Consider the following 72,089-nt stretch of genomic DNA (forward strand, 5'->3'; position numbering starts at 1 on the left):
TTAATGTCAAAAAGACCCGCTAATGACATGATTTTTGTCCTGACATGAAACCCAACATCAGAGACCAGTTATGCAAATTGAACTGTTGAGCCTCTCCAACAGTTAGTGATTTGTTTTTTGTAAAGGTTTTTAAAAGTTCAATTTTATCTTGGCGGCATTTTTCTGCAAAGCATGCCATCCACACTCCTGCTCACGTCAGAAGGCAAACATTTTCAGGATGAAAAGCTGTTTTGACACTCAAATGCAAATTAGATAGATTTCTTTCAAAAATTATTTTTGGAATGCAATATATGAGTAAGAAAGTTTCCACAGTTTGCACACCCATCCTGCCATTGCCTCATTGTTAACTTACTCAAGGACCAATTCCCAAACGGGGTTGACAGTGTCCTCTTCTGCTGGTCCTTCATAATTTTTTTCTTACTTTCCTTTCTACCTATGTTTCTCTCTATCTTAATCCACTTGCGTTCCTTTTCCTTATGCCTCTTTCTCTGTCTAATTTTTCTCTCTAATTATCCAATTTCTTTTTCTGTCATGTATGGTGTTCATTGTACCCCACAAGACATTAACATTTGCAGCAAATTCTTTTAAGTTTAAGTTTACTTATAGTGTCACAAGTAGGCTTACATTAACACTGCAATGAAGTTACTGTGAAAATCACCTCGTCGCCACACTCCAGCGCCTGCTCGGTTAAACTGAGGGAGAATTTAGTGCGGCCAATGCACCTAACCATCATGTCTTTCTGACTGCGGGAAGAAGCCGGAGCACCCAGAGGAAATCCACGCAGTTGCCGCAAGAACGTGCAGACTCCACACAGATAGTGACCCAAGCTGGGAATCGAACCCGGGTCCCTGGCACTTTGAGGTAGCAGTGCTAACCACTGTGCCACCCATAATTGCAACACCCATATAGCACCATCTGAAGGATGAGCAAAAAAAAAAATCCAGTCCATTGATGCGCATCAATTGAACACGAGGCACGAAGCTTCGGTAACAGAAGGCTTTTATTGTCTAACAATGGAACTAATAGAACGTAAACACACTATCCCAGACTGACGAGGTCCCGCCCGAGCAGGGGGTCTTATACCTCTCCCAGGAGGCGGAGCCCGACTGGGATGTGCCACAACAGTAACAACCACAGGTGTATCAATCCCACCCTAGCCCAACAACAACATTAGAACAATCCCACAGTGGGAACCAACGATGGTTCCATACAATATAAAAACAAAATACTGCGGATGCTGGAATCGGAAACAAAAACAGAAAATGCTGGAAAATCTCAGCAGTTCTGACAGCATCCGTGGGGAGAGAATAGAGCTAACATTTTGAGTCTAGATGACCCTATGCCAGAGTTCTCAGTGAGATGCTGGGTCACTGCATACCCAGGCCAAATGGCCTCCTCCTATTCTATTCTATGAGACTGGCCTGATACTCCCTTCCCCTCCCTGGACTGGGGCAAGTTAAAGAGCTTCTTCGCTGAGTGCTGCTCCCGTTCTGCTCCCAAGTAGCTTGAGTCAGTCTGGTAATATTCTTCCAATCTTGGCGCTGAGACCATTAGCCCCCCTCACCCTGAGTGCAGGTGTGGATCCATCTAGAGATGACTCAATCCCGTGTCACCTTCTTCTCAATCACATGGACATCCGGCACTCACAGTTAGGGATGCTGCCCTGAATTTGTCCTCAACCTACTATTCTTGTGGATCATAATGTTCAACAAATTGCCTGCCAGACATTAAAATGTCTCTTTAACACAGACATTGCAAACTCAAAAATGCTCAGACACCATGAAGGTCATGGTCCAGGTCATGCCTCGTTTCTAATAAAGAGCATACTTCAGCTTCAGTATTTCCTCACTCCTATCATTTTGCTCCCCTCAGCATGGTTTAAAGCAATGATGCGCTTTTCCTGAGCATGCTGAAAGCTTTTACTTTCCACTAGAAATGACCATTTTGAATGAGCATCACTGACCTGGGCCCCTGTTCAGGAGAGCAGACTCACAGCGCTGCATCCCTACATTGTGACAAGAGCCCATTGTGCATGCAATACAGACAAGCACAGGGTGAGAAATGCTTGCTCCTGTAGCTTTCAGCAATTAATTGACTGACAGGAGCAGAGCTTTGCTGTCTTGAGGTGGCAAGATGCTTTCCCTTATTGGTGAGCTTCAGTAGATGTACACTTGGAAATGCAGTTGTCAAGCAGGAGTGCACACATGCTCTTACGTAAGGGCTCCTAGTGGGAAAACCCTGATGTATGACAGAGCACGTGGAGTTCTGGGATAAATGACCCTTATCCATGTGTTTACACATCTTTCCTTCTACGCTGCACCTTGACCTTTCAATCATGCAGTGGAGTTAGTAGAACACCTCTGCCTGCATCGCACCTGAAGAAGGGGCTAAGAGCTCCGAAAGCTTGTGTGGCTTTTGCTACCAAATAAACCTGTTGGACTTTAACCTGGTGTTGTTAAACTTCTTACTGTGTTTACCCCAGTCCAACGCCGGCATCTCCACATCATGCATCTTACATAGCCAGAATTGAACTGAACGTGACATGACTCTGCAAAGCATGTGAGCAAAGTGTCTTCCACCAGCACACTTAAAATTAATCTCGAGGCATCAGTGATGGGACTGTGGTGAAATGGAAGCAGACTACGTAACCAAGATGCCCAGGATAGTGAAATCTGAGATCGGTAGGGGGAGGGACGATGGTGCGCCGGCAGTGCAGCTCATCATAAACAGGAGGCTTACACAAGAGGAGATGTGGATTGGGTGCAATTCTATTTACGGTTGTGAATGTTACATACATGTTCTGAACACTTGTGCCACCTGAAGTCATTTGTGCGGTCCCAAATCATTTTAACCTTCCTAACCCTACCACTATGTCTTGGTGCTTCCCTGACATCCACAGTGGAGGTGAAGGCAGCCTACTGACTGCTTCGCCCTGTTGCCTGTAATGCCCACTGGAAGGCAGAGACCTAGAGGGCTCCAGCTTTCTCTGAATGGCTTGCTCGGGGGAAGGTGCAGCCTCCTTGGCCTGTGGAGCAGGAGGCGATGGTTTCACAAGAGGAGGGGATTGGGATTGGCTGGACACACCTGGAGTCACCATGCTGGATGGCCCCGGAGTGTCTAGCTGCTGCTCCTGCTCTCTTTGGGTGTCCAAGTGACCCTGTCTGACTCCTTGAGGATATGATGCAGCTGGAGTGAGATCGAGGTGCCGTGCACCCTCTCACTTTGACATTGATGGATGCCACCAATGCCTACAGTAATAAAGTGCAGCTCCTGCAACAGTTCAGGATTAATGTCCTGCGCTAAGGTCTTCATGGTGGTAGCTATCCTGCCAGTGCTGACCCCGGTGCATTGGCACGCCAATGCTATCACATCAGATTGGAGGTAGACAGACTCCTCCATGGCTATGGCAATCTGAGGAGTACAGCTGACAATCCTTTGCGATGTTCCTGAGATTGTCACTGCAGTTCCACCAACTGATTCAGGATCGAGTTCAGAGGCTCATCATCTGACTCAGACTCAGCAGATTCCTGGCCTCCAGCAGTTCACTGAGTACTGGCAACCTCAATGTCCTTGCCTCCACCTGCTGTGTACCAGATTGTGTGGTGTGCTCACCAGATTGTGACTCGGAGGTTGCTATGGAACTAGATCTCACTGATGTGTGTCTCTTTGTGCTGGTGGAGGGGGTGGATGAATGCTGTGATAGGTCTTCAAAAGGTGCTGTCCTCCAGTTCCTCACCTAAGGTGTTGTCAAGACTTGAGCTAAGGATGTGGCTGGTTGAGGCTCTCGGGCGCTTGGCAGAGTTGCCTATGAAAGTAGAGAAAATTAGCACACGGCTGCTGAATAATTAAACAGGACAGTGCATTCACAAAGGCGTTTACTGAACGATGAACTGGTGCAGGATCCATGGGCGTTTGCCGCTGGCCTCTGCTGTCGACGTCCTCTCTGGCCAGCTCAATGGTTCTGTTCTTGAACTCAGTGAGTTTGGACATTCCACCCCCAGTCTTGGACCTCTGCCTTTAATTGTGTGTGAGCTTGTTCTGCATAAAGACAGATGGAGACAGTATGTGTGGACGCATGTCAGGGCTGATGGATAAGGATCCCTGGCATATGTGGGTGATGTGGACATAATCCCCAGAGAAGCTGAGGGCTGATGGAGACGTGAAAGTGTGAGTGAGAGTGAGTGGTGATGTTCTTTGATCCAGCAGTGAGTGAGAACCCTGTGATTATGTGATGTGCTTATGAGTGAGTGAGTGAGTGAGTTGAGAGTGATGAGGTGGTTGACTAATCCTGGCAGCACCGAGGAGATTATTCATTCATTCTTGTTCTGCACTGAGTGGCTGACTTCTTCCGGGCAGCGTTGGTACTGACCTCCATTGTCACTGCCTCCCAAGCTGGGCTGGTGAAATTGAAGGATCTCCTGTGGCCATCACAGGGCAGAGGACATTGTATCAGGCCAACACCGTGTCCAGCAAGTATCTGAGAGAGTTATAACTGAACTTGGGGGAGGGGGGGGGGGGGGGGGGGGCGGAGGAGGAGGAGCGGGGGCGTTGCGGTGGGGTGGGGGGGAAGGGGAGAATGCTGCCTTCTTCCCTTTCGGGGCCATTACTGCTATCTGTGTCAGACCTGGGCTGCAGAGATTGAGAAAGCTGAGCAGGGGTGCCATTTAAATACGGTGCCCAGGGTGAGGTGACGGCAGGGCGGGTGAATCAGAGGCTGTCCACCGCCAGTGACCCAGCATTTTCCCATGCATTTATAATTAATTAAGAAACACTTTTATACGCTCTCTTGAAACACCATAATGCAAGGCTACAGAACAAGTGCTGGAAAATGGGATTAGAATAGATGGGTGCTTGATGGCTGGTGCAAACACGATGGGCTGAAGGACCTCTTTTTGGTCTGTAAAATTCAATGATTCTAACAAGGTAGGAAGCAGACAATACATGTGAAAACCTACCTTTGCAGCCAGCACGCAGAATGCTCCTGCACTTAGTGTAATGAGAAGAAATTCTCACCCAACATCACAAAAAATAGATCACCTCGTCATTATCAAAGTGCTGTTTGTGGGAGTTTGCTGTGGGTAAAATTGATTGCCACGTTTCCTGCATTTCAATGAGGGCTACTCTTTAAAAGTAACCATTAACTGTAAAATGTTTTGAAATGTCTACCGGTCATTGAAAGTACTACATAAATACCAAGTCTTTTTTCTCTTTTAATTCAGTTTTATGCTTTGAGCCATACTGCTCTCTGAAGCTGTTCATGCTGAGGGCTTTGTTTTTGCTTTGGTAACTTGCCTGAAAGACATTTCATATGCAAGTTTATATAATGAAGACAATCGATCGTGAAATACTTCACAGACTTCAGTTGCCTGATATTCATCCACACATACCTTCAGCAGGGATTGTAACCAAGAGCTGGAATCTCGGGTCCTTCTCACTTCTTTAAACAGGGGCTTGGAGGTCACTGTATTACCCTTACTGAAACCCTGTATACTTCAAAAAGCCCAGATATTTTGACAGTCAAATGGTTTATTTAACCCTATCACAACCATCAATGGAGCCTGCTTAAAAATCATTTACTTTCCAGAGACTTCATTTGGAATCAGAGGAGGAATTTTATCTAAAAAAGGCAGTGTGTTGTTTCCATTGAGAAAACTGGCGTTTGAATCGAAACACACCGGTTTTCTCTCCACATCTTAGGACACTCTGATTTTGCAAAGGATGTGTTTCACACCATCATGCAGGGGGCTGCCCTCAACATGCTGGCAAATCTTTTCTGCACTGAGATCGGGGCACCATCAGAACAGCAATGAAGCCCCCACTCAGCCCACCATGGAGGTCTCAGGGGCTCCCCCCATCCCCTCTCTTTTCCCTCCCCCCTCCTCCCCCACCTCGATTAGAGCCAGTACTTGATCCATCCTCCCCCACCCCCCCCCCCCCCGGTAGTTAGTGCCGGCACCCACCCCCACCCCCACCCCACAAGGCCATCACTGGCATCCCCAGCTCCCACATCCACTCTGGCCCAGCTGCACATATGAATGACTTCCAGCATCTCCCCCACTACAAGACTCTCACTGGAGTCCACCCTTGTCACTGCCCCGGCACAGGTTGGCACTGCCAAGGTGGCACTTTCAAGTGCCAACCTGTGCCAAGGAGCTGTGCCAGTGGCATTACCAGTCTACTGCCTGCCATGTCCTCTCCCTCAGGGCCTATACTTATCTTTACATCTCTGGGGAAGCCCCCATGACAGTTTCACATCCAGATAAACCTGCTGTAAACCACACTGACATGATGTCAATATAGAACTGGGGGGGGTCAATGTCTGGTGAGGGAGCAGGTTAGTATTAAAATTTATTGAAATGCACGTAAAGCAGGTTCACGCCAATTATGATCGTGACGCCGGCAATAGACGGGGAAGATCCCAAATCGTAATCTTGCCGGTAACATCTGTGGCTTCTGGATCTTGAGCCCCCACCAGTTTTCACATGGATGGTGAGCGGGTGCTCGAGATCTCTCCCATAGAATATTTTCTTTGTAAATCCTTCATGATATCGAACAAGACCATTAAATGTCCCCATAACCGCCTCTGCGCTAAGGGAACAACTCAAATTTCTCTCCTGTTTTTTGACACCACATCCATGGTGCACTTTAAGTAAATCTGCTCTACACCCTGTCTAGGACCTTGGTATCCTTTCATCTCCACATCATCCTTTGTAAAACCCAGAATTGGCATAATACTCCAGCTGGGGATTAAGACATTGTTTTAAAAAGGCTTAGCAAAACTATTTGGTTTGGTACTCTGTGGTGCGTTTTATAAAGTCATAGTCCTTTTTACAGCCTTCCCAATTTGTCCTACTCCATGCAAAGAATTATGGATATGCCACCATTTTCCGCACCAGAGGCAGATTCACAGTTCGTGGGACGCATGCCCACCTTCATTTCTTTCCCTCACATCACCCCTTTCCTGAGCCCACCCACCCTCACCCCACAGAATGCAGAGGTGGAAGACACAAAAATACACAAATTGACCACTCTGACAGAACAGGCATTTGCACAGTCAATCCCCCATTTTATCAGCTTCAGTTCAAACAGCAAAAATTGGATTCATCTTTGAACAATGAAGCTGTGATCCTGGATTTCAAACAGCACTCGCCCTCCTCTTCTCCTGCTCTCTCCACCCCCCTCCCCCACAAATTCCAAAGTCTCCCTCCACATGGACCCCCAACTCCATGACAAACTCTGCCTCCCTCCATAATGCAACCCAATTCCCACAAACCATCTCTCCCTACAACCCTGGTTAACTCCGTCACACTTAAAGATCTAGCATGATTTCTGCTTTTATATTCTATGCTTCTATCCCATGTAATCCATGTTCTTTATTAACCACCTTATTAACTGGCCTCACCATTGTTTATATGGATCCCAAGGCCTTTCTGCTTGTATTCACTTTTCAGAATCATGCTATTTATAGTAGACTATTTTTCTATATTAGTCCTCTCGAAGTGTATAATTTCACACTTCTCCATATTGAACTTCACCTCTCATGTGCCTCGTAATTTCAGCATCCTGGCTCTGTCATCCAAAAGCTGATAACTATCATCATTATCTCCTACTTTGCCAACTCTTGTATTATCTGTAAACTTTATGTGCACCCAAATCTAGGTCATTTAGAAATATTGACATGAATAGTGGACCCAAAACTGACCCTTGGAAAGTAATACTATAAACCATCTGTTAGATGGAAAAATATCTTTCTACCACAGCCCTTTGCTTCCTATAACTGAACCAATTTTTATCCGTATCACAATTTCTCCTTAATTCCATAGGCTTCTGAATAAGTCTCCTGCAGAGCACTTTGTCAGAAGGCTTTGGGGAGTCCAGAAACGCACCTGTTGCACTAGCTTGATCAACCTTCTTAATTACCTCATCAAGGTATCCGATCCAAGTAGTCAGATGAGATTTGCCTTTGACAGATCATTATTCAGTCCATGTGTTTCCAGATGAAAGCTGATTTTGTTCCTGATAATGGTTTTCAATAACTTCCCAACATTAATGTTGGGTTGACTGGTTATTTACTGAATAATCCCTTTCCTGTATAGTTGCATAGTATTAGCAATCTTCTGGCACTACTCCTGTATCCAATGAGGATTACAAAATTGTGACCAATGTTTGTGTGATTTCTATCGTTGCTTATTTCAGAAAACTAGGATGCATTCCATTTGGACCAATTGAATTAGCAACTTTCAGATAAAGGCTGCAGATGCTGGAATCTGAAACAAAAACAGAAAAAGCTGGAAAGTCTCAGCAGATCTGACAGCATCTGTGGAGGGAAGTGTTCTGACGAAGGGCCATCCTAACTCAAAGCATTAGCTCTGTTCTCTTTCCACAGATGCTGTCAGACCTGCTGAGATTTTCCAGTTTTTTTCTTTTTCTGTTGAAGCAACTTTCAGTGTTGGCTATTTTTGGGCTATCTTATTTATTTATTACAAACCTGTCCATAACTTCCCCTCCTCTTGATTTTCCTTCACACCGTGCGCATCTGTGAAGACAAATGCTTATAGCTATGTCCTCTGCCTCAACATGAAGATTTCCCTTAAGGTCCTGATTGGACTCAAACTTTTCACTTTGCTAACACTCACACTTTTATATCCAGAACAATGAAGTCTCCAGGAATTTCCATGTTGCACAGAAATGACAGGCAATGGGCCAGAGCAGTCCTATCATTTTACTTAAAATGTCAGCAGTGTTTCTTCTGTTTTGGGAATGTATTTCAAATTACCATCCCTTTAACTCTTATTATTAACTAGATTTTTATTTAATGCGATTCAGAACCCTTTAGTATTGGTATCCTTGACTTAGCTTAACTATAATTTTATGCCTTTAAATCTAATTGATAAATTATTTAACATATTTAATTTACTGTGGCCCTTTGATTTAAATTACTGAGTACCTCCTTTCCTCTGTCTCTAAATGCCTCCTCTCAAAGTTCCCATTTTTCAAGTACTCGTTGCCTCGAGCTGATTCACACAGCTCTTGTTCTCATCCAGCTCTGTGCTTTTCCAAAGAATCCCTTCCAACATCCCTCTCAGACTCTTGGGCCACAGTCAAGGGAAAATCTTGTTTGATTGATGACCCGCCTCCTGCCATTAGGCTCCAGCTTCCTTCAATAGTTTACTCCTGCTATTGTCGGTGCTTCAATGAACTTTCCCCCTTGTGCTCCTCCTAAGCCGAACTACATTGTTCTTGCAAAGTTTTCTTCTTCCCTGTATTAAAATCGAAGCTCATTGCATAGTCTCATAGGATAATACATTTCTTTCCTGATCCTCAAAGCATGGAGCCACTTATGTCCCTCATTGTTTCCTTCCCTGGCTTGGTGTTACCAAGATGTGGAGATGGACTGGGGTAAACACAGTAAGAAGTCTCACAACACCAGGTTAAAGTCCAACAGGTTTATTTGGCAGCACAAGCTTTCGGAGTCTCACTCCTTCTTCAAGTGAGTGAGTTGTGTTCAGAAACAGAGCATTTTCAATTTACAAGACAATGGTTGGAATGCGAGTCTTTACAGGTAATCAAGTCTTAAAGGTACAGACAATGTGAGTGGAGAGAGGGCCAAGCACAAGTTAAAGAGATGTGTATCGCCTCCAGCCAGGACAGTTAGTGAGATTATGCAAATCCAGGCAAGTTGTGGGGGTTACAGATAGTGTGACATGAACCCAAGATCCCGGTTGAGGCCGTCCTCATGTGTGCGGAACTTGGCTATCAGTTTCTGCTCAACGATTTTGCATTGTGTCGTGAAGGCCGCCTTGGAGGATGCTTACCCGAAGATCAGAGGCTGAATGCCCGTGACTGCTGAAGTGTTCCCCGACTGGAAGGGAACACTCTTGCCTGGTGATTGTCGAGCGGTGTTCATTCATCCGTTGTCGTAGCATCTGCATGGTCTCCCCAATGTACCATGCTTCGGGACATCCTTTCCTGCAGCGTATCAAGTAGGCAACGTTGGCTGAGTCACAAGAGTATGTACCGTGTACCTGGTGGATGGCATCCGTGAGATGATGGCATCCATGTCGATGATCCGGCAGGTCTTGCAAAGGTTGCTGTGGCAGGGTTGTCTGGTATCTGCAGCAAACTACCAGCCTTCAGGGCCACTGTTCTCCTGAAGGCTGGTAGTTTGCTGCAGACAATGATCTGTTTGATGTTGTGCGATTGTTTGAAGGCAAGAAGTGGGGGTGTGGGGATGGCCTTGGCGAGATGTTCGTCTTCATCGATGGCACGTTAAAGGCTCCAGAGAAGATGTCGTAGCTTCTCCGTTCCGGGGAAGTACTGGATGATGAAGGGTAATCTGTCTGCCGTGTCCCATGTTTGTCTTCTGAGGAGGTCGGTGCGGTTTTTCGCTGTGCCAAGTCAGAACTGTCGATTGATGAGTCAAGCGCCATATCCTGTTCTTATGAGGGCGTCTTTCAGCGTCTGTTGCGATCCAATTGATGTAACCAATTCAGTGATTCTTGATTTATCTTATTTTTTTTCTCTATTCATCCTTGCTGGTGTCCTACAGTACAAGTAATTACTCTTCACTCAATTTAAAATAGCTTTAAAAAACCATGGTATTTGGGAGGCATGTTGGCACTGCTGCCTCACAATGCCAGGGACCCAGGTTCAATTCGAGTCTTGGTTGACTGTGGGGTGTTGCACATTCTCCCACGTCTGCGTGGGTTTCCTCGAGTGCTCCCATTTCCTTCCACACTCCAAAGATGTGCGGGTTAGGTAATTGGCCATGCTAAATTGCACCTTAGTGTTAGGGAGGTTAGCAGGATAAATACATGGGGTCACAGAGACAGGGTTTGGGTAGGATTGTTGTCGGTGCAGGCTCAATGGGCTGAAAGACATTCTATTAAATAAGTTCACGCTTATGGTATTACAGTTAGTGTTTCCCATGTTTCATTACCTCAACTTCCTCCCACCATCATACTGCGGAAAGCCTTTCACTGTTCAAGGCAATATAGTGACTTAGTCAATAATTTCACACACCCACCATTTAACTTTACTGAATCCTAATGACAATGCTGCACTGATGGCTCTGCAGTGTGCTCTTTTTCTTTGGATGCTGATGCATTGTGCTGCTTCCTGCAGTTTGAGGTAAACACTGTTTTATCCAAAAACTGCTGGAGGCCATCATACGTTTACTGACCATCGAGGTAAGATTCAGAATTCTCCAAGGGTGAAGAGACTGACCCTGAAGCAGGTACTAACACATGACAACTTGAAAATGGTAATTTAAACAAAATAAAGTGAGGTTAACAGTGGGCTGAACAATTCAATTGTAGGAACTATTTTTATCTTTGGGAGGCAGTGAATAGTCAATTTACATCTTGTTACTGACACAGACTCTGTTTCTCATTTTTTAAAGAGTTATTCCTTTGCCAGAGGCATGCGATGCCCTGAGGGGTTTTGTTTCGTGAGAAGAGGGCTGTGGGCAACAACATAAAGCCTGTAGGAAGCAATGCTGAAGCATCATGATAGAATTCTGTCCTTCTTTGCCACCAAATCTACTGCCAAAGATCCCTCAGTTTGCGCCAATGCATTTTTGTTCACACTCTGCAAAACAAAAGGAGCTGAAGTTTGCTTCGTGGGAGGAGGACTTGTCCTCGAGAGCTGCCAGCCAATCAGCATGGGGGGGGAACGGGGAGCCAGGGATGGGTTGAATGTGCAGGTGAGGATTTTGGAGGCAATGAAGAAAGGAACAAATGGTGTTGGGGGAAGGGTGTTATATCTTGGGCTGCTGTACATCTGATGCACACTGGATAGTTCCCCCCCCCCCCGCCCCCCCTTCCTCAAAAGGATGAGCCACTTCCCACTTTTACAACAAAGTTGTTTAAAAAAAAACTGTTGCCCACCTGCCAGTGCTACTCATTTTAATGGTAGTGGAAGCGAATTGTGGATTTTACGAGAGCAAAAATTGAGTGGGTAGGCTAGTGGGTGCCTTAACCCCTTCCTTGCGTATTATGGGGACTTGGCTGTTGGTGAGTGGGTAGGCAGTGGGCTTACCTCCCTTAATATTTTATATGCTCCTGTGACACATGAACTGTTATGAGAATCAGATTTGAATAGAATTAAGTAATGCCATCAGCAAAGTAAAGGATTATAAAATTCTCAAACTAATTTTATTGAACTATGTTTCAAAATCACAAGGATATGAGTGGCACGATGATAGCCAATGAACAGGTGAATAACACTGTGTGCAGGGCCTATCAATGAAAACAAAAGTTACTGATTTCTGTTAATTCAATTGTGTCCTAATTTCATGAAAACCCACAGAAGTTGAATCCCTCAAATCTGGTTCATTTAAAATTTTTAATATACAGGACAACTGGTCTCTATCATCCAGCTTCCTGTCATACTTTAAGTTACAAAATCATGGGTTTACACATCTATTTGTCTAGATGATATCCACAAAGCTGAATCTCCCACATAGCCCCAACCTTGCCCTTCAATCTTTAGCCCCTCCAGCTTTCTACTTTAACTCAACCAGGAGACTAAAATGTTACATGCTCCCAGGATGATGCTCCGTGGCAGCAGTGCGTACTATGCACTGCAGCAATTCACCAAAGATCCTTAGACAGCACCTTTCCAACCTACAATCACTTCCATCTAGAAGGACAAGGGCAGCACATACATGGATGCCACCACCTGCAAGTTCCCTTCCAAGTCACTCACCATCCTGACTTGCAAACATATCACTGTTACTTCGCAGTCACTGGGTCAAAATCCTGGAATTCCCTCCCTAATGGCATTGTGGGTCAACCCACAGCATGTGGACTGCAGCAATTCAAGAAGATGGCTCACCACCACCTTCTCAAGGGCAACTAGGGATGGCAATAAATGCTGGCCAGCCAGCGACGCTCATGTCCCACAAATGAAGTTAAAAAACAATGCTCAGATGGACCCTTCTAGTCTCTGCCCACACTTGGAGCGCTGCTTAGACACGCGGGGGAAAAGATGTCATTTTTGACATGTAGGCCAATGTCTGCGAAGTACAAAAGAAAGGTGTCCCTTTCTTCTGCTTCTCTGTACAGGTGTTCAAACACTGGAAATTAGGGATTGGTTACTCCCCACATGGTCAAAGGGTGATATCATTCCCCATGGACAAAGTTTCTGTGAACTGTTTCAAAATACCCTTTTTGACTATTACAAGACCCCCCCCAACATGTTTCAAAAGCATCACCCTGGTGCACCATCACACTGTTTCAAGGCTTCTCGCTATGAGATCAGAAGTTTAGAGATTTCCTTAATGAGATTCTCCCCGTCAGTGTTTGATTATCATAGATAGTCGCACCATTGGTATGCTTCCTGACCTCTTACAATTATAGGTGTTTGATATTTTTATTCTCCAAATCCTGCCTTAGGAATGCACCACATACAGCGCACAAGAAACTTCACACAGAATTCTGTTTAAGTGATTGTTCTCACTTAAAAGATCAAGCTAACAAATTCAATAGTGACCAATTTGACTTAATCCATCATGTTTTATGTACATTATTCATGGAAACCCCGCCTTCTCAATTTTGCCCCTCACCTGATGTGTGATGACCCTCAGGTTAAATCACCACCAGTCAGCTCTCCCACTCAAAGGGAAGATCAGCCCATTGTCATCTGGGATTGTGGCGATTTCACCTTTTTACATCATCATAACAATAATCATATTATACAACAAAAAATTGATCAGTTACACCATTGTTTCAGTTAGTATTTACACTCCCACCCCCTGAAAACATGCCCCAAGTGGGGTAGGGGGTGATGAGGGGCATAAAATCTAGCAGGCAGTGTTTTCAGTCAGAGAGATTACCATCTTGGTAGAAAGGGAATCAATCAGGAGAGCCGCCCATCACAATGACATCCCACTCAATTGCCAGAGATGATATTTGTGAAGCCTGGTAACATCATCAGTAGAAGAAAACAAAATTGTAACTGCTTCTCTGGTGCACTGTAGCTTTGTAAAGGATGTTATGCACTTATTTTTGGCAGTTTATGCTATCATGATGTATCATTACTAATGCAACAAAAATAAATTCGAAACAAGAATGCTCTTGTAAACAGAAGTGACATTCTTACTGAAATTTATTGTGCGTCATAAGTTATGTTTTTATTTCACCAAAATGGAAAAAAATCAACATTAAAATAAACAAGGCCAATAGGAACATAGTTACTTAAATTAAAATGTGTGTAACTATTCATTCTCAGAGCATCTTCACAACAATTTGATTGAGAAGGTGAGCAATTCTGATTTTACATTTTGATCGTAGAGTTTTGGAAAAGTTGTTCTACGGGGCTAATTAATGCTTCTGTGGCCAAACTCACTGCTGGATGACATGGAGCTATTAGAGTAACTTACGTTGCAGTCTCATGAGCATTGAGATTCCAGGAGCTGTGGACACTAGGTTGAATATGTTGAGTTGCCAAGTGTGGCTGGATGGTAATTGTGAGTGTTAGCCTCGGGACACTAAGTTCAATTTAAGGAAGATAGCAGAAAGGAAATCAGAAAATCCATGAAAAATGCAGCAGGTCTGGGAGCATCTGTGAAGAGAGAAAAACAAAGTTCTGAATTCAATATGACTCTTCTTCAGAAAATCATAGAATCCCTAATGGTGCAGGAGAAAGCCATTCGGCCAATCAAATCTGCACCGACCCCAATCCCACCAGGCCCCATTTTCGTAACCCCACATATTTACCCTGCTAATCCCCTGACACTAGGGTCAATTTAGCATGGCCAATCAACCTAACACGCACATCTTTGGACTGTGGGAGGAACCGGAACATCTGAAGGAAACTCACGCAGACATAGGGAGAATGTGCAAACTCCACACAGACAGTGACACGAGGCCGGAATTGAACCTGGGTCCCTGGTGCTGTGAGGCAGTGCCACCAATATATTGGACTTGAAATACTAACTTGGTTTCTCTCCGCACAGAGGCTGCCAAACCTGCTGAGTTTTTCTAGCACTTTGTTTTCCTTTCAGGTTTCCAGCATCTCCAGTAATTTGCTTTTCTATTGATATAGCAAAATTGATATCTCGTGACCTCTGCCGAAAGTACATATTTGTTATTGAATGAAAACACAGTTGGCCAAATAGTAATGGAATCCATGATTAAATAGTTTATCACTGTCTACACCCACATAAAATGTACCACTTGGACAAATAACTGGAAAGATTCTGCAGACTAATAAACCCAATAATAATTTGAAGAGGCACTCGAGATATTATAAATGAGAAGTTAGAGCACAGCTCTGAGGGGGGACTGGCTGCCAGCATGACTTCAGAAGTGCTTGGAATTCCCTCAGGATTGGACTAAATTTGTTGACGAGAATAATCCAATCTCATATACATGAATTTAAAAACATGTTCACACAAACACATTTCTAACTTGATACCATATTGGCCTTCCAGTTTCAGAAGATCTTGGAGTGTTGCTCGTAACGCCTTATTAGGGGGCTTATTCTGTAATGAAAGGGAAGTTGTTATTTAGTGCCAGTGAAGCATATTGTCCTGTCAATGGCAATCAACCACTGACAAAAAGCTGCCAAGAAATTGGCTCAGGATGAAGACAATAAGGGATAGAGCACAATTCAATGAATGAAATTTGATAGTCATACTTTGAATATCTGCTATTTCTTCCTTTTAGGAGAAAATTTGCACTATTTGGCGAAAGTAGTTTTTACTTAGAGAATGATAGAAGTTGTGCAGTCAATTTATTTATCGTAATTGTCATACAGTACGAAGCACATAAGAACAGTATTAAAAACAAGATCAACATTTGACAATACAGATATAGAAATCACACTATGTTGCTGACAAGGCTTCCAAAAGTTCTAGAATGATGGGAATGCTTAATGTGAATGCCTCTAAAAGCATTCACATCAAAATCAGGCAAAGCATTCCATGTATCAGCAATCTTACATGGAAAAAGAAATTGCAAATATCAAGACGTGAATCAAATTTCTGTAGGTTATGCTGATTACCACCCAAAAAATATTGCAAGTCAAGGACTTTTCAAACAGAGGTAATAAGGCCATGAATCAATTTATTAACTTCAACAAAATCAACAATCAGTCTTCTCTTCTCTAAAAATTGTAATTCTTAAACACTCCTCATAAGGTATTCCCCTCATGTCTTCCATTTTCTGATCTTTGCACTCTCTCTATAAGCTGTATATCTCCCTGAAAGTTTGCATTTCAAACTGTGGGCGTATATTCCAGACGTGGGCATACCAGCTGCTTATAGAGTTTAAGATAAATGCTGACATCCCAACTCAGGAAGGATGCATTTAGTGCTTGTAAAACATTTCCTGTCCACTGTACTACCTGAGCCACATGATGCATAAACTTCAGGTTACAATCACACCCAAATCCTTTTCAATGGTTGAATGCGCTAAAGATTGGCCAGACTATGCATTAGGATTATTGTGGCTGAAATGGAGAACTGAACACTTTGCCACATTAAAGGTAAGTAGCCTCTCCTTGGATCACTGCACCCATAGTAGAGAGTTCACTCTGGAGAAGTGCATTCGAGAGCTCTGGATTATTTATTTAAATTTCCAAATAATTGTTAATGTCAGCCACATATTTCAAAACTGTACTATGCTGAATCTGGCCAATGTCACAAATATAAGCCACAAATAAAAGGGGCCCTTAGACATTTCCTTGAGGGACTCCAGATATCATGTCCGGATTTGGTAATTGACCACTTCCACACTGCCCAACAAAAATGATTTTATTCATCGGTAAAGTTTACCTTTAATCCCCAGTTAAAGATAACTTGCTCAATAATCACATATGTGGCCTCTGTCAACTATTACAGTCACATCTTCTTACATTTCAAGTAAATGTGAGGCACACAAACCCCAGGAATGAAGCCAAACTGGTTGCCTCCAGTAAGGCCACACTGCTCCCAAAGAGTCTGGATGGTCTCCACAACACAAGTTTCCATTATTTTCCAATGTGGCAAGTCAAACTGACAAGCCGATAATTCTGTATCCTTTCTGCTCCTTTTAAAAAAAAATAAGTACAACAAGAGCAGCTTTCCATTCTTTAGGTTTTTTTCCATCTTCCAAACAGTGTTTAATTATTTTCTTCCGAAATAAATGATACAAAGCTAAAAATCACTTCCAGCAAAGAGTCACATCTTTCAGAATAGCTATCGATTTTTATGTAATCATAATGCCTAACCCTCTTATACAAGATTAGGTTAAGTATTTAGCACCTTTCAAAAGTTGTTACGGGCTGAATTTTATTCTTGCAATGGGAGTTCCGACAACAGGCCCAGAAGTGTGGTTGAATTTATATCAGCCATCTGTGGAACTCATGCCTGCAATTTATGGGGTTCAGACAACTAATTTGTTACACTTAGGGCTTCTATTTGTATTAGGAATGGCTGCTCACCATCCCCCAGGAGCACATGGCCAGTTAGAGGCAACTTAACAGTCTTGGCAGCATCACTGGAAGGATTGGCTACTTCTGGGACTACACCTGGAAGAGGAGGACATCATGGAAGGACACTGTCCTTCAAGCCAGATAAATGAGGAGGCACCAGTGTCAGTCAGGCAAGCCACAGTGAAGAAGGGGTTAGATGTTGGTCAGGGCAGATGGCACCATTGCCACTGGAGGTCCCTCCTGGGAACCTGAATAGGAGGGCCATCCCCACGTCCGGTGAAAGGCTGGTAGGTCTTACCTGGTGATCTCTCCATGAAGTGGAGGGTCCTCCTGCTGCCAGTGAAATACCAGCAGCAGGAGAAAAAGACCTTTAAGTGGTTCTATTGGACTGTGTGTGTAAGGACAGTCTTCTGCCTTCCTTAAGCATTTTATGGCCCCCTCTCTGCATCACAGCCTATTCCCAGAGGGCTGGTGATTTCAATCCAATATATCATTGCCTGTTTAATTCAGTAGTTAAATTAAAGGCTGATCTATGAATTAATGCAGATGCACCAAGGACTGAGATTCCTCTTTTGTTGTCCGTTTGTTATTCAGCTTCAATTTCTTAACGTTCACAATGCAGAAATAGCAATTCTAACTAAAGCTGCGATTCTACAGTTGAAATATTCCAACACCTCCAGAGTACACCTAAACCAATGTATTTTTCTCTAAGCACTGCCAAAAATACCTTCTTATGTCCATGGTGCATTTTTCTTGCTCGAGGAACATTAGGGAGTGGGACACATTGACATTTTAATCACCACCCCCTTCCATTCCCCCATTACCTCCTCTATCTGAGTCAGATATATCATACTCGATTCTAACTTTCATTGCCTGGCAGAAAACTGGTCAGGTGGATTGGACACTTGGAATACACCCTGATTGTTTTCTATACCTGGCATGGAATGTTTTGTACGTATGTTAAGCTTTCATGTTTAATTAGTACTAGCCCTTTCCTTCCCTAGTCTTCAGTCTCCACTTTGAAGGAACATTTCAGGCAATTCTTAGAAAATATCTTCTAAGCGGCCAAGCTCTAATTTTACACTGAATGTCGGAATGTGGAAAAATTATGCATAACCAAGTTTCTAGATTGCGCTACAGATAAATGAAAGGAGAATGCTAATACAAAGGACAAAGCAAAATAGGGAAATGTACACTCATGCCAAGGCCAGTACAAACATGTCAGGCTATGAACTTTCAGTCAATACTTTTAAAGATTGGACAGAAACAAGCGACTAAGATGGCTGCTGCAAATCATAACTTTTGACATTTGGTCTACAGACAGCATTAATGTCTCTGATGAATATCTAATTGAATGTAGATATAAGTGAGGATATCTCACAGCAATTTATGAAATGCACATCTCATCATTTATGGATGGGCCAACACCCAAAGATGATGGAGCTTCCAGGCTGCCTGTCTTGATGTTTCATATGAACAAAAGTAAAGATCAAACCTCAATGGCCATTTTTAACTTTCCATTGTATCATCACAGCCTCCCCATCCAAACTCAACTAGGTGGGCCTCAGAAGTGTTCAGCAAGGGATCATGTGATTAAAACTAGTTTCGAGGACTGCACTATTATTACCCCAGGACCTAGCGGATCCATCAAACCATCAATCATCAGCCAGTCTGAGAACCAGACTCTGAAACTAGCTTCATATCATCATGCAGCCAAATACTTAATCAGTTCTAGTATCAAAGTACACCTGAGGACCAACTTCCTGGATAAGGGAGTAAAAGAATCACAACCTGCTGTGAATGCTTTGCTTTACAAGACCCTCACTTCAACTTTAAATCATCAAATCCATTCAAGAAACTACAGGCCTGCCACGTGGGGGACTGGAAATTGTAAATAAGAGACTGAATTGCCTGTAATCTATAACAGTGCACTATCTCTACCTAATCATTGTGTGTGTGTATGATTTGAGTGTGTGATGTCATATTAAGTAAGGGTAAGTGTGCAAGAATAAATAATTATCTTGATTTTAAATTCATGAAAGCTTTCTGCTGAATTATTTAATTGGAATACACATCAAAGGGTAAGAAAAGGGACACCACTTTTACACAAAACATGCTGATCATGAGAAGTAAGACAGCAGATATGTTCTGTCCATGACACTAGTTTTCCAACATTGAAAACAATGAAGCAATGAACCAAAAACAACCAAACTTTCTGTTTTGCCTGTGTCTTCACTGCAATATTCTTTGATGTTGTCTTAATGTGCTGGCTCCTACTGTAGTGGGCAGTACCATGTGCGCCAACCGCTCTCTTGTTCTTCATCCCAAGGTATTCGGGAGCAGGAACTCTGGTTGACTCCAGTCCTGAGGTTAGCAAATTTAAAACAAATATCTGACCCCAAGGTAACCAGCTGTCAGAGGTCTGCGGTAGTCATTTTCTAGCCGTACATAGCTGGCCTATACTTGGCACCAGACAGGAATAAAGTGGGTTTAACTAACTGGAAATATGAGCAGAGATTAGTTTCCCTACTTATCCTCTCATTTATCAATCCCTGAATTTTCTCATAATCCCAGCAGCAACTGATGTGCAGCTGGTTTCCCAGTTTTGATACACAAATGATTTTGTAAGAACATAGGTTTATGAAGAGATTGCAAGACTTAAAAGACTCTAAGCTTTTTTCTAAATTACTGTTCTTTTGAAATTCACTGTTTTTGGCTGTTTGGATTTCTGGCAGGTTCAGTAACACAAGTAGCCTTGTTACTGCAAAAAAGTAATTGTTAATGCTAGAAAACAGTGAGGCTTAAGCCGTCAACAACACCGTATCACAGACAGAGGTGAGAAATAATATGCAAATTTTGTAATTTGCATTGGAATCCCTTTTGCTATTATTCAGTTTTTGATTTTGCTCGATTGTTGTTTCATATTACAGTAACTAATTTATGATTTTATTCACTTAGTTTTATTTCTGCTGTTTTAAAATTAGAGCAAGTTAATGCTGAATGTAGGTTTTAGTTACAGGTAGAACAGTTGTTACCTTCAAAGTCCATGGGTTGCGTCACCAATGTGACGACAGGAAAAGCTTGGACTCAGACTAAAAGCAGTTAAGGGAGGCACAAGGTCTTTGCCTGGACATAGAACTTAACATACCTATGACGAGATGGATTTTTATGCAGCTCCAGTTTTGAAATATATCCAAGTTCATTCTCAATGCAGAAGTGCAATGGAGGAGACCAGGCAGGTGAATATTATGGCAAATTGACTAGGCAAATATTATGTGATTAGCTGGTTTGAGGAATGGGCCATGTCTTCAGCCCACAGATTTTTAAAAAAGTGTAATTTTCAATTGTCCCTTGCAAAATTCTGCCTAAATACTGGAATGTATTAGTTTTCACTTATGCTTAAAGAAAATCCTAACTATTACCAATATGGAATCAGCTTTAAGCTATTAGACTGGCAATCTAACGGCTTCAAATTGAATACCAATGTCACAAGGAAATCTTTCACTACCCCTGACCTAGCTTTGGCTCTTCTGACAGGAATCATCTCAACTCATCTGTCCCAACCACTGCTGCCTTACCCAAACACTTATACTTGGGATGATTTCTGCTGGCCTCTATGTTATTTCTGCCCAATTTGGATGGGAGTCATTGTTTCCATAACTGAAATGAAACCCAGAATTTAAAATAGCCAGCCCCCCACCGCTGCTATCTTCTCACGTTTATATAATTTGGATTGTTTCCCTTTTTCTCTCTGGTTAATGATAGGAGCGCTATATCAGAGGGGGTGATTCTCCCCCAAAAATTCTAAGTGCTGAATTGGCGGGAAAAATGGTGTAATTCATGATTGTTTTTTCAGTGCAGCTTCAGACTCGAATCTCCCGCACACTGTGCACTCCAGAGGTCACAATCCTGAACATCACTAAAAGCTTGGGGGGGCGGGGCCTATTCACGCCAGAGTCTGACAGTTCCGAAGCTCTGCGCATGCGCAGTGGCCCCACACTGTCAGCCTGCAGTTTGCGGGCCAGCTTGATCACCGGTCAGCCTGGGACCCTCGCAGTGCTGCCCCTCCAGTCCCCCACCCCCCCCCACAGCCCAATCATGGCCCCTCGACCATTCCTTGACTCAGAGCGCCCTAATCTCCAGCACCTCCCCCCCACGGGAGGCAGACCTCCCTCCCGCTGCGGCCCCCCCCTCCACCCCTCCAAAATGGCAGGCAGACCTCACCCCTAGCAGACTAGCCCGATGCCTGGTGGGCAGTGCCAAGGTGCCCCCTGGGTATGGGCACTTTGCCCCTTGGGCAGCACCAGGGGCACAAACTGGCACTGCCAGGGTGCTCAAGCCGTGGGGGCACCATCCCCGGGCCCGAATCCTGTTGGTCCTGGTTGCCCACCCCCTCACTCCAGTAGGGTCTCCTGCTAGTTCCCTGAAAGTGGGGAGCTACTCTAAACCCCAGAGTGAATTTGTACTGGCAGGGTGGGAGATGCTATCAGGCCCGGAGACTTCAGTCCTGGGCCCAATAATCACATTTAAATTACATTTCAAATAGATTAAAATGACTTACCTGGTCTTCCCCCCGGTTTCCAGCGTGGTCTCGACCGCGCCTGCTCTCAGGTGGTGGGAGACGCACATGCATCGGGAACGCATTCACGAATCCTGCGAATTGGCGCACATGCACGTCTCCCAACCCGACCCACCAAAAAAATTAGCGGGTTGGAAATGGAAATCACCCCCAGAATTAGTTATAATTGGGGCAAGTGATTTCTTGCAGCACAACATCCCATGACAACCACATCCATTTTCTCACTAAAACACACATTCCCTCTTATTTTCTGAAGTCACATCATTTTACTCAGCAGCATGCTTTAGAATGCTCATGTTCTGCTTTAGTGGCCGACCAAAGAGCACTAATATTCAGTACGAACCCAAGGACTCTCTCAGCTACCCTCACCACACACCCTACTTCCTATAAGGACACCATTAGAATCCCGACAATGCAGAAGGAGACCATTTGGCCCATCAAGTCTGCATCGACTCTTCAAAAGAACAACTTAGCCAGGCCCACTCCACCCCTGCCCTATTCCCGTAACTCTAAGCATTTACCATGGCTAATCCATCTAACCTACGCGTCTTTGGACACAAAGGGGCAATTTAGCATGGCCAATGCACCTAGCCTACACATCTTTAGACTGTGGGACTACCCCGGAGCACCCGGATGAAACCAATACAGACACGGGGAGAGCGTGCAAACTCAACATTCTATTCTCCTAGTTTCTCCATCTCTGTTGCACCTGGTCTGATGATGCAACCTTCCACCTCAGTGCTTCTTCTATTTTTCTCAATGAGTATGGTTGCTGGGGACCTCCATTAAGTCTGATCCATTTCACAAACATCTGCTCCCAATCCTTCCCTTTCCTCCCAGAATAATGATAAAGTTACCCACGTCCTCACCTTCCACCCCACCAGCCTCCCTGTTTAAAGCAACATCCGATTGCATTTTCACCAGCTCCAATATGATGGCAACACCAAACACATCTTCCCCCTACTGTGACCTTCTGTCCTTGGCCTGCTTCCAGTGAAGCTCAACTCAAACTCACAGAACAGTACCTCATCTTTCATCTCAGCATTGTACAGCCTTCTGGACATAATATTATGCTCAACAACTTTAGATCATAACCTCTATCTCCATCTTGTTGTATGTTGTTTTTTTTGAGTGTTTTTTTTGTTGGCATGTTTCTTTCTTTATCCTTTCATTTTGCATTCAGGTGGCTGCTGTACAACAATTGATGACACAAATGCCTATCTGTTCCCCTTACAATTGAATCCCCCATAACTATTACAGTCCAACACTCGTTACCCCTCCCCTGTGCATCAGAGTCAACCATGGTGCAACAAATTGGGCAGTTGCTGCTTTCCTCTGAAAGGCTATTCACCTCAATAGTATCCAAAGTGGTATGTCTATTTTGCAGGGGAGTGGCCACAGGAGATTCTTGCATTGCCTTCCTAATCTTCTTGCTCTGCCTGGTGGTCACCTATTCTCTTCCTGTTTGTGGATTCTTAGCTTTTGGTGTGACCACCTGTCTATACATGCTATCCACAATACTTGCTGCTGCAGCTGATCCACAGTGTCCCCAGGCATCATTCTAGCTCTGAAGCCCAGGCTTCCAGGAATTGTAGCTGGAGATACTTCTTGCTGGCCCAAGGCACTGGAAATGTCCCCGGCTTCCCATAGACAGCAGGAGAAGACACCACGGTTTTGAGCTCTCCTGCCATGACTTATCCCTTTTGGAAGCTACTTAGAATCAAAAATCTTGGACCCTTCTTTCTTCGTTCTCATTACTGTAAACGATAAAACACAAAACAAAGACCTTACAAACTATAAGCCATAAAGTAGGAAATACTTATTCTACTGTACTCATCAAACCACTTTCCCTGAGTCAATGTTGAATCCTGACATCACCTCATCAGTTTCAAAGTTCAAGCTAGCAATCCACTCTCGGTTTCACACTCTCCCACGCTCTTTTATCCTCTTGGCTCCACTCTCTAACTTTATCTTACTTTGTTTACTTTATTACCTTATTTCACTTTGACTTGATTTAACTTTACTTCTCTATTGCTAGTGCTCCTTATTGAAATTCATTACTAAAAAAAAAACTTGTACATTTCCATCCATGCTGGCTGACCTGCTGAGTATTTCTAACATTTTTGTTTAAGAGTGTAGGAATTTGCCAGACCCATGTTGTAACTACACCAACAGTTAACATGCACATCACTTGCCAGCAATTTAATCCGAACTTGGCCGATGAACAGATTGCTTGTTGACCCCTCTGCAGCTAGCTATTTTAAAGTTTAAATGTTTATTTATTAGTGTCACAAGTAGGCTTACATTAACACTGCAATGAAGTCACTATGAAAATCCCCTAGTCACCACACTCTGGCACCTGTTCGGGCACACAGAAGGAGAATTTAGCATGGTTAATGTACCTAACCAGCACATCTTTGGAGAGTGGGAGGAAAGCCACGTGGACACGAGGAGAACGTACAAAATCCACAGTGACCCAAGCCGGGAGTCGAACCCAGGTCCCCGGCGCTGTGAAGCAGCAGTGCTAACCACTGTGCCACCATGTCACCCATGGTTGTAGTAACCAGTGTTTTCTGAGCTGAGAGATGCAGAAGGTGGGCAGTCTGAAACTTGCTCTGATTGAAGTTAAAATGTCGATGAGGGAAATAACTGACTTGGACTACAAGTTCTTTGACAACAATTGTATTGCCCCAGATATTGTCCCTCTAACTGCCACCTACTCACTAATTCTTTCTTTTTCCCTGCCTATTTTTAACCACTTTTTTTTCTGTTTCCCTCAGTTCCCTCTTTATGTTTACTATGCTATTAATCTGTCTATGTGCTTCAGGGTGAGACTTGATGTACTGTAGCTAATATGAGACTATCAAATTGTTCATCCATTGAGAGGATCAAGGCCAATAGCTTTTTAACTTTGAGGAGGTCATTTCAATGACACAGAAATTATTTAATTGATAGCTGATGTGAAACTTCATGAGATGTAATGTTAAAATGACTGCAATAATCGAGAAAGAAAAGAAAGTTCCAACAGATGATGAATGGGATTGATGGATTTTTACCAAATTCTAGTGATTTAATGTGCATTACTACAGTGGAAAGGAATCTGTTGGAACCTATTTCGAAGGATCTTCGTCACCTTCCTGCTCTTTGTTTAACAATTCTCCCATTGTGGCTTCACAGTTGAAGATAGGTGTTTGGGTTTTGAAATGCAACAGTACTACCGCTCTTCAAAAACAGAAAGTGCTGGAAAATCTCAGCAGGTCTGACAGCTCTGACGAAGAGTCGCACAGACTCGGAACATTGGCTCTGTTAGACATAAGAACTAGGAGCAGGAATAGGCAATTCAGCCCCGCCATTGAATATGATCATGGCTGATCTCATCTTGGACTCAACTCCACGTTCCTACCTGTTCTCCATAACCCCTCAACCCATTACTAATTAAAAATGTCAATCTCCTCCTGAAATTTACTCATTGTCCGAGCATCCACAGAACTCTGGGGTAGTGAATTCCACAGCCTCACCACCCTTTAAGAGAAGTGATTGCTCCTCATCACTGTTTTAAATCTGCCAGCCCTTATCCTAAAACAATGACATCTTGTTCTAGATTGTTCTACAAGAGGAAGCATCTGCTCTACATCTACTTTGTCAATACTTTTATATACCTCAATTAGATCTCTCATTCTTCTAAACTCTAGCGAGTATAGGCCTAAATTGCTCAAACTTTCTTCATTAGACAAACCCCTCATCTCTGGAATCAATCTGTTCTCTCTCCACAGATGCTGTCAGACCTGCTGAGATTTTCCAGCATTTGCAGTAATTTTCTTTTATCTTAATACTACCCATCTTACCCTGCTTGTCGTGGTCAGGTGATCACTGCCATGAGGCAATCACTGTAAGCTGCCATCTTAGAAATCAGTTCAATAAAGACCTACAATGAGAAAGCAGCAAGAAGCTCTCTGACATGGTATCAGGAGTGGGATTTAAAATAGAGTTTTAAATCCTGGAAATGTTGCTTAGAAGACACAGCTCAGAAAGGCACACAAAAATGTTTGAATCTGCTATATCTGATGACAAAGGACAAGAAAAAGCAACAACGTACAGAAGGCAGCAAGTTAAATTCTAGGCAAGTGAACATGGCAGTAAGCTTTCCAATTCATATCTCAGAAGAAATGAAGGGCAATATGTGGCATAATTGGAAGTTTTCCATTTGCGATGCCAAAATTATGAAATTATGAGCTGGCAACAGATTTAATTGATAGTTGGAACCAATGCAAGTAGCCATATTGCTAGGGAGGGACTGCTATAAATTGTATTACACCCTAAACTTATCTGATGAACATAGGAAAAAGACTGAAAAGAGATTTTGAAAGCCTTGAATGAACACTTTGAGCCCTGAGCGAACATAACTTACGAACACTATTCAACACAAGAGCTCAAAGTGAAGAGGAAATCATTGATCAGTATGTGACTGCTGCAGCACAGCCTTGCAGAATCATGTGAATTTTGGACAGCTAAAAGATGATCTAATTACAGATAGATTAGTCTGAGGCATACGAGACCTCTCAGTCAGAACAAGTCTACAGAAAGTGGAGACACGGAGGTTCAAGAAAACAATAGATGTGTGTAAAAATGCAGAAGCTGGGAAACATCAGCTAGAGCCTACGCATGGCAGAGCAGCCCAGGAGATATATTATGCCGAGAGACATTACAGGCTGAAAGAGCAGAGCAATTGCAGACAAAGGGCAAGGCGCAAATGCTACAGAGGACATACAAAAGAAGAGAAGGATTGTTCAGCATGGGGAAAGCTGTGTTTTAACTGCAAGAAGCCAAATCATTTTGCACACACATTTGGATAGAAAGAAGCAAGCCTATACTGGATAGATATGAGCAGAAAAGTCTGATCAGGTGCTATACACAATGCACCAGGTTGGTTCTGCCAAGTCTATGGGTAACAAATGGTTTCTCAATGTTTCAATGATGTGTATCATGTAAAATGAGAGTATCAAGTGAACAAGAATTGTTGGACAATGGTACATCATGCAACATCATGACATTCACAAACTTGTGCAAAGTCACTCAAAAATGGAGATCCAAATATGAAGTTCTTGAAAGCAAGGTTGAGGCTATATGATGGGCACAACTCTCATAATGAGGGGACAAATTAGTGTGACAACCCAATGCAATAGCAAGAAGGAAGATTGCGAGTACCAGACAATACCTGGGACACAACAGCCACTCTAGGGCTGCATAGTGGCACAGTGGTTAGCAGTGCTGCCTCACAGCGCCAAAGACCCGGGCTCGATTCCCATCTTGGGCCACTGCTTATGCGGAGTCCGCACGTTCTCCTCGTGTCTGTGTGGGTTTCCTCCAGGAGCTTTGGTTTCCTCTCACAGACTGAAAGTTGTACTGGTTCGGTGTATTGGCCATGCTAAATTCTCCCTCAGTGTATCTGAACAGGCGCCGGAGTGTTGCATCTAGGGGATTTTCACAATAACTTTATTGCAATATTACTATGAACCTACTTGTAAAACCAATAAATAAACTTTGAACATTAAGCAAGTCTAACGCTTTGACTGTTAAGTTAGAATGTGCTAACTGAGTTTTACAACCTGTTGCAGCACACAAAACCATGGATCACTGAACAGATCCTAGAGGAGTATAAAGATGGGTTTATAGGGTTGGGATGTCTACCAGGAGAATATCATTTAGAAGTAAAGTGCAAGACCAATTCAGCATCTGCCGGGAAGAGTACCGGCAACTCTTGGGTCAAGCCTAAAAGAAATGATAGAAGAGCTGGAAAAAAGAGAGTAATCAAGGAAGTGACAACTCTCGCAGACTGGGTCAGCAGCATGGTAGCAGGGAGCATTCTTAGAGTCAAAGATTTAAACAAAGCCCTGAAGAGATCGCATTACCCCATGCCAACTATTGAAGGAATTCAGTTGAGTCTGAAAGAGGCAAGAGAAGTGATCTACTGGACAAACATGAGCAATAAAATTGAACACTACATAGACCAGTGCTGCGCTTGTAATGAGTACCGAGCTAAACAAGTCAGAGAGCTGTTGATGATGCCTGACATTCCAGACAGACCATGGATGGAGCTGGGAGTAGACCACTTCACTATAGCAGGAACTGATTATTTTGTCAATGTCGACAACTATGCTGACTATTGGGAGTTAGGCTCGCTGACTTCATCAATGACAAGAGAACTATTGGAATGTCAGGGAGCATGCTTCACTTCAGACATTATGGCATTGCAGACATGGGGATGAGTGAGAGTCGCCCTCAGTTCATGAGTGAAGAATTCAATTTCACAAGGATTGGGAAATTTAACACTACACATCATTTCCACATTATACACAGTTTAATGCAAAAGCTGAGGTAGTCGTGAAAATTGCCAAACAACTTGTTAAGGAGTGGGAAAAATCTAGCACAGGTGTATATAAGGCAATCCTCAAGTGGAGAAACACACTGACTGAAGGCATGGAAAATAGCCCAGTCCAAAGAATGTCACACTGTATAGAAACTATTCTCTCAACAGCAAAAAAGTTACTGAAACCAGATGTAGTGTCAGGCATGAGTGAAAAAAATCAAGGCGAAATGGCAGAAAGCCTGATTTCACAGTTTGACAAATCTGCCAAACCATTACCCAAGCTGAGCATCGGTGAGCTGGTCAAGGGTACAACTTTCAATTAATCTCAACAAGAGTCAGCCCAGGTGACAATGTGGGGCATGCGTGTAAAAGTTTCCACCTTGATCATATGCAGCGACCAAATATACCAGTGCAATTGCCGGTATATATGTACACCTAACAAAGCTGTTCCTTTATGGCACATAGCCATTTATGCACAGCTATCAGCTGGTCAGGGAGAAACAATCTCACTGGCTGTACTAAATGCAGAACTACCATCATTCCCAGAGGTCCATTTGTCCCCAATAACCCCAGAGGAACAACAAAAGTTCTGGCAAAAAGTACCACTGGAATGACACCTTCTGGATAAGGAACATCATTCAGACAAACAGCCAAGACAATTTCCATGTATACTATTAAGAGACCGGCACAATTTAATGACATGCACCAGATGTTTCGTTCAATTTACGGACTTCTGAGCAATGTCAAATTCTGGCCTTGGGGGTCACATGATGTGAGCATGGGAAGAGCCATGTTTCCATGTGCTCAGGCACTAGTCAGCCCATAATCTGTTCATTTATCATATTTACACAGCTCATCCTGGAGAGAAAAGTCCATATTATGCCCCTTGAAGATATTTGGTTAAACATTCATGACAAAATGGCAAGAAATAATAAGAAAATTGCTGGCAAAAGATTTTATGTGAATATTTTAGAGACTCCTGTGATCTTGAGAAAAACACCTTGCAGTATCTTTGGAAATGCCAACAGAATCTCTGTCTGTAATAAAATGAAGGAGACCTAACTTAAAAAGCTACATCATCTGCATATTACACCCATTTAAGACATAGGATAGACCCCTGCTATATTCTCACTGTGCCAAAAATGCAATCTGCTGAGAGGTGACGATGCACTGTGTGTTCAGTCCTGGTTGGACATACTTTAAAGAGCTTGAGAAGATATTTGATGCAGCCCGAGTGTTTGATCCTTTGTCCTTGATTCTGGGGCTCCCAGACAAAAAGATAATTTACACCTGCTCAGTATCCCAACATTTACAGCATAGAAGAATATCCTTTGCTCCTGGGTTAGCAATAATTCTCCTGTTCAGAATCGGCATAAAATTATTCTGGAATGTATCCCAATGGAATTCCTAACCTGTACACTCCGATTCAAATTGGATGCATTCCAGAAAGTATGGGCACCCCATTTCAAATAAGGTTCCGTAACATCTGACTTACTCCAACAAGGCTTTCTGTAGGCAATGTAGCACTGCGAGGGGGTGCCATGTTTCCATGCCTTCAACCTCTCTTCCCCTATCCAGTTACTCGTCCTCTATTTTTTTTTGTATATGTGGAAGCCGAATAAACTGAGCCAACTGCATTGGTTTCCTCCTGTCTTTTTCTATATTTGTATATGGAGAAATGATCAAGCTGTATTGTACTGTATTGGAAACAAATCTGATTTAAAAAATTAATAAAAAATCTGGCCTTGGTGCATGAAACAGGGTGAGGATACTGTGTGGTTTGGAGGGGAACTTGTAGGTAGTGGTCTTCCCATGTGTCTGCTGCCCTTGTCTATCAAGTGATAGGGGTCCTAGGTATGGAATTTGTTTTGGAAGGAACCTTGGCGAGTTGCTGTAGTGCATCATGTAGATAGTAAACTCTGCTGCCACTGTGTGCCAGTAGTAAAGATGGTGTGCATGATTAAGGTGGTGGGCACTTTGTCCTGGATGTCATTGAAGCTGTACTCATCTAGGCACATAGAGAGAATTCCGTCACATTGCTGACTTCTTTCTTGTAGATAGTGGAAAGTCTTTGGGATGTCAGGTGGTGAGTTACTGATCAGAATAATTAGCCTCTGATATGATCCGCAGTGTTTATGTGGCTGTTCCAATTAAGATTATTCCCAGGATATTGATGATGGAAGGATTAGATTATGCTAATGCCTTTGAATGCTAAGGGGATGGGGTTAGACTCCCTTCCCTTGAAAATAGCTGTTGCTAACTTTTTTTTTCTCGCAAAAAGGGCAGCACGGTGGCACAGTGGTTAGCACTTCTGCCTCACACTGTCAGGGAACCAGGTTCAATTCCCAATTTGGATCACTGCCTGTGTGGAGTCTGCACATTCTCCTCGTGTCTGTGTGGATTTCCTCCGGGTGTTCAGTTTCTTCCCATAGTCCGAAAGACATGCTGGTTAGGTGCATTGGCCATGCTAAATTCTCCCTCAGTGCAGCCGAACAGGCGCAAGAGTGTGGCAAATAGGCGATTTTCACAGTAACTTCATTGCAGTGTTACTATAAGCCTACCTGTGACACTAATAAATAAATAAACGTTAAAAGATTACTTTCTTCTTAGCACAGGCCTGAATGTTATACTGGTTTTGCTGCACACCACCACCTGCAAGTTCCCCTCTCAAATCACGGACAACTTCATTGTCTGAGGAATTGCAAATATACTGAACTATATGCACTGGTCAACAAACATCCCCACTTTTGACAATGGTGAAGGGAAGGTCATTGATAAAGCACATGAAGATGGTTCAGTCTAGGGCACTACCCTGAAGAACTTCTATAGCGGTGAACTAAGATGATTGGCCTCCCATCATCACAACCATCTTTCTTTGCACCAAATAGAACTCCAGCCAGTGGAGAATATTCTCTTGATTCCCATTGATGTCAATTTTGCTGGGGCTTCCTGGAACCACACTCAGTCAAAGATTTCCTGATATGAAGGGCAGTCACTCTCTTTTTACCCCCAAGTCCAGCTTATTTTTCTATGATCGGACCAAGGTTGTAATGAGGTCAGGAGCTGAGTGATCTGGTAGAACCCAAACTAAGCATCAGTGAGCAGATTATTGAAGAGGAAATGCTGTTTGATATCATTGTTAGTGATCACATCCATCACTTTGTTAATGATTGAGAGTGGAGTGATGGGCAGGAACTAGCTGGATTGGATTTGTCCAGTTTTTATGAACATGCTATACCTGGTCAACTTTTTACTTTGCGTTCAACTATTCCATATATAACTTTAAAATTCTTGGTGCTGACCCTAAGGGCTAGATTTCTGTTACCGAGGCAGGTAACTTGAGTAAGGACATTTTTTAGTTCAGCGGGTCATCCTAAGATTGTAAAGATAGCCCCAGTAATTTCAGGTCAGTCAGTTTAACATCAGTGGTGGGCAAGCTTCTAGAAATAATTATTTGGGGGTAGAATTAGTAGTTACATAAAACATTGCAAGTTGATTAGAAAGAGCCAGCATGGTTTCTAAAGAAGAAATTGTGTTTAAGTGTTTTGAGGAGGGAACAGAACAGGTCAATGAGGGTAATGCTGTTGATGTGGTGTACATGGACTTTCAGAAGGCATTTAATAGAGTGCCATACAACAGACTTGTGAGAAATGTTATAATTCATGGAATGAAAAGGACAGTAACAACTTGGATATAAAATTGGCTGAATAATAGGAAGCGGAGAGTAAGGGTCAATGGATATTTTTTGGGCCGGCGGAAGGTTTGTAGTCATGTTCCCTAGGGATCATTAATGGGGCCCTTGCTTTTCCTGCTATATATTGATCTAGATCTTGGTGTGCAGGGGACAGTTTCAAAGTTTGCAAATGACACAAAACTTGGAAACATTGTGAACTGTGAGAGTGTAGAACTTCAAAAGGACAAGTTGGTAGAGTGGGCTGATGAAGTTCAAGGCATAGAAGTGTGGGGTGATGCATTTTGGTCGGAAGAATATAATAGAGACAATATAAAATAAAGGGTAACATTCTTAAAGGAGGTGCAGGAACAGAGGGAACTGGGTGCATATGTGCAAAGATCATTGAAGGTGGCAAGACAGATGGAGAGAACAGTAAATAAAGCATATGGAATTCTGGTCTTTATTAATAGGGGCATAGAGTACAAGAGCAAAGAGGTTATGGTGAACTTATACAAGACACTAGTTAGAACTCAGTTGGAATATTGTGTACAATTCTGGGCACCACGCTATGAATGCATTGGAGAGAGTGCAGAAGAGGTTTACAAGAATGGTTCCAGGGATAAGAAACTTCAGTTAGGAGGGCAAATTAGAGAGATCGGGACTACTCTCCTTAGAGAGAAGGCTAAGAGGATATTTGATAGAGATGTTCAGAATCATGAGGGGGCTGGACAGAATAGATAGGGAGAAACTATTCACGCTTGTAAAAGGATGAAGAATGAGTGGGCACAGATTTAAAGTGATTTGCAAAAGAAGCAAATGTGATGTGATTTTTTTTTCCCCACACAGTAAGTGGTTCAGGTCTGGAATGCACTGCCTGGAAGTGTGGTGGAGGCAGGTTCAATCGAGGCATTCAAGAGGGTGTTAGAAGATTACTTGAAATAAACAGGAATTAGATGATTACTTGAATAGAAACAATGTGCAGGGGTACAAGGAAAAGGCAGGGGAATGGCACTAAGTCATGATGCTTGTTTGGAGAGCTGGTGCAGACATGATGGGCCAAGCGGCCTCCTTCTGATTCAGTGATTCTGTTTAAAGGGACCTATTAGATCCAATTTGTGCTTCAGGGTGGCGGGCACATGAATGAGGTGGGCCTTCCGACCCAAGAAGCAGATCCTAAGCAATCAAAGGAACAGGAGAGTGCTGCATGGACTGGTTCAATGGCCTGCCTCAGATCTCCAGGATATTATCCCATTTGTTCTAGAAATATTTAGGCCCTCTTGCCCTTACTCCTCAATCCCCCCTCAACCCCTCCCCCCCCACAATCACACCCATGCCCTTCCATGCCAACTCATGCCCCTCACCCTCCTACCCATGGCCTCTCATGGTAGCCATGGAACCTCTATAGCCACTCACCCAATATCCACTATGGACAGTACTCAGGAGCCTGTGGCTATGAAAAAAAGACTTCTAACAATCTAATACAGCTCTCACTCAGACATGTGATAGTGAAAAGAAACATTCAAGAATCCCATTCAAAGCTTTAAAATCTCCTTATTTGGTCAATATATTTTAAATCCATGAAACATCTATTCAGATGCATATCAAAGACAGCTCATTCTTTAATAGTCTCTTTAAACTGACAATTAAGCTGTGAACTTAGAATCCCTTTCTGAGATAAATGTAACTTTCAAAACTCAGAAAAGCGTTCACAATGACATAATGATAGTCCTTGGAGAAATGTCAACAAAGGACTCTATTACAACTGTATAACCAGGTGGTAATGTTTTCTTCTAACCTACACCAGTTGGCCTGCCAGTAAAGGGGAGATCCTAAATGAATACTTTGGGTCGGTATTCACAAAGGAGAGGGATGTGTTGACTGGGAGTGTCTCGGAGGGGAGTGTTGAACCGTTGGAGAAAATCTCCATTACAAAGGAGGAAGTGTTAGGTTTGTTAGAGAACTTAAAGACTGACAAATCCCCAGGGCCTGATGGAATCTATCCAAGGCTGCTCAGGGAGACGAGAGATGAAATCGCTGGGCCTCTGACGCAAATCTTTGTCTCCTCACTGGACACAGGTGAGGTCCCAGAGGATTGGAGGATAGCTAATGTGGTCCCGTTATTTAAGAAGGGTAGGAAGGATAACCCGGGTAATTATAGGCCGGTGAGCTTGACGTCCGTGGTGGGGAAGTTGTTGGAGAAGATTCTTAGAGATAGGATGTATGCGCATTTAGAAAGGAATAAACTCATTAATGATAGTCAGCATGGTTTTGTGAGAGGGAGGTCATGCCTCACTAACCTGGTGGAGTTTTTTGAAGAAGTGACCAAAATGGTTGACGAGGGAAGGGCCGTGGATGTCGTCTATATGGACTTTAGTAAAGTGTTTGACAAAGTCCCTCATGGTAGGCTGGTGAAAAAGGTTGGATCTCATGGGATAAAGGGAGAATTGGCTTGGTCACAGAAGACAGAGGGTGGTAGTGAAAGGGTCTTTTTCCGGCTGGAGGCCTGTGACTAGTGGTGTTCCGCAGGGCTCTGTATTGGGACCTCTGCTGTTTGTGATTTATATAAATGATCTGGAAGAAGGTGTAACTGGGGTGATCAGTAAGTTTGCGGACGACACAAAATTGGCAGGACTTGCAGATAGTGAGGAGCATTGTCAGAAGCTACAGAAGGGTATAGATAGGCTGGAAATTTGGGCAAAGAAATGGCAGATGGAGTTCAATCCTGATAAATGCGAAGTGATGCATTTTGGTAGAAATAATGTAGGGAGGAGCTATATGATAAATGGCAGAACCATAAAGGGTATAGATACGCAGAGGGACCTGGGTGTGCAAGTCCACAGATCCTTGAAAGTGACGTCACAGGTGGAGAAGGTGGTGAAGAAGGCATATGGCATGCTTGCCTTTATAGGACGGGGCATAGAGTATAAAAGTTGGGGTCTGATGTTGCAGATGTATAGAACGTTGGTTCGGCCGCATCTGGAATACTGCGTCCAGTTCTGGTCGCCACACTACCAGAAGGACGTGGAGGCTTTGGAGAGAGTACAGAGGAGGTTTACCAGGATGTTACCTGGTATGGAGGGGCTTAGTTATGAGGAGAGATTGGGTAAACTGGGGTTGTTCTCCCTGGAAAGACGGAGGATGAGGGGACACTTAATAGAGGTGTATAAAATTATGAAAGGCCATAGATAGGGTGAACGGTGGGAAGCTTTTCCCCAGGTCGGTGGTGACGTTCACGAGGGGTCATAGGTTCAAGGTGAAGGGAGGGGAGGTTTAACACAGATATCAGACGGACATATTTTACACAGAGGGTGGTGGGGGCCTGGAATGCGCTGCCAGGCAAGGTGGTGGAGGCGGACACACTGGGAATGTTTAAGACTTATCTAGACAGCCATATGAACGGAGTGGGAATGGAGGGATACAAAAGAATGGTCTAGTTTGGACCAGGGAGCGGCGCGGGCTTGGAGGGCCGAAGGACCTGTTCCTGTGCTGTATTGTTCTTTGTTCTTTGTAAAGCAGTCCAGCAGAGGATTTTTAAAAAAATTACTGACAGTGGAAGCCTTTTGTTATGTTTGAAGAGCAGATTTTAAAAACTTCAGATCACGGCACTTAAACAAACCTTGTCTGTCTTTCAAGAACATTTATTCTATCAATTCATGATTCCAGCAGTGCAGGTTAAAGCCCTTGCTACAGCCTGAATGCGGTATTGAACTCAGCACTAATTCCAATGTCCTTGCAGACTTTGAATTTAAATCACGCCCCTACCCCCTTCTTCTGGCCGGCAGAAGTTGGGTTTTTCAGAAATGGGGACTTTGGTCTCCAGGTCCCACCTGCCATTTTTAAAGGTCTGTAGACTTTTCCCATTTCTGCTCAAATCTGGCCCCGAGTACCTGAAATCCTGAACAGTAACATCCCTCACTTCACTGGGTACAATCACCATGTTTTATAGTTTTAAAAAGGAGTTTATAATTTACCCATGAATCTGTTACACGAAGAAGCATGTAACTAACCAAAAGTCCTCTGTTTTGTTTTCTTCATATTCTTGGTGCTTGTTGGATATTGAAATTCTTTTGTTTTACTTTCTGCTCCTTTCCCCCCCCCCCCCCCCCCCCCCCCCACAGGTCACTCTCCACCACATGTACTCTTTCAGCTTGGAGGCCGGGACGACCTGGGTCGGGGACTTCTCCATGACTGCTGTCACTGTCACTCTGTGATTGACTGGCGAAGAAGGTGCAATTCAGGTGGGACATTGACCTTTTCTCCCTCTGTTCCCTCCCCAATTCATCTCATTGTATTTGTGAATTATGTAGAATGTACTGAACAGAAACAGATAATTTGGCCAAACCCACCTGCTCTGGCATTTTCCTCCGTCCAAGCCACATTTCACTCCTCTTCATTTAATTCTCCCAGCATAACCTTCCATTCCTTTCTCCCACAACTGCTTACCTAGCTTCCCCTTAAAGTGCATCTATACCAACTGCCACAACCACTCTATGATAACAAGTTTCCTATTCTGATCACTCTCTGGATAAAAGATTTTCTCCTAAATTCCTTATTGGACTTATGTCAATATCTTACATTTAATCCACGGGTTGTTATCTCCTGCAAACGGAAACATCCACTCCACGTACACCATTGTCATAAAGTTGGCACTTTGGATTTAATGCTAGTCTTCTCTCCCCCTCGGACACCCCCTTTTGTTTTTAGTTTATTTACTTGCTTGAGGGAATCCTCAATCCAGAAGGAAAAGGTACACTGCTGGAGCTTAAGGATTTCTGACCACAAGTAAACTAAAGTCCAATGAAAAAAAATCATCTTTTGAAAACTACAATATCTGTCAATAAAATATAAGAGACACCAAGGCTTATTAAGTGTCATTAACCTCTGAACTCTTGGTATCAAAAACCCCTTGCTAGCTTGGCCAGCTACAATGCATGGTTCTGTATGCCACACTCTCTTGACAGTTGAGTTTGTTAAGTTCTTATTGTTATGTATATAGATCGAGAAAAGACCTCAGGCACATGGATGGTTGCAATGTGGGGATAGCTTGCACCTTGATTGTTTGGTCAATAAACTGACAAAGTAGGTTGGTTCTGCCAGTTAACTGTCTAAGCGGTCAAGGTAAAAATTACACCCAGTATTTTCTATTTACGGCGCTCAATCCCAAGATACCTTACCTTTTTGCCATCACCCCTTCCCAGCTTGAAGAATACATCGCCAACACAGGGATTCTATGCAGAAATACCTCATATTTTAATGGCAAGTGAGCCAAGCACCAAGAGGCATCAATCCAATTGGTATTATCTGGAATCTTACCTTAACTTTTGAAGGTGTCATTCTTCATTATCACCTCCAGAATTACCCACTCAGGACCGGAATTCTCGCTGGCGGGATTCTCAAGTTCCACCGACAGCGCACCCCACCCATGGGTTTCCTGCCAGTGTGGACGTGACGTCAATGGGAATTCCTATTGACAGCTGCAGGACCAGAGAATCCCGCTGCTAGTAAACAATGCGCCACGTCCCACCAAAGGAAAACACGCCTGATGTTTTATCTGATCAGAGATGAAAGACCCTCTGATTATTCTATTTTTAATTGGCCCACAACAAAAATTCCAGTTTATTCAATAGAATAGAGATTTAAAGTGATCAGAATTTAGAATTTTATATGTGCGAAAATGTTTTTTCATCCGGTAAAATGAATTTTAAGATACAGAAGCTTTATTCATTCCAATTCTTTCAGTGAGAACATTGATCTGATTTTAAGTCAGATGCTGAAGCTCACTGCTGTTCTGTTGTGACATGTTGCTATTCAGAGCCGTGGGTGGATGACGTTCTTTTTGTACTTGAATAGATGACGCTGTGTAGTGCTTACATTGGGCATGGATTCAGTAATATTGGCTTAGAATGAATTTAGTGAATAAAGATAAGTGGGTTATTACAATTCATTCACCTGCAACCACTGTGGCTTCTGCCATTTTTGCATGATTGAATCATCAATGAAGAATTCTGGAATTTTCTAATGCTTGGAATACATGCAATTGGATCAATTAGATTATGGAGGATATATCTCTTCACTTTATCTATCCTGCTTTGTTTCATTATGGTTAAATACCTAAGCATCCTCATGCACAGTGATGGTGAAGTCCAGTATGTCAGTGCAACAGATGAGACTGAAGCATTTGCAATCATAATGAGCCAGAAGTGCCCAGTGGATGCTCCATTTTGGCCTCCACCTGAGGTCACTGATGCCAGTCTTCAGGCAATTTAATTTACACAACGTGACATCAGGAAATGGCAGAATGCACTGCATTCAACAAAGGCTGTGGTTACATCCTAGAGGATGTAACTACTTTTATAACAACTGGGAGGAAATGACAGATCACTGAGGTAGGCCTTTTAAACAGCCCACCTGGCACTTGGCTGCCCCTCTGAACTGTTTCTAGCAGCAGTGGGCACGACCCAGCACACAACTTGGAACAAAAACCCAGCCATTGCGGGCTGTTTCTCCTGAGGCAGGTACTCCAAGCTGGGCATTTTCCTGAAACTCAAATCTGGAAATATATCACTGTTGCTGGGTCAATTGGAACTCCCGCCCAAACAACAAATGGGTGTACCTTCACCACATGGTGCTTATGGGCAGTAAATGCTGCCTTGTCAGTGACATTGACATCCCCCGATTGAATAAAAACTTTGCCGATCAATAATCTGTCAATAAAAGCATGTTTGAAGAGCGTAATGGAGTTCATGTTTCGAGTTGAATATGACTCTTCTACGGAACTCATGCTCTCAGACTTGCAGGTTTTTCCATAACTTTCTGTTTTGATATTTAAAAAATCTGTCAGTCTTAGTTTTGAAATTGTTAGTTGACCTCATTTCAACAGTTTTGTGGGCAAACTGTTCCAGATTTCCACCACCCTTTGCGTCAAGAAGTGCTTCTGGACAGCACTCCTGAAGGGTCTAGCTCTCGTTTCAAGATTATATTCCCAGTTTTAGACTCACTCACAAGAGATAGGATAGACATGGGGAAAATATAAAATATTTTAATCATCTTAAGAACCTCAATTTGATCACCCCTTTAATCTTCTCTACTCAGGAGAATACAAGCAAGTTGTTGTCATAATACAGAATATTTTAGATTAAGAAAAAGTTTGTTGAAGCTGGGAAACCATAACTAAGGATCATACATACATTAACTCTCTTACTCTCTCCAATGATGTTGCCAGACCTGCTAATTTCCAGCATTTTATCTTTATATTCCCAATCTCTAGTATCCGTAGTATTTTGATTTTATTGACAGATCATTGTTAGGTAAGGGTTCTTTTATTCAATTGGGGATGTCACTGTCACTGACAAGGCCAGCATTTACTGTGCATAAGCATTGCATGTGGTGAAGATACTTCCATTTGTTGTTTCAGAGGGAACTCCAATTGACATGTTGAGGCACGGTTGTTGGTAAATGCTGAGCTGCCCAAATCCCAAAAGTAAACTTGAGACAGCTGCCAAAATGGTTTTTGTATTTGTATTTTATGAGGAGGGATTCTGAAATCCAGAACTTACATCTTTGATCAACTGTGTTGATTTTATAGTAAAAGAAAATGTTTATAAAAGTTTTAAAATACACTTAAACACAAGAATGGCTTCATTTTAAAACACCTCAAACCTTCTTATCAAAAAACTACACTCAGCTAATCTTACCTTTTCTGTTTGGCAACAATCCTTATAGCTTTTTAAACAGTAATTTTACCTTCTGCGCTTAGGTGTCCTCTGAGGCGGACCGGAACTGGGTCTTCAACTAGCTTTGTCCACATTGCCTTTTGGGAAATCTGACCAGCTACCACAATGTAGATTTAAGCAGCTACCCCCTCACACAGGCTTCAGCGTTTTCTTAAAACGTGTCCCCACCCTTTGTTCACTCTCTCCTCTATTGGTCCATCCTATCTCTGAGAAATGCTCTTTTCCCAGACCCGATCCAATTCTTTGCTTTAAGAAATAAACTTACCCTCTATTTGCCTCACTTTCTTATTTTTTCAACTTGTTTATGTCCCCCTTTGAACTAAAACAACCACTCCAAAACTATTTTATTGCTGTATGTTTCTCTTGGTTCATTAAAATATCAAAACCACTTCCTACTGTTGTTTTACACCCTTGCAGTCACTCGGTGGGATTTTCTGGTCGCGTTTGCCCCAAGGCTGGAAAATCCAGCCCGAGGTCAACAGGCTGGTCCATGACCCGCCTGCTATGATTCCCATGGCAAGCGGGACGGGAAAATTCCACCCTCTGTCTCTTAATCCAATTTCAGCAATCACATCTCACCAGCCAGTTTCCAATACATGAGAAAAATAATAGCGATATTATGATAATAAAAATATAACTCATTTTCCTGGCACTGCTAATAAATCCAGTAGGGAATTCTGGAGAAACCTCTTTGCTTGGAATGTCCAACTTGTGGCCACAAGGAGTACGAGAGGCAAAAAGCATAGATGAATTTAAGAAGCTGGATAAACAAATGAGGGAGAAAGGAACAGAAGGATCGGTTGATGGGATTAGCTGTAAAAGGGTGGGTGGGGGCTGGTATGGAGCAAAAATGCTGCGTTGATCAGTTGGGCAATTATTCTGTTTCAGTGCTCTAAATATTGTATAGTATGTGTGATAATTTAACACTTTTAGCCTCTCATGAGACTATGCTCCTTTAATTTTGAAAAAAAAATATTTTTCAATTTTCAACTGACAGGAAATTTTGCAATTTGAAATGAGACAGAACAAACTACTTAAAAATGCAAGGTCACCTTCCAAGGTGAAGGTGAAAAAAGCAAACAGGACACCCTCAGGAGAGTGTGAAGAGAGGGACTTTCCTATAATTCAGAGACCCATCGAAACTCATCAATATCTTAGGAAGAGACATTAAAATGCAAAATGCTGGATATTAAAATAATGGTTGTGTGGTGAACCATCGTTGGTTCCCACTGGATAGTACTGAGCCAGGGGCTGGCCAGTATTACAAGGATGTACATATGTTACTGTTGGGTTGTGCTATTGTTGCTGTTGGGGTTAGGGTGGGGTTGTTACACCTTTGTACTGTAGTGTTGTGGCACATCCCAGTCGGGCTCCGCCTCCTGGGAGAGGTATAAGAGTCCCTGCTCTGGCCGGGACCCCTTCAGTCTGGGATAGTGTATATAAGTTCTGGCAGCTTCGTTAACAGTAAATAAAAGCCTTTCATTTACTGAGCTTCCAGCCTCGTGTTTGAGTAGCGCATCAATTTTATTTACTGTCGTTAAACTCTCGTTGAGAAAAAAAAAAGAGAGAGAGTATGTAGCAAATTCTGAAGCCGGAACGTCTTACGCTAGATCCACGTGCGGTGGGCGCTTCTAACACCTTCGACCACTGGCTGAAGTGTTTCGAAGACTACCTGGCAGCCTCTGCAGCGGTCACCACAGATGATGACAGACTCCGGGTCCTCCATGCGAGGGTAAGCGACACTGTCTACCTCGCGATCCGTGCGGCCACCGATTATACTAAGGCCCTCGAGCTTCTGAAGAAGCGCTATACCAAACCACCTAATGAGATACACGCTCGTTACCTCCTAGCCACTCGACGACGGCAGTCTGGCGAAACGATGGAGGAATATGCGAACGAGCTCCTACAGCTAGCCAGGGGCTGTAACTGCAAAGCTGTGCCGGCTGAGCAGAGCATGTACGACCTCGCCCGAGATGCGTTTGTGGCCGGGGTCGGTTGTTGAAGGTGAAGACATTGTGGTCCATTGTGGCCCTCATAAGAACAGGATATGGTGCTCGACTCATCGATCGACAGTTCCGACGCGCCACAGCGAAAAACCGCACCGACCTCCTCAGAAGACAAACACGGGACACAGTGGACAGAGTACCCTTCATCGTCCAGTACTTCTCTGGAGCAGAGAAGCTACGACATCTCTTCCGGAGCCTTCAACATGTTATTGATGAAGACGAACATCTCGCCAAGGCCATCCCCACACCCCCACTTCTTGCTTTCAAACAACCGCACAACCTCAAACAGACCATTGTCCGCAGCAAACTACCCAGCCTTCAGGAGAACAGTGACCACGACACCACACAACCCTGCCACAGCAACCTCTGCAAGACATACCGGATCATCGACACGGATGCCATCATCTCACGCGAAAACACCATCCATTTGGTACACGGTACATACTCTTGCAACTTGGCCAACGTTGTCTACCTGTTACGCTGCAGGAAAGGATGTCCCGAGGCATGGTACATTGGGGAAACCATGCAGACGCTACAACAACGGATGAATGAACACCGCTCGACAATCACCAGGCAAGACTGTTCTCTTCCTGTGGGGGAGCACTTCAGCGGTCACGGGCATTCAACCTCTGATCTCCGGGTAAGTGTTCTCCAAGGCGGCCTTCACGACACACGACAGCGCAGAGTCGCTGAGCAGAGACTGATAGCCAGGTTCCGCACACATGAGGACAGCCTCAACCGGGATATTGGGTTCATGTCACACTATCTGTAACCCCCACAACCTGCCTGGATATACAAAATCTCACTAGTGTGGAGACAATACACATCTCTTTAACCTGTGCTTAATGCTCCCTCCACTCACATTGTCTGTACCTTTAAGACTTGATTAGCTGTAAAGGCTCACATTCCAATCATTATTCATGTAAATTGAGTCTGTGTCTTTGTGCCTTGTTTGTAATCAAAACTGCCACCCACCTGACAAAGGGACAGCCTGTTCTGAAAGCTCGTGGCTTTTGCTACCAAATAAACCTGTTGGACTTTAACCTGGTGTTGTTAGACTTCTTACTGTGTTTACCCCAGTCCAACGCCAGCATCTCCACATCATGAAGTATAATAGGCCAGGGTGCAGAGAGTGACACAGGTAACGTCAAGACAGTTTTCAGCAGAGAAAAAAAATGCAATTCGAGTTTTCTCCCCCTATCTGTTTTGGAACAAATGTATTCATGATTCGAAAATGAACTTTATTAGAAATCTACCAGCAAACTGAAATGTCATAATAATTGCAACATCTTCTACATCTGACCACATCCACGAAACCAGCTAATCAAAATCTGCCTCAAGGAAGATAAAAGGACACTTAACCATATATTCTTTCAGCTGTTTTACTGGACTCAACCTTCCCTTATTTCAGATACCTGTGTACGTGTGGCAAAGTGTTTTCATTTGTTTTATTGGGTTTAGAGCTCAAGGAATCTGCTCATTCTTTCGCTGAAAAAAACATTGTTTGATTGGCTCCTTATTGACCATTGTATAAATAATTAACTACATTCTGAATCTAGAAAAGGAATATCCTTGTGAAAAAGAAACTTAACTTTTCTTGTGACCAGCTGAGAAGGCTGAATAGAGAGAATCAGATCATTCTTTGTCAATTGGTCATAACAAATCCCAGGATCATTCTGGTGAATTTACACTTCACTCTTCCAGTTAAATATATATTATATCCTTCCTGAGGAGCTGCATCCAGGACTGTGCACAGTATCGTAAATAGGGTGAAACTAGTTTCCAAATTAGGCAACAGATTCCCAAGACTTAACAACATTGGCCAAGAACTCTCGACTGCTTTATCAGTCATAGTTATTATTGTCACTAAAACAAATTGAGAAAAAGATTATCATGATACAATGATTTCACACATCAATGGTCATTGATAAATTAGCCCCAATTGAAAACAAAACATAAAAAAAGCTCAATCACTACAGGACAATGCAACAATAAAAAATATCTATCCGCTTTAACACTAATATTTTGAATCAAATCTATGCTGAAGTCATGAAGCCACTATTGCGCCAATTCTTAAAATTCAATTCTGGCTAAATGTTTGACATTGACTTGATGGGCCGAATGGCCTTCTAAGCCGTAATGACTTTCAGTTATAAACCTAGCTCTAAATCATTTAGGATAATCTTTGTACAAGTGGGGGCATAAAAATTATAAAATTAAAAGAGTTTTAAAATATTTTAAAATTATTCTGAAACTCAAAAATAAGTTCATTCCTGTTTACTATCGCTTTTTATCATTCGTATTTCAACTGATTTTTCTCACATTTTTTCAATATATCTGTAACTGTTTCACTGCTTTTTCTCGCTCTGTTTTCTCTCATTCTCTTTTGCCTGATCAGGAATTTATACTTCACTTATTGACATCGCTGTCGTTGTCTCTAATTCTTGTTTCCACTTGTTCACTATCCCCCTTTCTGTATGTCTCATTTACTGCCTCCTTTTTATTCTATATATGTCCTCTCCTTCCTGTTTATTTTTTTAATCTCTCTCCCAATGTATTTTTGTCCCCTGCTCAATCATTTTTATGGACATCTGCACTCTGTGGCTTGAATTTTACACTCCAGCATCAACAGGATTTTCTCCTGGATCCTGCCCACATCTGACCTGAAAGCAATTTTATTGTGGGACAGGCAGGCAGGCTGGCTGGGGGTGGGGGAGTGGGGAGCAGAATTGGGAGCATTACGCTTGCTTCAATTAAAGCCCTAAACGCTTTCTCTCTTCATGGTTCCATCTCTCTCATTACTGATTCCTCTTTCTGTCTGTCTTTCTCACCTGTAACCTGTCATTGTAACTTGAAACCTGATTGGAATCATGGATCCTTTCCAATAGCAATGAAAATGATTTAATTTTTGTTTGGGAGGTCATTTTGGTGCACATGTTCTTAGCTCAGGCTGTTATCACACAGCTTCTCTGCTCCCCATATTTGGAAAATACAACTTCTAATAAAGCTACGTTCGTGAAAATTGTTGGAAAAACTTTGTATCTTTCTTTACAAACGCACAACAGATTTATGTCAGGCACATTGAAGAGAGTTTTTACGTCCTCTACTTGTGACAATATCATGTCATGATAAAATATGTTGCTGCTCTTGAGCTCTTCATTAAACCAGAACAAAAAAAAATGTGAGTTTTTCAGGGAGGCAATGCCTCGAAGTGATTTGCAGTTAAATTGCTTATTGCAGAATATGTGCAGTTAACTCTAAACACCTATTGACCTCCTTCTTCGAAACTCAAGTCTGTGCTTTGTTATTGAGCTTCCAACCACATATCAGCTCTGTCAACAAAACCACCAACTTCCACCTCTGAAACATCACTCCACCCTAACTCTTCCCAGTTCGTTTGTTGCTGAAACCCTAACGCATCCCTTTCTTACTTCTGGATGGCCTCCCATCTTCCACCCTCAATAAAATTGGACTCACCCAAACCTCTGCTGCCAATATGCTAATCGTCACTAAGTCTGTTCATTCATCATGGCTTGCTGACCTACATTGGCCCAGCTGGGCAAAGCTTTAATTTTAAAATTTTTGTTCTTGGTTTCAAATCAAAGTTTTTAAAGTAAAAGTTTATTTATTAGTCACAAGTAAGGCTTACATTAACACTGCAACGAAGTTACTGTGAAATTCCCCTAGTCGCCACAGTCTGTGCCTGTTCGAGTCAATGCACCTAACCAGCACGTCTTTCCAGAGGAAACTCACGCAGACATGGGGAGAACATACAAACTCCACACAGTGACCCAAACCGGGAATTGAACCCAAGTCCCTGGCGCTGTGAGGCAGCAGTGCTAACCAATGCCACTGTGCCCCCATAACACCATTCCTATCTATTTCTGTTTTGCACCTATTTCTGTCATTTGCTGCTACAAGCTGCAGAGATCACTGCGCACCAGCAGCTCTGACTTCTCATTCGTCCCCAACTATAATCAGGACAGCACAGTGGTTAGCACTGCTGCCTTACAGCACTAGGGACCCTGGTTTGGTTCTGGCCTTGGGTCACTGTCTGTATGGAGCTTGCACATTCTCCTCGTGTCTGCGTGGGTTTCCTCCAAATGCTCCAGTTTCCTCCCACAGTCCAAAGATGTGCAGGTTAGGTAGATTGGCCATGCTAAATTGTCCATTAGCGTCAGGGGGGCTAGTAGGGTAAATACACAGGATTACAGGGGTAGGGCCTGGATGGGATTGTTTTCAGTGCAGGATCAGTGGGCCGAATGGTCTCCTTCTGCAATTTGATAATTTTATGATTCTGCTCTATTTCAACTGCCTTGGCAACCCATGCATGTTGCTCCTTAATATCTCATCTGTGGCTCCCACCATTTTCCAAGTTGGATCACATTATCATGAAAAAATTTAACAAAATGAAATTAAGTCAAATAAAGTGAAAGCCATGACTTTATCGTAGGATAAAAGCATAACATTTATGCTGCACTTTACCATGACTCTAAAAGATTGTTTTACTGAAAAACATCATTGTGCTCTAAATAAACTTGTTCAAGTGGTATAGATAATGTCTCTTGTTCAAGGAACAGGTTTTATGGTTGAGACTATTATTGCTTGTAATATAGCTGAGGCAATGAATTATTCTGAATGTGCTAGTTAGAAGTTCTCTTTTAATCATGAGAATCAATAACCGAAGAAATTGTCTTAAAGTTTATTTATTAGTCACAAGTATGGCTTACATTAACGCTGCAATTAAGTTACTGTGAAATTTCCCTCGTCGCCACACTGCAGCGCCATTCGGGTCAATGCACCTAACCAGCACGTCTTTCAGACTGTTCTAATTCTACACACCCCAAGTAAAAGCTTGTTTCAAAGATGACTTTATCGAGAAAATTCCAGTAAAAAAGTTCAATTTATTGTAAAATCTACTGTAAAAACATTTATTACTGTTTTATTCAAAATGGAAACTTGCTGGTTTTCCATTAAAACAATACGGTTCACCATTTTGCTATTTTTTCTTTGAGCATGCTTATACATAATTCATGCTAATTGATGCATAAAACCTGAACATGAATATGTTGGATATATGAAGATAAAAAATTTAAAAATGAAAGAAACTTCAAAAAATGAGATAATTCAGAGTTAGGTCAATTTTAATTTTTCAATTAACACTTGCAAATTGGCCAAATATTTGTTTTTAAAATGCTAAATTTTTGTCTTGCAACTCCAAATAGTTTTTGTTTTAGGTTTTTTTTAAAAATGGTTCTGCAGGTTTAAAAATAGGTGCCAAACTCTGGCCTAAGCCCTGGAATTCCATCCCTAAACCTCTCCACCTTCCACTCTTTTAGACCCTCGGTACAGTCTACTTCTCTGACCAAGGTTTTGGTCTCCCGAGTTAAGATCTCATGTGGATCAATGTCGCCTGTTGTTTGACAACACTCCTGTGTAGAACCTTGAGATAATTTACTATGTTAATTGTACTCTATGAATGCAAGTTGTTGTGATTACGGCAAACACGTTATTTGGGTTCATTTTATCCATACCTTTTCAAATCTTGAATATTGTGCCAGGTACACCTACCATTTGGAGTATGTGTTTATGAAGGAGAAAGAACATTGTTTTGGATATCGACATAGTTGCCATGGTTAGATGAATAATTTGTGGCTTAATACTTAAAAGTTGATATTTGTCCATATATTTTGTTTAAAAACTTTGAAAAATGCAAACAGGGGATACAGAGCAAATACTGCTATGTCACCTCTCTGCTCTGGCTATGCAAACAGCATGGAGTGCATCTTTTTTGCCTACAGTCTGCACAGTATTTGTAGAGTAGCTCTTTGAAATACACCCTGACTTTACTGAGCTTAACGCATTTCAGTGAAGAAAGAACTCTCTGCAAAATTTACAACCCAATGTATGACCAGATACGTTGACATCTGACAATTTTATTGAGCCTGCTACTGTGATCTTTATCAGTTAGATCTTGTGATGTATTTATTATGCTGTGATCTGAAGCCTGTAATGGTGTAGTAGTAGTTTTGGGCAGATATTCTAACTGAGTAAATGGGTCAAATGAAGCAATGAAGTATGACTGATGGCATTGAATACAAACGGAGATGGTTTCTATTATTACTATCACTAAGGATAACTTTTCAATTAACACTTCACTTCCTTTCAATTAACCCACACTTCCAAGCAGGTGTCCAGTCAGTACCAATTCACATTGTTATATTATAATGTTCTCGCATGCTTAATTTTAAAAAATTCATTCATGGGACACGTGTGTCGCTGACTGGCCAGCATTTATTGCCCATCCCTAGTTGCCCTTGGAGGGCAGTTGACAGTCAACCACATTCATAGATCATAGAATCTTACAGTGCAGAAGGCGGCCATTCATATTCACATTGATATCGCTCTGGAGTCACATTAGGATGGTTAGACCAGGTTAGGATGGCAGATTTCCTTCCCTAATGGACATTAGTGAACCAGATGGGTTTTCCCAACAATCAACAATGGCTCCATGGTCATCAGCACATTCATAATTCCAGATTTCACCATCTGTCATAGCAGGATTCGAACTCAGTCCCCAGGACATTAGCTGAGTTCCTGGATTAATAGTCTAGCAATAAGCAATTAATAGTCTAGCAACAAGGCCATCACCTCCACCTAAAATGATCCTGTATCTCTGGCTATTTTGCTACTATCATTGAGTTTGGGTCTATATCTTTTTTAAAAAGAGATGGAATATTAATGGTAATTAAATATTTAATTATTTAAATATTTAATTCCATGGAGGCAAGTATTTTATTTTTATACCAATAATTTTTTTGAATTGTCACTGTTCAGTCTTCTATGTGAACCCTGTATAATCCTTACCTCTCATGACTAAGTAGTGAAGTAATAATGAAGGAGTAAAATAAACTTGCAAGTCCTCTCAGAATCTACCTGCATTGTGTCATTGGTGTGATTATACTGCTTTCCAATTAACCACAAGCTGTTAGCAAACCCTCAAAAAGAGATAGTTTCCCTATGTTTGAACGAAGATTGTGGTGACTGAGAGACAATTAAATAAAAATTTGGATAATAGCCCTGTCACTCTGAAACTAATGTCAGGGGTTGCTGCATTCCACAGGAATTCCAACAGCTCAATTATTCCAATGGAAACATTTCACTGACTAAGTGTAGGGAAGTTGGAATTTAGAGGAACAAATGGATATTGAAAAGACGAAAATATCTTTATGAAAGTTTGATGGAAAACACAAAGAACAAAGAACAGTACAGCACAGGAAACAGACCCTTCGGCCCTCCAAGCCTGTGCCGCTCCTTGGTCCAACTAGACCAATCGTTTGCATCCCTCCATTCCCAGGCTGCTCATGTGACTATCCAGGTAAGTCTCAAACGATGTCAGCATGTCTGCCTCCACCACCCTACTTGGCAGTGCATTCCAGGCCCCCACCACTCTCTGTGTAAAAAACATCCCTCTAATATCTGAGTTATACTTCGCCCCTCTCACCTTGAGCCTGTGTCCCCTCGTGATCGTCACTTCTGATCTGGGAAAAAGCTTCCCACCGTTCACCCTATCTATCCCCTTCATAATCTTGTACACCTCTATTAGATCTCCCCTCATTCTCCGTCTTTCCAGGGAGAACAACCCCAGTCTACCCAATCTCTCCTCATAGCTAAGACCCTCCATACCAGGCAACATCCTGGTAAACCTTCTCTGCACTCTCTCTAACGCCTCCACGTCCTTCTGGTGGTGCGGTAGTTCTGGTAACACTTACTATTTCTCATGATTCATTGCAAGGCTTATCGATTAATTTCTTTGGATTTGGGCATCACTGGCAAGGTGGTACATACTATCTACCCCTAGTTGCAATAAATAAGGTGATGGTGAGTTACCTTCTTAAACAGCTACAGTGCACATCATGAAGGGATTGCACAATGTTGTTGGTTAGGAAATTTCAGGTTGTTGACACACTGACAATGAAGGTGGAGAGAATGTTCAACTCAGGATGGTGTGTGTCTTGGAGAAAAATGTGATGGTGACGGTGTTCCTCGGTACCTGCGACCTCGATCCCCAAGGTGGTGAATGTTACAGGTTTGGGAAGTGCTGCAAAATGAACCTTGGCAAGTTGCTGTAATGCATCTTGTAGATAAACGCATACTGCAGCTATGGTATACCATTAAGGGTTCGGATAGTATATATAGCATAGTTATTTTCACATTGATTAGACCATTCTTGTGAGCTTGAAAAAGATATTTCAGTGCATATAAATGTTATGCTCAGTTATTTTTTTTTGCAATATAAGTTTTGTTATTTCTAACATTTAAAGCCATGCCTTAGAACATCCGTCAGTGTTTGATCACTAACAATGCTGCCAAACATTTACCGATTTAAAAAAAATTTTTTTCAATGAAGGTGGTCTTTGCTGGCCTAATGGCCCATGATAAAATGGTGGTGCACTACCTTCTTGAACCACTGCAGTCTATGTGGTATAGGTACACCCGTAATTACTTCGCTTGCTTAGTTTGAAAACCTACAGTGTTTGTAAACACTGCAGTTGGTCGTGTTGTTTGCTTATTAACAATAGTAATTGCACCTCAGAAATAACCTATTAGCTGTGACATTCTGAGAACATGAATGGCACTAAATAAATACATGCTCTCCCCACCGCCCCCCGCATCTTCATTAGTGTATTTATTCTACTGTATATACTTATTTTACTCCATTGCAAAATTTTTGTTTACCCCTCCCTTTCCTTGGATGGTACTTTTCAAATGGTGACAAGCTAGAAACAGAAGAGGCTAATACAGACCTATGGGGTGGCCCAGGTGCACAGACCATTAAAATATCATGAACTGAATTAGAAAATAATGAAAAAGATTAAAGAGTCACTGACCTTTATAATCTAGAAGACTAGAGTACAAGAGAGCCTGGTTAGGCCTGGTCTACTGAGAGCAGTTCTAGGCACCACACTTCAGGAAGGATACATTAGCCTTGGAGAGAGGTGTGCATTGCAGATTTACTGGAATGATATTTGAACTCCAAGGGTTAAATTATAAGAAGAAATTGCACAGACAAGGGATGTATTTCCTGAGACTGAGAAGGTTATGGGCTGATTTGATCAAACTATGGTCGAAGTTAGGAACTCCCTGCTGCAAATAGCCATTGATATTAGGTAAATTGTAAATATTAAAACTAAAATAGATAGATTGTCGATAACTGGAGGTCCTAGGGGTTATGGGCCAAAGGTGGGTATACAGAATTAGGTCACAGATTCGCAAAAAATGGCAAAAGTGGCTTGAGAAATTAAGTGGCCTCCACCTGTTCCTATGACAGTATTGGGTTAAGCTACTATTTTATTTGCACTAAACAAAGTGTTCAGAACAGGAATCCTTATGGACTTCCAAATGGCACTCCAAGGTTTGAAGAAGTTAGGTCAGTTCATGAAAGGCAGATAGAAATACTTCTTGCAGGTACCCAGCCTTTTCCCCAGACAGAGGAGTCTTATTTAGGCGTATCATATACCTGTCCTCACTTTCTCTGCTTGATATGAGAAGCTTCCAAAAAAGTACACACTTCTTGAGCACCAATTTGAGAGCGTAAAAGAGTTATTGCATTAGATTCTTCCAAACCAGCGAGATCAGTCATCTGCTGTCCACAAATCCATCAACAAGTGACAGAGCCTTGTTTATCTCCATTCATTATTCTCCCTGCAGAAACAAAACATTAGTTTGACAGACATCAAACTTTTACCGGATAACAGGGTTGCTGAGTGCAGAATATTTCATGCATATGATTATTCTGACCTGCAAGAATGATAAACAAAACTAATAGTGTTGAATCATAGAAACATCAAGTCAATACCCAGTGTCCTGGGAGTACTCACGATGCTTTTGGTTTCTCACAGTCACTATTACCTGGGATTTGAAGATGTAAGGCAAGAGCTAATGATCCAACTGAGAAACCCCAAAATAGGATCATACTGATCTTCAACCTCAGCTCCACTTTCCTGTTTGATTCCCACAATTCCCTCGACCTTGAGATGCCAATGAAGGACATAATGTAATGTATACAGGTCTGATCCAAGAGTCAGGTTAGCTAACAAAAGGCATAGCTCGACTAAAATTCATGCTGAACACCCCATTTATATTAGTAAAAGAAAAGCGGGGTGTGCTGTGTCTTGTTTAGGTGTTCAAAATCTGTTGCATTTTACGCAAGTTCACAAAGCAAGTAGGAGTTCCTATATAATAGGATAAAGAGGAAGTCCACGGCCAACTATGACTTTTGAGCAAGAGGAGCAACAAATAGGTAATGGAAACTGGCTGTTGCGCTGGTCATTGAAACAATTTTGAATTAATACTATAACCTGACTCTTGGATCAGACCTGTATACATTACATTATGTCCTTCATTGGCATCTCAAGGTAGAGGGAATTGTGGGAATCAAACAGGAAAGTGGAGCTGAGGTTGAAGATCAGTATGATCCTATTGAATTGTGGAGCAGACTTGAGGGATCCAATGGCCTACGGTTGGTCCGATTTATTTTGTTCTTATATTCATTAATTTCACCTTAAATATCATGCGTACTCATCCACTGCTTGGGATAGAGGCAACATCTTTTGCACTTCTTTTATTTCCCTAAAAGTGAAGAGAGTACATGCAACTAATGTTTGTCATCTTAGTGCTTCCCCTTGGTGATTCCAGGGGGGAAAAGATTGTTTGTATTGTGCTGCTTGAAACTGAGTTATCAAAACCATGTCAATTCCAGGAGCCAGATGGCAGTAGCCGCTACCCTGTGCAGTTCTTCAAGGATATATTTGAGGAGGGTTGGGTGAGCTGGATGCTGTGACACTGCCTGGCCCAACATAGCCTACCAAGACTGGTTTCCTGCCTACCTGATCCAAATTTCCCTTGTTTTTCATATCACTCAAAAATCTATTAATCACTCAAGTAGCATTGATGTTAAATTACTTGGTCTGTAATTATTTGGATTAAATCTGTTGTCCTTTTCAAAGATGGATATTACGTTATTGCTGAATTTATGCAAAAGTGACAGTGCAAAGTTGATTTCACACTGATCAAAAGTGCAGTCTAAATACACCCAAATTGTAAGGTGAAATTTAGGGATTTTGAATACAAGGGTTTAGGTAGGTATTCACTGATGCAACGATGCACGAAATAACATTTCTTCCTAAAGGCTTCTTTTCGGTACTACCCCAACAAAAGGACTGAGTGATGCTGTAGGTTCCAGATCACCCATTGCATCCTGATGTTGGATCAAGAGATGGCCTTGTTGCTGTCTTACCATACCTGACTCTATATCATACAGTAAGAAGTTTAACAACACCAGGTTAAAGTCCAACAGGTTTATTTGGTAGCAAAAGCCACACAAGCTTTCGGAGCTCAACGCCGGCATCTCCACATCACATCTATATCATACATCAGCTCCTGGCTCAGTTTTGAGGTGGCCAGCTGGGTTGTATGGCTGTGTTGTTATCCAAGAGGAAGCTGGCTCATTTTTATATCACCTTGTCATGGTCCCAGCTACTTGGAATTTCCTCAGGGTAACTAAGGATTTTCATGAGAACCAAGCATTGGTAACCATTTTATTTTGCAACTACTGTACATAGAGGCACAGTACAACAACAGATCAATGTAGAAGATCTTCTCAATGCCTCCAAATTGGTAGTCTAAGAAAAAGATGTATAAACAGAAGCATAAGAGTCTATTTGCCATGTAAGATTCAACAAAGCCTGATCAGAACTGCATCTTCAGCAGTCATTCACCTGGACCTCTGAGTCATCTTTTACGCTTCAGCCTGGGCATACACTTCTTCTGCTACTTCAATCTTATGTCAACAAGGATATCAACACCCAAGTGCCATTTCAACTCAATTTCTCCATCCTGCTGGATCTTGAGCTGAAAGACTTAACACTCTGAACATCTTGATAGTTTGACCAATACGTTCAAGGTTGTTCAAGTCTACAAAAAAGTGTTTTCAAGGGTGGCCAAGAGAAGCTAATTTCACCTGTAAGGGAATCCAAAACTATTTGCCTTAAAACGCCAATAATGAATTCCAAAAAAACCAAGTATAGTAACAATATGAAACTCCCTGACAGATGGAGTGGATGCTAATACCTGACAGCAATCAAAGGCCTGTGATGCTGATTGGTGGAATTGTAAAACCTGTAGCGGTCTCAGTTTCTGCAACCATCCCTTCCAAACACCACTAAGGCTGGAATCCACTGACCATTCGTGCCGCCGGCGAGAACAGAGGATTTGGTGCTCAGCCAAATCTCCATTCACTGCAGCAGGACTGGAGAATCAGAGCGTGGGTGAGGTCAGAGAATTCGGCCCTAAATCTTACAACCTTTCCTGGTGGCAAACCTGCAATGTTTGATAAGTACTCTTGGGCTCAGAGAGAAAACTCTAACCGTAATTGTTCATCTAAATCTGTTAAAATTGTTTTTTGTTGTTTAACAAGTATAAAATCCTACCACTGTTTAATTACTCATCACAGTGATTCCTAATGACTGCACATTCTAGAACTCAAACTGTGGGTTGCGACCCTCAGCAGGGTCGCAGGACAAGGTTTTGGGTCATGACCCCCCGAGGCCATAATAGCAGCCATGGAGTAGAGACTCTGTCAAGATAGCTCCAAAACCCCTTAGTTCACACACCTGGTTTTCTTTTCCAGGCTCACAGTTCACTGGGAGGGATGGAGAGTGAAAACGTTTCACACGAGTAGTCTCAGTGTCTGCTATAAGCACCTCATTTTTTTTCTGGCTCATTGGAGGGGAGGAGGAGAATTAACCTTCAAGTGACCCCAGACATGATAGGGTCACAACAATCAATGGGGATCCTGATTGGAAGATCAGTAAGAGGTGGAGGGAAGTCATGCTGTAATTGGAGGTTTGGAATGAGGGGGTGGAGCCAGGATTTAACTTCTGTATCCATAAAGTTCCTGCATTCCTCAGTCTCTTTAATCAGTTTGGTAATTACCAGAAACTTGCTGCTTCACAGCATGAATTCATTCTTATGCAGAGCTTCTACTTCTGTTAGGCTCAGTGAGTAAGATGACATTTTCACAAAATAGATGTATAGAAGTCTGCAGTTTTAAATTTAAAGTTCATTGTGTGAACTTTGATAATTAAAGTTGCTTTGTTTTATTTTGGTGTCCCTCCCTCCTTACCCATTATTACTTAACTCTAATGCTATTACAAAAATATCACTCAAAGCCACTAACAGACTGTAAATTTATTCACCAGATGCAGCAGCAGATGTTTTGAATGATCTCTTAACATCACAACTTAAGGCTAAAGTGCTTTTGTAACCAAGAAAGTACTTTGAAGTACCTTCACTGTTGTAATATTGGCAAATATGGCAGCCAATTTGCATATAGCAAGGACCCACAAGTAGCAATGAGATAAACAATAGATTATCTATTTTTCATGATGTTGGTTGAAGAATAAATGTTAACTGGACCACTGGAAGAACTTCCCAGACTTTTTTGGAATAGTGACATGGTATGCTTAACATCATCTGAAAGAGCAGAAAGGGCCTAAGTTTAGTGTTTCATCTGAAAGGTGCTGCTTCTGAAAAAGTAGTGTTCCCTCGTGACAACACTGAAGTTAGCCTCAACCCAATATGTTCTGACTCAAACACAATTGCTACTCAATCAAATCTGGTACATGCTTAATGCATGCATCATGCCCATTACACACTTTTAGGGCAATATCAGGTCATAAGATTGATTTTTTTTTTCTTTGACAGAAATTGTGAATTTAATTGACATGTGCCGGGATTTGCTCCCAATATATCAGTGGTTCCAACAGACAATAAGATGCCTGAACATTGATTATTTTAATGTGCAGCCAGTCCAATGATAATCTTTAGCAGTAGGCTAGAATCTTATTGTGTATACATAAGGTGGTCCAATCATATTTGTATAAACACAAAATGGTTTGTGCATTCAATTATGCATGTGTGAAACAAGTTTCAGGGTGTATAATTGAACATGAAATGTGCACACTCTTGTTTTTATGTTTGCTTGCTTTTAAAATGTAACAATCAAATATAGATCTTTCCTGTTTCTCTTAAAAAAAGTGTGCTCTCACCAGTGAAAGAGGACTCGTCCAGTGCAAAATTAAGGGGTTAATCACCCTAGGTTAGCAGCCATTTTGTTCCTGACTGTTTTGTGCTTTGTGTATGTTAACCTTCTACAAATCAATGTACAAACTAATAAATGTTGATAGGTAGCATCAGAGAAGCTGACACAGACCCCAGAAGCTGACTCTTAAATCGGCCTCGCAGGTAGAGGAAGTGGTTAAGAAGGCATATGGTGTGCTGGCCTTCATCTATCGAGGGATTGAGTTTAGGAGTTGGGAGATAATGATGCAGCTTTATAAGACCCTCGTCAGACCCCACTTGGAGTACTGTGCTCAGTTCTGGTCACCTCATTACAGGAGGGATGTGGAAATGATTGAAAGGGTGCAGAGAAGATTTACAAGGATGTTGCCTGGATTGGTTGGCATGCCTTATGAGGATAGGTTGAGGGAGCTCAGTCTTTTCTCCTTGGAGAGACGAAGGATGAGAGGTGACCTGATAGAGGTGTACAAGATGTTGAGAGGTATAGATCGGGTGGATTCTTGGAAGCTTTTTCCCTGGGCTGAAATGGCTACTACGAGAGGACACAGGTTTAAAGTGTTGGGGAGTAGGTACAGAGGAGATGTCAGGGGTAAGTTTTTCACTCAGAGGATGGTGGGTGAGTGGAATCGGCTGCTGTCAGTGGTGGTGGAGGCAAACTCGATAGGGTCTTTTAAGAGACTTCTGGATTAGTACATGGGACTTAAGAGGATTGAGGGTTATAGGTAAGCCTATATAAGCCTAGGTAGGTAGGGATGGCGCAACATGTGGGCCGAAGGGCCTGTTTGTGCTGTATTTTTTCTATGTTCTATGATGCAGATCTCCAAAAACCCCAAAAAAACTGTCCCACTGCCCCCTCCCCAAAAAGGTGGAGGTCAGTTATAGGCCTGAATATAAATTAATGATATGTGAAGACTGAAAGTGCTGGAATTTGTTAGAAGTGAATGTGTAGTGAATGAACATTCAATTACTTTTATCGCCGAGAAATAAAAATGCCAGTGTACAAAAGAGCAATTTGCAACAGCAGCAGTGAATTTGGAAATTAATAGGCAGGGATTCTGGTGCTGAAGGTATGAGATTTATTTTCTGGATGTCTCTGGAAGCAGGTTACTCTCAGAAAATGTTCTTTCTGACATTTCATTTAATGCACTTTCCAGGATTGTACATGCTGCAGTTAATTTGCCTTTCAAACCGAAAGTAGTCACTTGCAAAGGGTTGACGTATTTTAAATAGGAAAATTAAAGCTATTATACAGACTTGGAAACAATGTCATTGGGGGGCAGTTCTTTTCAATGAGAATCTAATCACATATGCATGATGCAAATTTTTGACTTGGAAACTTCCTTCATGTACAATAACATCAACATTCTGTATTTTCTCCATTTAAACTCATAGAATCATACAGCATGGAAGGAGACCAATTGACCCATCAGGCATGTGCCCCTCTTTGAGGCAGCTTCCACTGACTTACCATTTCCCCTTAACTCTGCAAAATACTTTCTGACAAGTATTTATCCAATTTACTTTTGAATGAGGGCCGGAGAAACCATGACACTTCCACATCTCTCTGTAAGGATGTACATTGCCCCCCTGGACACACTGGCAGAACCTCACACACCTGCTCTCTATCATTGCCCCTTGAGGATGGGTTCTTGTGTTCATACACACAAATGTGGCAAGGAAACTTAATAAGGTTGTTAAAAAACATATGGGATTCTTGGCTTTATAAGGAGTACAAAAGCAAAGAAATTGCTAAACATTTAACCACTTGAGGCCCTGACCTGACAAAGTATTGTGTCCAATTGTGGATAGCGTATTCCTAAGAAGGATATGAAGACCTTTGAGAGGTTTACCACAGCTAAACAATTTTGGGATGAAAGAAGATGAGATTTAATAGAGGCATTCAGAATTATGAATGGATTTGATAACCAGTAGGGAGCAACAGTTATCACTATTAATGGTGTAGTTACCTCGAGGACAGAAATTTAAGATAATTGTTAAAAGAGTCAAGGGGTCTGATGAGGACAATTTATTGTAACTGGCAACCTGTTGAGATTTGGAATGTGCTGAATCCGGGATATGCTGCCTAAACATTTTGTGAAAGCAAATGCAATTGTAATTTTCCAAGGAAATTGGATAAATACTTGAAAATATAATAAATGCAGGGTCTTGGGGAAAGAGCAGGGCAGTGGGAACAAACAAATAGTTCTTTCAAAGAGCCAGGTCAGGTACGATTAGGTACAATTCTTCTATCGGGAAAAGATACAAACGTCTGAGAACACATACCAACAGACTCAAGAACAGCTTCTTCCCTGCTGTCATCAGACTTTTGAATGGTCCTATCAGAAATTAAGCTGATCTTTCTCTGCACCCTATCGTAACTGATCACTATATCCTGCACCCTCTCCTTTCCTTCTCCACTATGTACTCTAGGAACGGTATATTTTGTCTGCAGTGCACAAGAAACAATACTTTTCATTGTATCCCAAACATGTGACAAATTAAATCAAATTAGCATTCTTCTGTGTTGTAATTTTGACGGTCTCTAGAATTTACATGTTACATTTGTGAGGTACCCATTTTAGTTGACCATCACTCTCTTGCATATTTAGTTCAAAGTATTTTCATTGTTACACTCTGAACCATTCAATCAAAATAGAATTCATACAAATATAATAACATAAATGTATCTTGCCAGAATCCTTGCCATTCAGCCTGTCAAACCTGTTCTGCCACTCAAACTGATCATCTACCTCTTACGCTATTTTTCCCACTATCTCCATATCCCTTGATGTCATTCGTATCCAGAAATCTATAATAAATCTAAACTATAACACCATTCTGAGTTTTATTATAAGATATTATCCTTATTAAATTATTATAATGCATATTTTTTCAATTAAACTTTGGAATAAATTTTGCATCTGTTAAATAAATATTTAGACATACAAATACTTATGTGCAAATTAGATTGAGGATATATGAAGTCAATGTGCTCAGCTGTGAAATGCAGTAACTGTCCAAAATATTTCCGAAATGAATAAATGCAATTAAACATTCATTTCAGTCCAGAATTGAAAGAGAATAGGAGAACCTATGATCTCGTGACAGTATTGCCTTCCAAGATGTTGAAGTAATCAATTCTATTGTAACTAAACATGTGTTTTCCTGTTTAAAATAAAATAAAAAGTGAACTTGGCTAATGGATAGCTATTTGAACGCATTATATATTGCTAATTCCTTGTGTGATGAATTGAAATATTAATGGGTGTTTCTCTTCCTCTTTTTATTGTAGAATCACAGTGTAACTTGTGTGGTGAGCCAGAAGGTGAGCGATCGAATTTCCATCACTTTTTTGGTTTTGGTGCTGATTACTGTGTTTTGTCAGAAACTGGAAAGTTTATTATTTAGTATCTTATAACTAGATAACTGGCTAAATAAATAAAAAATATTTGTTCTTCACCTTTTGGGGAGGACGTTCTTCTATGGCATAATAAGCTTTCTCTCATTAGCATCAATCCAAGTTTTGGAACATGAAAATTTTCCCCAAATGTGATAAAGGTCTGTTTGGACTAAAATATATCACACAAAATATGCATTCACTCAGGCTAAAGCAGGTTGATTGAAGCCCTATTGAAATCTAATTCCTAAAATGGAATTAGAATGCAAAGGGACAGCAGTGAAAAGTACATCATGCATTAATTTGTTCTTGAAATATAATCAAAGCATTTGAAATCAAATTAATCATTACACCTTAATAATACCGATAGCAGTCAGTATGTCAATTTATTTCACTTTGATGCAAATGGCAAATAGAAAAGTTGTTGGGTATTACAAAGTTTATGCTTTTATTTTTGTTTGGACTTAAGTAACGAAAATCACTATTTTCAAATATCAATATCTATAGTTTTGATTCAAACTGCATCAATATGATCTGTGTGTGTACCTGTTGTAGAGGATCTTTTTGTACAGCTAGAGTATAGGGCGGTTTCGGATGTCTCTTGACTTTGAGACATTTGCTATTCAAACTCAAGGGGGTAGAGTCATGATATACCCCAATTACTAGTCATTTATTCTGTTCAGAACACAACTTTTTTATTTCCCCTGTGTTTTGTGGATTGGAAGACATTAGCATGATATTCTCATTTCACAAATTATAGCCATAATGTAAATAATACTGACAGCAGGCAGTGGGGTATAATATTGACAAAATCTAAGTCTTTCTGTATGGTTGTAGCTGGAAACTTGATTGCATTTCCTGTCTGTTCACTTAGGCTGATCCCGATAGCTGCATGCATCTTTCAAAGTCCTTTTGATCGTGAGGTGCTTTTTATGTCTACTCAATTTTCGAGATTGCCTACATCAGGTTGTCTTCATCCCTCTTCCTACCCATTGCTAACACTCTGACTCATTTTTCAACACCTGCGGGCTTATTTTCTCTGACGCTGAACTCTCCACCTGCACCCAACTCATCCAGAATTCCACCATCCATATTATCCCTTTCTGAGTCTCACTTGCCTATCATGTCTGATCTCTCACCATGTTCCACTGCTTCTCTGATGTATTACAAATTGCAGATCCTCATTTACCATTTTTTGTTACATTTTTGGAGATTTTTTAACATGATGCAGTGAAGTGTTCAGGTGCTGGAGTGATGGAATTGAGTGTCATCAGTGTACACCTGAAATCTGATCCCATGTCTTGGGATGATGTTCATGATGTGGAGATGCTTGGGATGATGTTGCCATGGGGCAGCACAGAGATGTGGGAGGAGGGGGAGAGGGTCAAAGATAGATCCCTGAGAAATCGGGAGATAATGCTGCAATGGCAGGAAGAGAACCATTTCTGGAGATGGTCTGATTATGATTAGATAAGTAAGAGTGGGAAATAAGCAAGGGTAGTCCCACTAAGCTGAACAAGAGAAGTATTGAAGGAGCATGAGTTGATTGTGCAGAGAGGTCGAGGAGGGACGATGCACTCTGATTACCTGCTTTGTTCCTTAGCCATTGACTCTGCATCCTTCCTGGCCATTGTCTGAGGCTGGACTAAACTCTTTGAAACCTTGTCATCCTTTTGACCCTATGTTAATGAGATTATGTCAATGTAAGTTGCTGTTGTAGTGTTGGGTGTGCTTTGTTTGTTGAAGGAATTGAGCACAATGACAACAGTCCATGAAGGGAGGCCATAGCAGAAAGGGAGCCATTTGCAATGTCAGTGATCAAGGGAGCCAGGAGGTGAAATTCAGCCATTCAGAGTTTAGTGGGAATTGGGGGTTAAGGCAGTAAGATGTGGGTTTCCTGAGCAAGGAGAAATGGAAGATAAGCTAAAAAAAAAATACATGTTCAGGGTTTGGACAAGGGCAATCTGTGGAGGAGCTTGAGTCCTTCTCCTAACAGTCAGGGGAGAGAAGTAGCGGAGTGAATTGATGGAATGGTCTGAATCACAGTGGCAAAAAAGTCGGTGAGTTTCTTACACTTGTTGGATGTAACAGTGGAGGAGGCAGAAGAGAGCATTTAAGGAGGCAGTTGGTGATGGAAAAAAAGCTAATATTTTATGAAGATAGTGTGAGTCATTTTCTGTGGATGAATCAGATTTTAAATTCCAGATGTGCTGTAACAGAAATAAAGCAGTTAATACCGTGGCATATTGGAAATGAAAGTGTTATTTTTGTCATACTCTTTATGGCCTTGCTCATTAAATATCCCTAACCTTTCCTTAATGTTATGTCTCGGCTCAATGCATGGGAGTTACCGAGCAGAGCAAATCACCTGTCCTCTATGGAACATGTTGGATTTTGAAAGTCAGACTAGTTGCAAAGTGGGCAGGCCATCTTCTCCTCCTGATTATTGCCCATGTACTGAAAACAGAAATGTCTGGTTGTGTTTGTTGCAGTGTGAAGCTGCCGTGGCAGTACAGCTGCAGAGCAGATTTTTCATGGCCGCTTCAGTCAAGACTTAATTGCCTGTGAGTTTTCCCCATCTCTTTACAATAGCTTTCATAAGTCTGAGGCAAAAATGAAAGAAGACACCACAACTGCTGCAAATAAATATAAAATTCTGGAAGTACACAGCAGGTCAAAGATAGATTTGTGTTTTTGTACATGACCTGATGGCAAAGTTCTGATGAAAAGTCATATCTGTAATGGTGACTTAATCTTCTCTGTATGCTGGCGGGTGACCTGCTGAACCCATCACATTGTTACTGACGCCTTGCATTATTCCTGTAACAGTGATACAACACAGTTTTTGTTGTATCTTGTTTTGCCTTATAGAAATCATTCTCTTTCTGATATGCCCTTTGCTTCTTTTATCTTTTTTTGCTAGTGGAAATGAATGAAGTGTTTCAGGTTTTTGACATAAAGCAAGGGGCATCACTATGGACCACTCCTCTACTGTTGGTACTGCTGCATAATGGTATGCTTTTATTATTTTCAACAGACCAGTTGAATGAAGTGTCCTCATGTGACACGTCAACAAGTTGAAATCTGTGCTGCTTTCCTGTTCCTTCTGTGCAGCAAAAACATTTTTGTGTCTACGCAGTGTTTGCTGAGTCAACTGAACGAGAAACTGAATCATTCAATAGACAGGAAAACCTGTGTTCATCACATCAAGACCTTGTTCCAACTGATTACCTTGGAATACATCCTGCCTCCGCAGGAACATGGTCAGCATTATTTAGAGAACACACTTGTGGATATAATGCTCACTGTGAGACCTGCACCAGATTCAAGGTACATTTTAGCTGACATGCAGTAATACACTTACATAAATCGTCATGAGCTAAGAGTGGCTTTTGATTTAATTGGTGCCATAATGCATGTGGTTTGGTTGTGTGCAGTGTGTTGTTAATTATTGGAAGAGGTTGAGCTAAACTTTGCTGTATGTTCTCCAGAATTGTGCCCCCAGGGCATTTTGCCTTGAGAGAGACTTTTTCCAGGATCCCTCTTGGGACAGCATTTCTACAGTAGCAAATATTAAACACTGTCCCGACCTCTGCAGATCTACCACTCCCTGAGAATTATGCACCTCTCCATCTCCAGCCCCTCTCTATCCTCCACTTTGTTCCGTGATTGATGGCTGCACCTCCAGCCATCCTGGCTTTAAGCTCTGAATTTCTGCCCAAAACCGCTCCTCCTCTGCACCTCTCTTTATTCCTTTAAAAACATCCATAAATCTCATCGCTGACACAACTTTTAGTTACCCCTCTTAATATTGCCTCTTTCCACTCAACACCCACGTTGGTCTTCTTCTATCTCTTGTGAACACTTTGGGGCACTTCCTCACATTAAAGGCACCGGATAATCAAAATTGTGCATTCTGGCAGCCCAATGCATTTCAATTTCTACCTAAGTATGAGAGAGTCTAAAGTTCAAATGTAAGGTGCTTTGGTGGGCTGAAGTTGACTTGGAGAGAGGGTACATTGGCATGCCAGCATTCAGGTTTGGAGAAAGGTGTGGAGAGGGGATGAATGTAGAAGTTGTTCAAGGGAGAAAGTACCACAGCTCACAATGCTGAAGATTATCTATAAGGAGTGGAGAGCTAACTAAAGATCCAGCAGAGAATAACCAAAGAGTCCAATGAAAGTACATACAATCCTCTCATGCCAGCAGCTCTGAAATGCAAACAGGTAAGTAAGTAGCAGGAGTGAAACCCAAAAATTAAAAAGAAAAGCAATGAAACACAGACGGAGAAGGATTAAAGGTAACTCTATGGAACCAGAGCAGTGAGCCAGTCTGAAGAATAGTTGTTGAGAAGTGAAGAGTACATAAGGTTAAGAGTGGTACTCACGGAAAAATCACACCAACCCAGTCCAATGAGGAATGATGGAGGAGTTCTGAAGGATGAGGGCAGTTCAGCTGTCATTGGAGGCAAGTGGACAGGAGCAAACACCATTCAGCAGTAAGAGGGCAGACTCCAGGCCATGATGGGAGCCAGTTCAGTAAAGAGTGTGAAATGTATGTTAGTGGATAACCAAGGATTCAGTTATAAGGGAGAGGAATGTGGTAGGAAACTGCCAGTTCTATCTTCCCAAAGACGTGTTGTTAGGGTCAAAGTTTATTAAAAGTGGTTATGAATACAACACAAAATTGTTAAACTTCAAATGGGCTTTCCCTATCATCTTTTGTGTTCTCAATTTTCTCCTTTCCCAAAAGTGATTTTTCCTTATACTATTGTTCCATTGTTGGCAGTTTTCCTCCATTAGTCCATCTTGTTGATGTGAACCTTAACAGGTTTAACTGTGCAAGCATCACAGCCTGATTCTGTTATCAACCTAAAACATGTAAGGTGCTTTGGTGGCCTGAAGTTGATTTGCAGAGAGGGTACATTGGAGTGCCAGTGTCCGAGAAAGATGTGGAGAGGGGGAGAATCCAGAAGCCATTCAGGGGAGGAAGTATCACAGTGCACATTGCTGAAGATTTCCAGTGTTTCCAGCAGTGAGTGTTGGACTGTGATCAAAAACAGCACTGTTGTATCAGCACACTTTTCTAAATTCATTCATGAGAAATGGATGTGTCGCTGGTTCACCAGCATTTATTGACCATAACTAGTTGCTCTTGAAACTGAGTGGCTTGCTAGAGGGCAGTTGAGAGACAACTACATTGCTGTGTCTCTGGAGTCATATGGAGGCCAGACCAGGTAAAGACTGCAGATTTCCTTCCCTAAAAGACATTAGTAAACCAGATGGGTTTTCCTACAATTTGACAATGGTTTCATGGTCATCAGTAGATTCTTAATTCAAGATTTTTAAAATCGAATTCAAATTCCACCATCTGCCATCGCGGTATTCGAACGAGGTTCTCTAGAACATTAGCTGGGTTAATTGTTCAGCGATAATACCACTAGACCATCGCTTCCTGATGAGAGCAGCCACATCAGGAATTGAAACTGGGACTTTGATGGTCTGTATGACTCAGTTACTCATTGCTTTATGCACCTGAGCGATTGAGGGAGCTAATAATTAGGCATGATTTACAATCTTATCACAATGCTCAGAAATAATGTTACTGTTGCGATAGCTCCAGCATGTTTGCTGACTCAGAGATGGTTCCTGCAAGCTGGTAACATCATCACAGCACCAGCTGCAGAAGGACTCCCCACTGATTTCCATCAGAAACAAAATTCCAGAATTATTCCCCAATTAGATTTTGGGGCTGATCTTTGTTATATATTCCCATGTGTTTTTGTGAAAGCAATTAGATACAGAAGTTACATCTTCTGTTCTGCAGTGATAGTGACTTTTCTTTCCCAAAAATATACTGTATTCATAAATCTGTGAGAACATTGCAATCATTCCAAAATGACCATCACACAAAAAGCAATAATATTCAGGCTCTTTACATACACAAGTAACATTCTGAGATGCTTCAATACAGTCAAGGAAACGTTTCACATATTTTACAATGGTCTTACAAATAGTGCATGTGTATTTAAAGGTTGTCGACATGTTGCACTCTGAGGTGCTTCAATACAACTGAGATGTATGTAATACTCACTGTATGCATTCAATGAGTCATTTGGCCCGAAGATTTGGCTCCTCTTGGTTCACTGTAGTTGAAAGGTCTTAGACAGCGAACTTCCCCATTGCGTCTCTGCGGCAGCTACCCCAAGCTTTAGTGCATCTCTCAGTATGCAGTAATGGTGACCTATAATTGACGATGACGAAAGTTAAATAAAGCACAACTAAAAAGGATTTGATCAGTGCGATTGAATATCATTACTCCACTTCCTGCTGAAAATGGGGAGAAAATATAAGGAACTAGCAAAAAAACCCAGCCTGTTTCCGTAAAGACCATTGGAAGCTCCCTCCTGTCATGATTACCAGCTCATATCTGCCTAATTGAGATTAAATGAAGTGTCTAGACGTTTATTTTTGAATGCTTTAAACAAGTCCACATTCACTGCGTGTGGTGGCAGTTAATTTCATCTGTTAGTAACAGTGTGTGAAGAACTTGTCCCTTGGGTTATTGCCCTGCAGGATTAGTATCTTCAACAGACAAGTGCAAAAATCTGGAGGGACAAAACAGACAGCAAGAAGTAAATATTAGCCAAGTAAATCAAGAGCTAAAGGGAATCAAAGACTCTAAAGGGCCAGCACTGGGAAACTAATTAATCAAACCTTCTGAAGAACCAACACTGTAGAATTGAGGTAATTTAGAATAGAGCAACAGGACACATTATAAATATTGGGGTGAAAAAAATTGTTTTTCCTTCCCATACAAAGGAACATAGGTGTTTCCAACCTCATGAAGTGAGAGTAAACAAAATATTCTCTCCTGAGTTAATTGCACCCATACTGACCTCCAGCACACCAAAGGGCAGTGAGAATAGGTACAAAATCAAATTGTTAATCTTAATTCAAATTGGAAGCTATCCAGTATTGCTCAGACACAGTTCAACCGTGGCATTGAGATAAATGAGATTATCTTGTACCGCGACTAAAATGCTTCCATGATTAGACAGGAAGAATCCTGACACGTTATACAAATCACTGAAGAAAATGGCAAAAGTAGTATACGGTGACGAGGCAAAAGAATATGTAATTAATTTTTGATGAATTGTTTCAGCTAATCATACTTAATGAAAAATGCCATCAGTGCAAACAGCTGTCTAGCATGTTGTAGTCACCATTCATCTCAAAGCAATTCCCGCAATATTTTGACATCAGATTTGCAGCACCAGAAGTATTTGATTATTCAGTTATTGTTCAATAACAAAGCATGAAATTAAGCAGTGGTCTCTTGATCTGTACCTAGTTTCCACTGACAGATCAGTTGATATTTGCTGCTGATCCAAGTAGGGCTTGAAATTAAGGGGAGCAGGAGCTATAATTATTCGGCTCGAAAACAATAGCTGCAATAAAAGTAAAGCTCTCTTTTGGACAGCTATGGAACTCATGCTAAAGCCTCACACTAGAATGCAGATTTTCTTTTGCCAGAGTTTCCCAATGCTATCTGTCACCTTGGTCTTTGCTGAGGAATCTGCGAGCCAAGCTTTTATTGTTCGAGCAAAAGAGTGTGAGACTGGCGTGAATGTGAACAATGTTTTAATTTGCCTTCAGGTTTATGCCAAGGAAAGAATTACAAATCAGTAAATGTCAAAATCCATCATGGGAGCGTGATTTATCCACCTATATCAGCATTTAAGTCAATATAAACTGATTTTTAACCATGAGTAATCAGTTTTACAGTAACTAACTTCATAGGATTTAATGGTTGTGTTAAGGGAAAGCCATTTACTAATATTGTAAACTTAGTTTAGGTGCCTAAATCTCTGATTTTTGGTTGCTGTCTTTTCCCAAAACTTAGGGTGTGATTTTCCGGTCCCCTCTCTTCCTCCCCATCCCCAGTGGCATGTTTTCTGGTGGCAGAGATGGCTCCCTAATGGTTGTCCACATCATCCCTAATGGTTGTCAGCAGGATTTTCCAAACCCACCGATGTCTATGATGTTTTGCATGGCGTGTCCATCCTGCCGCTGGGGAACCTGTCATGGCAGTCGCCACCAGTGGGACCGGAAGATCCCACTGGTGGGACTGGAAGATCCTGCCCAACAAGAAGGATTGGAAAACCCTGACACCAGAGTTTTTTTGTTGTAGCAACTCAATTTGGAAACATTGCAATGATATCTGCAAAATTTCCTGTTGCAAAATATATATTATATATATATAAATTAGAACACAAGAATTGTGCAAAACTACAGAATGCCATAATGAACTGCACATATATATTGGCTCAATGTTTTTTTTAGTCTCATGATGGAGAAAAGCCCCAAATGCTGAAGAAAATGTGATATACAAAAGTCTTCGAAGACTTGCACCTTATTATTACAATGTAAAGTGCGGTTAATATTACAATTTGATTGACCTACTTAAGCAAAAGTCTTTGATGCGATCACTTTGATCGTCTTCTCTCTATCCTTGTTGAGAGAGGAAAGTCTAATCGAGTTATTTCCACTGTATTGTTGTGACTTGATCTTATCCTCTAATGTTTAATGTGTCATGAGGCTGGTAAAACTAGACCACAATTAAGCTGTTTTAACAAGAACTGTAATGCAACTCTTTTGGTTGAGAATGAATACAAAGATCAAAGGAACCTCTTGAGAATGAGCTGTTTTAATCCACTTCATTTGTCCTCGGGCAATATCATGGATGTGTTGGTGAGTGCTATTTGCATATTGGGCCAAAGCTCAAATGTGGAAAAGTGCATGAGTTTAAATGAGGGTCGCGTTAAAACCAGTGGCTGTACATCAACTCCATCCTGTTAACTTTCACATTTAACTCCAGCACAATAAATTGTATAGCCCCTTTGCAGAGGGATTCTTAATTTTCATATTCTAATTGTTCATTTTGAGTGATGTTGATGTATTGTTCTCACAGTGATGGCGGGTCCACGAGTTTTCTTGATCTCTTGAAACTCACCTGTGAAAGCAAAGCAGGTAAACAGGGGCAATTGAGGGGGCTGAAGTAAACTCAGGTAACTATGCCAATAAATACTCAGTACCAGCTGCTTTCTTGTCTGTTAGTGGGGAAGTTTCTGTTCATAGTACTTTTGCTGAAGGTTATTTTGTGCAGTTTTAAAGGTTGTTTTCGACACTTTGGAAGTTTACTCTATCACATCAGGGTGGATACACTTTATGCTCCTTGGATTGGAACTCAGTCAAGGACTAAGCTGATCTGCAGGTCACAGACAGACCTAAAGCTGCACATCAGAGAGTACAGTGGAAATTTAATGCAGGAGCATATGAATCTTTGCATGTGGGAAGGAAAAATGGGCAATATAAACATTTCAAAACCAGGAAATGAAGCAATTTGAACCCATCTGGTGTATCAGAACCATCCTCATTGACCCTATCCTTTGCTGAGTAGACACACATGAGATGCATGTTTTGCAATTGTTTATATTTACCAAAATGTGTGATCCAAAAATAAACTCCTGTAAAATGTTGGTTACTTTAGTAGCTTTAGTAATTTACATTAAAAGTAGATGATTGACAAGTGTCATGGTTTCTTAGTCTTTGTTTGCCTTTGTTCTGGATAAAAGGTGGTTCGTGCTGAGGTTCACCTAACCTGTGGTAGCATTTAGCAGGCATCTCCATAAGAAATACATCTTGAGATGGACAGAGATCCAAATATACCATTGCAGAAGGATCACAGGATAACAGTTACATCTTGTCATTTATTCTATCCATAACCCTTCTGAAATTGGACAGTCTTTTCCTTGGATGAAAGCAAATGTTCTGCTTGTGAGAGAAAATCTTTTACATGGGGTGAACTTGTGCAGAATTTAATGACAGTTGTTACAATTTTTAATGACAATTTAGTGATTTGTTAATGTTCTGGAATCAGCTGCTGGAGAGGTTGGTGGAAGCAGATTCAACAGTATGTTTCAAAAAGGGAATTGGATAAATGCTTGAAGGGGGAAATGTTGCAGACTAAAATAATGCAGAATATGAGGAGTGAGCAGGGAGTGGAGCTACTTTCCAGGAGTCAAATGGTGTTAAAATAAATAATGATAGAAAGAGTCCTAGGAGTTTGGGTAGACATAACACTTAGTGTGTGCAACTACTGCAGAGCAGTAACTAAGCAAAACTAAGACAATCACAACAGTGTTTATGAAGCAAAGAACACTGTGATCAAACTGTACAGTGTCTGGTCAGATTCTACCTTGTGTCTGCTTTTGTTGCCAAGAAAGAAAAGAGATATTCAAGCACTGGAGGCAGTGCAGAGAAGTGTTGGGTTGAGAATTCCATGAACTTGATCTAGCAATAATGAAGGATCAGCAGTGTATGTTTAAGTTATGGTAGTATGTGAATGGGATGAGAACTTGAACATAATGGTGTTTCAGTAAGCTTGGCGATTTGCTGCAGTGCAACCTGTAGATTCTGGCCTCTTGCACAACTTTGATTTCAATCTCTTCACCATTGGTAGCTGTGCCTTCAGTTGCTTGCATCCTACGAAACCAGCTCCCTTAACCTTTCTCTTCATTTTAGATGCTCCTTAAACCTGACAGTTTTGACCAAACCTTTGGTTTCCACTATCTCCTCATGTGGCAATCATTTTTTTGTGATAAAAGCTCATGTGAAATGCCCAGAGATGTTTTTCTAGTTATAATCTGAATCAGGACTGTCATCATTTGAAAATAAATTCAAATACCTAATTTTAGCCAATAGGACTATGCCACAAGGTTTTTTTTTCAAAACAAATTTTATTATATATAAAAGAATTAAACAAAGCTAACATTTAATCATAACTCTGTTTTGCTCTGTTCTTCCTCAAATAATTATCTTAGAAGGCATACAATCTTAAAGCTATTTACTTCTATAGTGACCACCCACAAGTATGGCATTGTCCTCTGGAGAATTCTCCTCAGCTGCAGTTATTCTCAGAGGTAAAACATTCATTTACCATCTCTTAACTATGGATATGTCAGGTCCCTCATTCTGGTCACTTTGTAATACTTCTGAGCTAATTCAACTGGTTACTTTATTTTGCAATAAGACATCGTGAGGCTCTCTCTGTCTACAAGCTAGGCAATCTTCCAGTTTATGATCTCTCTCAAGATTCAAAACTGAGATTAAACCTCATCTGTATCAGTGACAAAATTAGCATTTTACTCTGGTTACTTTTACACTGGTTTACATTTCCTTTGGCTATCTTGTCTCAGTGAGCTGCAAACCACATGACGCCCAAACTGCAACTAAAAACTCTCTTGCATTCTACAGAGCTGGCATGTAGTCTCATGTAGTGCTTCCCTGAAAGGCATTAATGAACCAGTATGGCACTACTAGCAATCAGCTGGAAAATTCCATTTGGTACTGAAGAGAGGCTTTCATAGGCATCTTAATGGCCTCAATTAACTACCCGCTAGTTGTGGGCAGGAAGTCCTCTTGTCCCCAAACCACCAATCATAAAAATGGCCTGGAGGTGAGGACATGCTGGCAAATTGGCACAATGACTGTCAGCTGGTAATTCTAAACCCTCCGGCCTCCAAAGTCTTGGCATCTGTGTCTTCGCCTCCAAGAATAGTTGGTTTTCACCACACATTAAATCAATATCTCTGAGGGTGAATATAATTATGTGAAGGCTGTCTCAATTTTAATGAATCCTTTTAGAACATGAAATGATCCCCTAATTAGTCTACATGCATTGTGTATGAAACATTATGTATATGAAATTGCATTATCATTAAATAACTAGTTATTTAACTTGGTAATTGATAGGTTTTGTGTTATCTGCACATTGAACCAGTATGTGATGCTCTCATTGACGTTTATTTCAGTAATAAGATTTGAAGATAATAAAAAAGATTGAAAAGTTATTTTGGAATAAAATGCTAATTTTGGAGTCTGAGTGCCTCTGTTGCTTTCAAAATGGCTTGGTGATTCTCTTCTCCCCATTCCCCCACTGTCCTGATTTATTTTTACTGAATCAATTCTCAAATGTAATGTAAGAAAAGGGTGAAGTGATAAATTTAGTTTCTTTGGATGGAATTTTATGGCCTTTCTTGCTAGCGGGATCTTCCATTCCCACTGACGTCACTTGGAGTTTTGGACAGCTCACCTCATTTTACAGCCTGTCCCTGCCACCTATAAAATTTTGTCTTTTCCCTGATGTTGGGTGCTTTTGTTAGATTGCCTATAAAGAAAATCTCAATCCAACCAATTGTTTATGTTTCAAATGGAAGATAGCTCCCGTTTTGCTAGGGTATCCCATTATCTCCATTTATTCATTTTCTTGCCTTGCACTATATAATTTGATCAATTACTTGGATATAATTCATTTCCTTCCCGTTAATTATTGCAGTCAGATAAAACAGCTTTCAAGATTTTGATGATAGTTAAGTGTTGTGAATGCCACAGTGCAATTTCTTCCAGCAGGCCAAAATTGAGTGGTGGAAGCTGCATCGATTGTCCTCTCAATGCAGAGAAGCAGCAATCTATTTTCAGTAGTGCAAGAGGGGAAACAAGTGGAGAGAAATGATAAGGAAAATGAAGTACCAAATGAAAGTAGGCCCAGTTGAATTCAAATCTTATTCACCTCACCTTGTGATACTATAGCCAGCTTATAACAATCACAGACTAATTGTGCCTGCATTGTAATATTTAGCATACATAACTAACTGGGTCTTTTTCACTCTACTTTTAAATGGAGAAATGCATAATGGAGGAACAGCTATTG

The sequence above is a fragment of the Mustelus asterias genome, chromosome 5 (assembly GCF_964213995.1).
Source record: "Mustelus asterias chromosome 5, sMusAst1.hap1.1, whole genome shotgun sequence".
Taxonomy (NCBI): domain Eukaryota; kingdom Metazoa; phylum Chordata; class Chondrichthyes; order Carcharhiniformes; family Triakidae; genus Mustelus; species Mustelus asterias.